Source organism: Silurus meridionalis, chromosome 2 (genome assembly GCF_014805685.1).
Source record: "Silurus meridionalis isolate SWU-2019-XX chromosome 2, ASM1480568v1, whole genome shotgun sequence".
In the NCBI taxonomy this organism is placed as follows: domain Eukaryota; kingdom Metazoa; phylum Chordata; class Actinopteri; order Siluriformes; family Siluridae; genus Silurus; species Silurus meridionalis.
This window is the reverse complement of record NC_060885.1, coordinates 8,792,861-8,848,631: the sequence shown is the minus strand read 5'-3', so window position 1 is coordinate 8,848,631 and position 55,771 is coordinate 8,792,861. Positions and strand designations below refer to the sequence as shown.

The 55,771-nt window shown below is 39.0% G+C and overlaps 3 protein-coding genes across 6 annotated transcripts in view; 1 reads left to right on the top strand and 2 right to left on the bottom strand.

Annotated features, from left to right (window-relative positions):
• Positions 1–11,416, bottom strand: part of naa15b (N-alpha-acetyltransferase 15, NatA auxiliary subunit b) — a 25,434-nt gene extending 14,018 nt beyond the window's left edge. Inside the window, exons 1-4 of the mRNA XM_046837193.1 lie at positions 11,139–11,416; positions 2,958–3,042; positions 1,336–1,440; positions 737–894 (exon numbers count right to left, since the gene is read on the bottom strand). Of these exons, the coding sequence (XP_046693149.1) occupies positions 737–894; positions 1,336–1,440; positions 2,958–3,042; positions 11,139–11,192 (402 nt within the window). The 5' untranslated portion in view covers positions 11,193–11,416. The remainder of the gene's footprint in view (positions 1–736; positions 895–1,335; positions 1,441–2,957; positions 3,043–11,138) is intronic.
• Positions 11,417–16,954: 5,538 nt separating this feature from the next.
• Positions 16,955–29,425, top strand: clgn (calmegin). 2 transcript variants are annotated; one of them, XM_046837220.1, is made up of 15 exons: positions 16,955–17,104; positions 18,882–19,061; positions 19,155–19,228; positions 19,631–19,689; positions 20,680–20,821; positions 21,389–21,470; positions 21,569–21,761; positions 22,011–22,200; positions 22,339–22,452; positions 23,221–23,377; positions 24,698–24,913; positions 25,202–25,318; positions 25,536–25,695; positions 25,860–26,023; positions 28,524–29,425. In XM_046837220.1, exons 2-15 carry the CDS (start codon positions 18,882–18,884, stop codon positions 28,605–28,607), a joined length of 1,932 nt encoding a protein of 643 aa, XP_046693176.1. In that variant the 5' UTR covers positions 16,955–17,104; the 3' UTR covers positions 28,608–29,425. The 2 variants fall into 2 exon arrangements, with proteins under 2 accessions (XP_046693176.1, XP_046693182.1); XM_046837226.1 differs by lacking the exon at positions 16,955–17,104 and adding an exon at positions 18,309–18,450.
• Positions 29,426–30,390: 965 nt separating this feature from the next.
• scoca (short coiled-coil protein a) lies at positions 30,391–38,437 on the bottom strand. Of its 3 annotated transcripts, none has more exons than XM_046837317.1 (4): positions 38,196–38,437; positions 33,337–33,408; positions 33,157–33,237; positions 30,391–32,570 (listed from the first exon to the last, which is right to left on the bottom strand). In XM_046837317.1, the coding sequence occupies exons 1-4, from the start codon at positions 38,257–38,259 to the stop codon at positions 32,428–32,430; spliced, it is 360 nt and encodes a 119-aa protein (XP_046693273.1). In that variant the 5' UTR covers positions 38,260–38,437; the 3' UTR covers positions 30,391–32,427. The 3 variants fall into 3 exon arrangements, with proteins under 3 accessions (XP_046693273.1, XP_046693291.1, XP_046693283.1); XM_046837335.1 differs by lacking the exon at positions 38,196–38,437 and adding an exon at positions 35,176–35,561; XM_046837327.1 differs by lacking the exon at positions 38,196–38,437 and adding an exon at positions 35,109–35,556.
• Positions 38,438–55,771: the final 17,334 nt, after the last annotated feature.

Genomic DNA, 55,771 nt, shown 5'->3' with positions numbered 1-55,771 from the left:
TTGTCATTCAGGGATGCTTTTCTCTCAGTCATGGTTGCAAAAATGTGGTTATTTTCTATAGCCTTCCTATAAGTCTGGTCATCGTGCTCTTCTCTTTCTGATTAACAGGGGATCTCACTGAGGTCAGGTGAACAATGTGCGATTTGTGGCCTAGGCTACAATCTATAGTCTTTTGATTGCTGGTTTGTTCAGTGACCATCAATTAATAACTGTTGTGATTATCTTTTTGTCCTCCGATAAAATTATTGTAGTGTCAGAACATTTCAGATTTCAGACACATGTCACGGCTCAAGTCTTTTTTTAGTGTGCATCAGTGTTTGACAGTCTGACAATATGACAACTGAGATCCTGAAGATAGGTACTGTTAGTGTATGAATTTTTCTTAGACAGGTTTTCTTCTCTCCAGCAGTTTTGTAAATTATATCTAGTTTATTCAGATGCTTATGCAGAGCACCGTACAAAAGATTCTACATAAACATGTCCTCCTTTACAGCGTAAAAGCTCTGTAATGATCACCCGTATCCCTTTACCTCGTATGTCGAAGGTTCTGTAGTTCTTCAGGTTATTTTAAAAACTTTTAGGTTAGGAGTATGATAAGCCGACTCGATTTACTTGGGGTCGTTGACCTTTTCCCACTCATTTTTTGGGCATTCTATTGGTTCATGCCCTCTTAAATGGCCTGACATAATATTATGATAAGGCGCACACACACACACTCACTCACACACACACCTACCCTGTAGCCCTCTAAGTCCCTCATTTGGATTTGCAGCAGCGAAAGGTCTCTCAGGATCTGCAGGTTGTCTTTGTCCCATTTCAGAGCGTTCCTGTAGCACTTAATGGCCTCATCGTACTTCTTATCAGAGCGCTGAAGCAAACCGTACACGTGCCAGCCTGCAGAATGGTGTTAAGGCAAAAACTCGATATGGCCGGGACAAGTCCCTATTAATCACTCTGGTCCTTAATGAGGCCCAACTCATATTAGCACGTATTAACTATCTGCTGGAAACAAACTACAGTGGTCTATATTTAACCGCATTAAAATTAGAAACACTTCAAAGCAACTTTTGTTGCCTGTACACAGGGGACATATACAATGAGGAAAATGTGGTCTGCTGTGTGTGTGCGTGCACGGGTGTGCGTGTGCGTGCGTATCAGCTAGCAGTCAGTACAGGCTGCAGTCAGGCTCAGAGCAGGAATTTTGGCCCGACGCCATCGCTCTCGGCAGCCGCAGCATCCGTATCAGTCTTCTCTCTCACCATCATGCGCGCATCTCAGCGGGCAATTTTATCGCCCGTGTGATTGAAAATGTGCCTCTGATCGTGTTTAGGATACAGACATGGCTTTTTAGGTCGTTTCTTAGCCCTCGGCGGACAAGATCATACGCCTCTTCCTTCTTCCCCAAGCAGTTAAGTGTCAGCCCTTTCATCGCCAACGTCTCTGTATAGGGAAGAAAAAAAAGTGACCATACGGCAGAATTTCTGAAGAAAAAGCCTAAAGGGATAAAAAAAAAATATATAATAATAAAAAAAAAAAAAGAATACAAAACAAGGTTTGCGTTTAAAGTCCTGGACTTGTTAGAGATCCACTATTAAGCCTTAATGCTTCAGCTGACAGCTCGGGATTCTGCCTCGGGCCTAAATCACTTAAAAACACTATCTGCCAAACGCATGAATAATTAAGGCTACCCGAAACAATACAACACAAGCAAGCAAGAAATGTCAGAAATCATTTATCTCTATGTATGTACGTGACAAACAGGTGCAGTTTCATGGACGGTGACAGACAAAGCATCTGAATTCAATCTCTCAATTCTAGGCAAATTTAATGCTAATTATTTATGCTTTTACGGTAATCCCCCGTGGAATTGCATTTGCCACATAACTAATTTGTTTGGCTGATTTTCTCGGTCTCTCGCGGATAGCACTGTAGACCAAAAAACGTATAGGGAATTGGTTTTATAGAGTTTTTGTTTAAATAATGACATTTATTAATAAAAAATAAAATTAGTAATTATAAAATGAAGTAAAATGTTAATACAGTACTGTATTCATAAAAATGCATTTTTGGGGTGGCAGTTGTTACTTCTCCCTAACTGTGGTTAATTCCCATTTACTGTCTGATATAACAGCGGTTTCATTGTATCCTCTGAAAAAATGAGTGTTTTCAGGCATTAAGAAAATGCTTAGAATGAAGTAGTAGAGATCGATCGTGTGCCTGGTGAGTGCATGTGGCTAGGAGCTCTTTGCTAATCTGCTAATCCACTTAGTGCATGACTACAGCCTTGGACATAAAAGAAACCAAAAGCCACATGAATAACTTGTTGCGTGCTACGTAACGTGTAGGGGGGGGGGGGTTCTTTAAGAAAAAAGATAAATATTACAACGGACGGCTTCAGCTGTTTTTCATCTGATTTAACATGTCGAATCATTGACATGATCGGCAAGAAAGAGAACTCTGATTGGCTAATTAGCTTAGCGAACGAGCGCGGGGTTGGTAGAACAAGTTGCTGTCATTCTTGCTTGTCTTTGCAATGCAGCAGACATGATTAAAAAAAGCTACACAAATCAGTTAGTAATGATTGATTGCTTATAATATATATATTTATAGTTGTAGGAATTCAGACTACTGCCACCTGCTGGTATGGAAGACTTATGTTCTCTTACATAAGCGCAGAACGTACACAAGGTTTGGTGTTTTAGATGTGCCTGCCTAATTATCTGCCTAATTTGCAGCACAATCGGCCAATGCAGATTAATTTAAAATTGGCAAAAGTCGGCCTGATTAATCAGCCGGCCAATTCATCGGTCGACCTCTAATAATACTTGATGCATAATGAACAGTGACGCCACTATCACTATGGGTCTTCAGTGATCAATGTGGTCATGATAAAATCTTGATGTAGAGTTGGGGTGGGTGTGTGTGTGTGTGTGTGTGTGTGTGTGTGCGTGCGTTACCTCCATGCTCAGAAAACTTGGGGTTGGACAAAATCTGCTTGCAGAACTTCAGCCCATTTCTGTACTGCTTGTGCTCATAGCATCTCTTTAAACAAAAGAAACATAGGTTATTTTAGAAATTTGAAATATTTCAATAAATTATTCAACAATTTCAGTCGAATGAAATGCCACCAATTTGAGATCCGTTTCCTTTCGCTAGGTTGCCATGGTTTGCAGTGTGTGTAATTTATACAGTCTTCACCCTCTATAAATTTTACATCATTAGAGTGAAGTTGGAAGTTATTCTTCACAGTGATTCTTACCCGATGCAAAATAATCTAGTCCACAAAACCAACATATTGTAGAAAGCAATCAGTTTTAGTTACCCAACAGCCGTGAAAAAAATATACATTCATTTTCAAGCAGCGATCTGTGGGGGAAAGAACTCTTTAGAAACAGTGCCACTAGCGATTAGCACTTACTTTCCAATGTAATGCAATACCACAATTAAGCAGACTTTTACACTGTAAAAAACGTTGGCTTGATTTCAGCTTGATCACCCCCTAGTATTACTAGTATGAAAACTTCAGTAATATGGTAAAATACAGGCTCATGATGTAATACAGTGTAGCTTCAATTCATTTTTATTTGTATAGCACTTTTAACAATGGACATTGTCTCAACGCAGCTTCGTACAGATAATACTGTAAGAATGAATGATTGTTGTTTATGTTTTCCCTAATGAGCAAGCTGGTGGCGACTACGGCAAGAAAAAACTCCCAGAGACGAAATGAAAAAGGAGAGCTGAAAAACATCTACATGTTCTTATGTCCTTGTTTAAAAGTGACATGCTCTGTTTACTGTTCTTAATGTACTAATATACCGAGTCATCAGGGCAGAGACTGGCAACTTACACTGTGTGTGTGTGTGTGTGTGTGTGTGTGTGTGTGTGTGTGTGTGTGTATACACAGTAAAAGCAACAAGAAAAAAAAACAAGGCAAGCAACAATGTGTGGGAAAAGGTGCCATTAAACACCCCTGATGGGTTTCCCCTCCCTCACTCATCCAGCAAGTGTGTTACATACATACAACGACTACACTGGTACATGAGCACAAACCACAAAGCCTATTCTTCCTTCAACCAAGAAAAGACAAAAAAGGCCATGACAAACAAGGCTATCACAGAGATAAATACTGTTATACCTGCAGTAGAACTGGAAAATGTTCCCATTTGGGTTGAATAAAATTCACTCAATCTATCTGTCTATCTGTTATAATATGTGCTGGATGACACTTCCCAATGAGAAATCATATTACAATCAAAGAGTCAATTACATGGGCATTTACCAACACCAGAACAAACCCAATACAGCGGCATGTAGCAACAATTTGTACAATAAAAACCCAAATATCATAAGCAGCTTAGAAAGCACAGTGGGAAGCGGCAGATCAGTGGCTAAAGTGCTGGTCTTTTGATTGGAAGGTCATGAGTTCAAATCCTAGTACCACTAAGCTGCCTCTGCTGGGTCCTTAAGCAACCCACAACATTTAACCCTCAACTACTCAGTTGTAAAAATGAGAAGTTGTTTTGTATAAATGAGTCTGTCAAATTCTGACATGGGTATATAAAATATAATGTAAAATGTAAGCAATACAAGCACATTAACACAACAAATAGTACATGGAATAAATATAGGCTGCACCGCAGCTGCAGAGCCAGCACTAAGCTAAAGGCTAAGCAGCTAGTGAAGAAGTGTCAATATAAGCCTTCGGTACCTTCTGTAATCATGGGAAATGTGAACTCACTACCGAACAAAAACGCAGAACTGACTGCGCTGGTGAAAAAGTATCAAGTCTACAGAGTGTGCAGTTTACTGTGCTTCTGTAAACCGTGGCTCACGCTAGTGTTCCGGATGCTAGCGTAGAGATACCCGGCTTCAGCACAGTCAGGGCAGATAGAGACACTAAAGCCTGCGGGAAGCGGAAAGGAGGAGAATTTGCCATATATATGAACACTAGGTGTTGTAATCCTGGGTATGTGAGCATTCAAATCTCCAACTGCTGCAGGGACATCAAGCTTTTGGCTGTAAGTTTGCATCCCAATTACTTGCCCAGAGAGTTTAGACACGCTATTGTTCTTATTGTTTAGAGTGAGGAGGCTACCCACAACCAAATGCTCATCCAGGAATGGTCTCCTGAGCCAGAGCAGACTCAGAGACCAGTTTGGTAATACAGACTAGGATGTACTGCAGAGATCACACAGTGGGAACATTGAGAATGCTGGTGACTGCACTACTGACTACATCAACTTCTTTATAAATGATGATGTTCCAGTAAAAGCTGTACACTGTCCTGGGCCTTCTGAACCAGGAGAAGTGATTAGCAAAAGCTTATAGGTGTGCAGAGGGAACCCAAAGTCCAGCTCAGGGAGGCGAAGGAGAAGTACAAGAAAAAGCTGGAGCAGATTTTGCAGAACAACAGCATGGAGGAGGTGTGGGATGGGATGAAGATAATCACCGGATACAGCTCGAAGCAGGGTAACACCAGATGTGGGAAGAGCGAACCGCGCTCTCTCTCTACCCCCTGGAAGTAACTGTAGCACAGGGGAGAATGTCCCTCCACCCACGATCACAGCAGAACAGCTGTGCAGTAAGCTGAGGAGGCTTCATCCTAGCAATGCAGTTGGCCCAGATAAAGTTTCTCCACGACTACTGAAGTGTCGGAGCTGGGAGACCCTCTACAGCGCATCTATAACATGAAACAGGAGAGGGTCCCGCGGCTGTGGAGAACATCCTGCATTATGAAAGAAGCCACGTCCTGGAGAGCTGAATGCCTTTAGGCCGGTCGCTCTGACGTCTCATACAATGAAGTCCATGGAGCAGGTTGCTGCTACACCACATGAGGCCTCAGGTGCACCATGGCCTCAACTCTCTACAGTTTGCATACGACGAGCAGATGGGAGTGGAGGACACCATTATCTACTCGTCACACCGATTCCTTTCTTACCTGGACAGCGACAGCTGAGCTGTGAGGATTAAATTTCTTTACTTCTCCAATGCTTTCCAGCCGCTGCTTCTCAGAGATAAACTGAGATATAGGAGTGGGCTGACACCTGGTGGCATGTGTCACAGACTACCTGGCAGGCAGACCTCAGTACGTTCGAATGGGGGGATTCAGGTCTAACACTGTAGTCAGCTGTACTGGAGCGCTGCAAGGGACTGTGCTCTCTCCAGTCTTGTTCACCCTGTACACAGCGGTCTTTCACTACAACTCCGAGTCCTGCCACGTACAAAAGTTTACGGACGACACTGCTATCGTGGGCTGTACCAGGAGGGGACAGGAGGAGGAGGACAGGAAACCAATCCAGGACTTCATTGCACTGTGTGAATTTAACCACCTGCACCTCAACACCACAAAGACCAGGGAGATGATGGTGGACTGCAGGAGACCCAGGCCTCAACCGGAGCCTGTGACTATCAACGATGTGGAGATTGTAAAAACCTAGAAATACCTAGCAGTGCAGCAGGATGATAGAATGGACTAAACTGCCAACACAAACTCTCTGTGCAGGAAAGGACAGAGTCGGCTCAGAAGGCCTGCGCTCTTCAACATCTGCTGCAGATGTTCTATCAAAATGTCGTGGCGAGTGCCCTACCTGGTGTTCTGGGGCAGCAGCATCTGTTCTGAACTACACTACACACTGTGCACATTAACACTCCGGTTTGCACATAACTCTCCAAAATACTTTGAGTCACACAGGACTCGATAAAACACTTCGTCTCTGCACAGACACTTCACTTGCACAGGCCTAACAAACACTGTTTTGCACAGACTACCTTTGACAAAGTGACAAAGTAAACCAGAGCATGACATCTACAGACCTCAGAGCATCTCCTGAATACATGGATGTACCAAACCTAAGTGGTGTCCTTAAAAAGCAATTATAACGGAAATCACCGCTCTCTAAAAACACACGGCGTGATCGTTTATGTTCCACTACGTGACCGGAGGATGCACTTTCTGCTGAACGTTCACTGGATTTTTGTTTTTGGGGGTGGGGGTGGGGGTGGGGGGTTGTATGAATGAGAAATGTAATCGCTCTGGATAAGGGCGTACGCCAAATGCCATAAACGAAAGTGTAAACTGACTTGCTGTAACTAATTTTTAGCTTAAAACTGATTAGGATGTAATTACAATTATAAAGAACAAACTTATTCGTTCTTTATTGTCGCATTATCCTTGTAAAGCTGCTTTGTCTATGCGTGTAGATATAGAACCTGATTATTGCATTCAAATGAATTGTTTGGGTTTTTTTTTTTTTTTTTTACACAGTTTCAATGGAATAAATAATATTTGCAGAAGATCGCTTGAATAAATAAAATTAAAAAAATAAGCAAATCTTTTTTTCTTTTTTTTTTTTGCTGTACACTTGTTTACGAGGCAGTCACTGCAACATGACACCTGGAGCTTCATCAAGGTTCCTTTGACTGTTCAGACTACTTAAGTGCTGCAAGGGTGTTTGTTAAATAAGACTTGGGTGAAGGTCAGGTCACTTTCACATATGCAAACAACAGAATTTCCCACAGCGACATAAAGCGGACACGTTACTGCAAGATTGCTGTGAAGAGAGTTAAACTCAAGACGCAGGAGGACAGATCTGGGCTGTAATTACTATAAACAGTCTGCTACAATTGCCAGAGCTACAATTGCCATGAACACTTTGACTCTCAGTGTCAATCAGTGAACAGCTGATAACCTCAACAAAGGATGGGTTCCCTTTTGAGTCTGGTTCCTCTCAGGGTTTGTTGCTCCTACAATCTCAGGGAGGTTTTCAACTTGTTAATATTGGTTAAGATGCTGAGTTACTGATCGGAAGATCTGGGGTTCAAGCCCTAGCATCGCCAAGCTGCCACTCTTGGGCCCCTGAGCAAGGCCCTTAACCCTCTGTGCTCTAGGGGTGCTGCATCACTGCCGACCGTGCGCTCTGACCCAAGCTTCTGAGAAAGCTGGGATATGCGATGAAAGAATTTCACTGTGCTGTAATGTCTATGCGACAAATACATTTTATTCAATTCTTCTATTCTCTAAACTTGTAGGAACTAATTTTAGAAAACAAAATTTATATTCATAATCTATTTCTGTAAAACTGCTCTAGGGCATTGTCCATTGTTAGAAGCGCAATACAAAACAAATGAATAAACCAGTCAATATGTACTGAGTGTTTTCCATCCTAATCAGCTTCAAGCTGAAAGTTAACACAATGTTTGTGACGCAGTATGTTGCCTTTTTTTTTGTGTGAGCCTCAAATGATTGTAATGCACATTTGAGTAACTTTATCCACCCATAAATCGGGTGAATTTTTTAATAAACTATAATGATAATAAATAACAAAAACAAAAAAAATAAACCTTTGTCGATAATCACTAGTTTACTAAACACAATGTCTAAATAATTCACCACAATGTGTTACTTCATATACGCGCTTAATATTTAGAACTATAGTATGTGTTTTTTGGATTTCTGGGTCCTAGGAGACGTTTCTATGATACGTGTTATAAAAGTTTGCCTACAAACTTCCCCCTCGTCCGTTCTGAAGGTAGGAGAGTTTCATGATTTTCAAACATGATCTTCTGCAGGAATTTACGAGTACGTGAAAATATTAGTGTTAAAAAGTTAGTTGCCAGATTTCCCCTCACCCATGACATCTGACTGATTTTGCCAGGACGGCCACATGTTTTCCGATTTGATGTGATGAATTTGAATCTGCAAATTTGCATGATGTCGACTGATTTTTTGGACGTGAAGGCAGGAATTAAGTGTGTTAAAGTACGCTTCCACACGCCGGCCTGGTAACTCCGGGACCTGGTATTAGCCTCCGTCTCGAGTGATGAAATCACAACTGAACACATTTACACATGGTATGAAGAATGCGAATTCAGTGACTGCGGCTTTTTTGTCTATACAGGCAGCTTTAAACACCTCCGTCTTGTTATCTGGGAAAAGAAAATGTGTGCATGAATGAAAGATGAGGCTACATATAAAACTATGAAAAGCAGTAACTTGTTTCTGCTGTTCGGGAATAATTTTTTAATCGGGAAAACTTGTACAGTTCGGGAAGATTTCCAACGATGAAAAATGTTCACAGCTGGAAAAGGACACTGTCCATCAGTCTGCCCTTCATTGATCTCCAGAACACATAAAAACACCTTTACAGATCACGTCGTGTCTTCGAGATACATTGGTTCCCCATGTACCATGTGGTTTTAATTTTCCAGAATCAGAAACAACAAAAAGGACAAACTATCCGGAACAGGTGCAAACAATAATAAGCACAGGGCAGTGGGACAGGTGAGAGTACCTTTGGGAGGAGGTGAGAATTAGATTTTATTTTATTACCAGAGATCAATACTTTCTTAAAGTGCAGATCTCCAAACACCAGGGTGCACCACTTTGCTATGAGAAATGGACACAGGGATCCCATCAGCGTTCATATAAATAGTAACACGCAGTCAGGAAAATGTTATACAACGCTGTCACTTCAATCAGGTCTGTGATTTTCCACCCATTTCCAACACCTTGGCCATCAGTCACGAGTCCATCTTAAACAGTAAGCCGATACTCACATCCACGATACTGACATCCACACAACAACGCAGACCTTTTTTAAACAGTATTTTATTAGTCCCCAAGGGAAAGGGTCATTACAGATACACAATGTTAAGTGCTTTGTTTAAGGTCTCAACAGTGGCAGCATTTCTGTGCTGGGGCTTGAACCCCTAACCTTTTGATCAGCAACCCAGAGCCTTAACCACTAAACCAGCACTGTTGCAGAGTGCTATAAAACACCAAGCAGGGGTGGAACACCATTTTCTGTCCTTGTTCGTATGAAAAACGGTCTGCCTCACGTTCGCACCACAAAGCACACATATATCTGTGGATTGGAGCATTGAAAAAATTCAACATAAAACGTTGAATATCGGATTCACTCCGCGTAGCTCCACGGTGTCGACGTTATCCTTTTAAATTTCTCCTCAGCAACCAGTAAAGTTGATGCATCCCTTTGCACACGTGTTCCTCCTACTGAACTCAAATCCATGCAATATATATGAAGTGTAATGCACACTGATTAATGCAATTACACCCGCCTAATTGTTCTCAATCACATTAAACGTGTGTCAAGCTTTTTCATGTCGAAAAGGAAGAACTTTACTAAATCTGGAAGGAAACGGAGTTAAATAATTCTTGCACAACTAATATTTTATGCAACACCCCTGAGCTTCAACATCACTGCAAGTTAGCTGTATTGTCCATGTGCCTGTCAGTCTCAGGAGCACACACACACACACACACACACACACACACACACTTATACCAGACCAGAACAGAGCAGGACCTGCAATTGTTCTTCCATTCCATTTATTGACATTTTTGTCGGGAAACAATGATATTCATCAACATTTCCACACACTGCCCTTGCACAAGACTTGAACTAACCAGCTCCAGTCTTTACTAGCAGGCCGGGACATTAGCCTAATGCTAGCCTAATGCTAGCTAGCTAATTCGTTTCATAATAATAATAATACACCACGAGTTTTAAAAGTAAAAAATTACACGAATCTATTAAAATGTCGATAATAATCAAAATAACAAATGGGAACAATTTAAGTGTTCTGAGCGCATTGAGAGCAAATAAACACGTTGAGTGGTTTTATACATGGAATTAGCGTATTAGCCACTTTGGTTCTGTTAGCTAGCTGTTAGCTAGCTGTTAGCTAAACCTGCACCGTACAAAATATGGGCTAGAAATAACGATGATAATAAATACTAATATTCATATGTTTCCCAGAAACGTGACGTTTGTAAATAAAGTATAAATGTAGAGTTTTTATGTCACTTGTTAAAACGGCTAGCTAGGTCTGTCAATGCTAAGTTGAGCTTGCTAACATAAGTAGGGAACTGCAATGGGGTAGATGGGAGAAGGTTGGGAGAGAGAAGGATGGAGGAGATTAGCGTTTCTAAGAGATCAATCTTCATAAATAGTGCAAAAAGTTGTAAGTTTGCAACAGACTAGTTCATGCACACACCAGGGTTTAAGCTCATTTTGCTAGCCCAGCTAAAGCACCATCTGACAGCACATTGTGCCGGGAACATGCACCGGAGCCGAGCTGCACGGATCGGCGCACTTTTTTTCAGGCGTACTCACCAAAATTCTCTTGAAGAGAGCGTTTTCTTTCGGTGGTAAGATTACAGTCGGCATGGCTGAACACTATTCCCTCGGCTTTAGAACATGTGGAACGAGTGTCGGGCTTGTAAAGCTGATCGCGTCTCCCTGATTTCCCCCCCCCTTCTAGCTTAGTTCAGTTCAGGCGCAGCTCTGTTGCCCTTTTCGGACACCCCTCCAGTCCTCACGTGGTGATAGAAAAGCCCCTTCTTTCCCAAAATGGCCGATCGTGCCGCTGCTTCTCCTCCGGGTCAAGTTGCAAGTTGACAGCTCGGTTTCTCCGCTGCGTTTCTCCTTCCCCGCCTATAGGGGGCGCGCCGGCACCCTGGCAAGACAACAGGGTTAAATACTACTCGTCGGAACTCAAAAGCTCGCTATATTTTTACACATTAGAGCGTCCACAAGAACTTGGACATGTCCATTTCCACTTTTCATACTTTTTACCAAATCTTTTTACCAAAAAAATCTGGAGTCTTTTTTTTCACTCTTTTTTTTTTTTATAACAGAGCGCAGTTTCGGCTCAGTGACGTCACTTCAACATGGCGGCGCTCATAGATTATGGTTGTTTTCATTTTAAATTAACTTTAAAACATACGAAACAATGTCAGGAGTATACATTATATAATTATTATACATTGAAATATTATAAAATGCCAAACACATGACACATTGCCATTGTTTTAAGGCCGTAGGTGTTTCTGGAGGTAGTGAGTGTCCAGATCGGATTGAAGTCCCAAAGAAAATACAGCACACTGAAAAAATAAGCTCGAACAATAAGAAATAAATATTTTTTAAATAAATATATAGCTTATTTTTTGCAGCATGAAAAACAGATTCATTCTCAGCAGCACAGATAAAATAAAGGATCAATGTCAGGAAATATAGAAGGCATAAGAAACACCTGCATGATTTATTTTTTAAGGTTAATTCTTACATTAAAGCACTAAAATAGCAATACTTTTTTTTGTCTACTTTTTGTAGACAGCTTGCAGTGATTTTTTACTTCATTTCCAACTTCACTGGAATGCTCTAATCTCAAAGGAAGAAGGTTATGAGTTGTATTTCCCAGTTGTCATGAATGCAGTATTAGCAATTTGAAAATGTAAAAAAAAAAGATTGAAAAGCTATAAACAGTTGTTTGTTTGGTTGTTTGCCTAATTTCTTGCACCTAAATTATGTACAATGTCATTCATCAACCTGCTGATAGTGGTGCCAGTAAATCCCTAACCTCTTCATCTCTACCTATAGACAACAATGCAGCAGCAATTGAATCTAGTAGTTCACCCGCTCACCTGCCTCCTCGGCTGTTCAAACTTCTCAAACATATAAGCTTGTGAAGCTTTTACTTCCAAAAATTAGCATCTTCATTCTATCCAGGGTGCATTTCACATTTCACTCATGAGGTTCCAGAGATATGTGTAGTCACCATTGCAGCATAAGAAAGTAAATTGGAATAATAACAAATTCAGAATCCTGATGAATGTACAGCTAAAGGATAAATAAAGGCTCTTATTTTAGATAAAATGTATTATAAGGAGCAGGTTAAAAGAGACAACTCATTCTTACATGACACCGCACACTGTGCAAGGTGACTGAAACAACCTTTTTGATGTAAATGTATACAGTTTTACAGTGGCTCAGTCTTGTAAGAATTACAGACTGCCTCAATCCAGATTCCACCCCACTCTATATCAAATTCAGCTCATCCCCAAAAAGGCTTAAAATTGATAAAAAAGTAGTTATGTAGTTTGATGTAGAATTTCAGTTGTATCAATCTTAATCATAGACTTAATTGAATCAGTCTGGGAGACGCAGCAAGCCATCAAGGACTATTTCTAACCAAAAGGTGTCTGAGACCATGATTATCATTTGAACACTACCCTATCCTGACCTGCTGGGGGGCCGGCACCAGCAAAGGTGTCAACAACAGTGACCTCCGCCTCGGTCACCCAGCCAGTTGTTCCTTCATGCATGTCCTACATCTAATTTACATTTGAAGGATAACTCCGGTCTATACTTCAATGGAAAGAACAATATAAAATATCTGGGCAGAGTTTGCTCTGGGTTCTTTCTGACTCCGATGAACCCAAAGTGCTTAGTGTATTTTGTCACTGCTACGCTGTTATAAACTTCTTCATTACGATCTTCGTTGTCCTCATAATTTTTTCTTACAGTCTGGACTGCCAACATTTATGTATTCTAAATAAAATACTCACACATTTGTATACAATTTGAATCAAAACTTAACAGTGATAAAATGAATTCAGTGATCTATAGTTAATATTGTATAATATTAACCAGTAAAACATATCAGTTTGAACTAGTCAATGTTTGTGGATATACATGGCTTTAAAAAATAAAATAAAAAATTGGACATGGGATAAGTGCATCTTTTTTTTTTTTTTGCATATTCTCCTCTAATAAACCTGACTGCATACAACATATGCCCTTATTCAAATAAATAAGTCGCACAAACATATGTCTCACCATTCATACTAACAACCAGGTCAGGTCTTTTTTTGTTCTTTTGAATGGAAGTATTTTGATTTCATGATAGCCAGAGTAATGATGTTACTTACATTCACAAAAAAAGGAGGAGAAAAAAAAGACACATAAATGCAAGAAGGTTCTCATGTAAAAGGTATTAGGAAATTAATTCACACTGGTCCGAGACAGTGCTAAACTGCATCAGGATATTCAGGACCAGATTTGGCTTAGAACAGATAAAGGAGGTAGAGAAGCATTTAGTTCAACCATTTCTGCTGCATGAAGACAGACTTTACAGTATGTAGCACAAGCAAAGAGCAATTAATGGAATTCAGATATACACATACATTATCCACAGGCTAGTACATGTAGTTTCATATCATTAAGCTGAATTTTTATGAATGTGAGAACACAATGCAAGTCAGGGTTTTTTTTTGCATTTCTAATTAAAGGATGACAGTGTTACATAAAGCTGTGATATAGGGGTATATGAGAATATGGGACAGGGTGCAGAGCCTTAATCAGTATATCAAACAGGTCTTATCAGATCAAGATCTTATTTTGACTTGATTCATTAAGTCAAGTTTATTTCTTTAGCGCTTTTCACAACAGACATTTACAGAAATCAACAGTTGAGGTGAATGGTGTGTATTTATCCCTGATGAGCAGCCGTGGCGACTGTGACAAGGAAAAACTCCCTTAGATATTTTGAGGAAAAAACCTTGAGAGGAACCAGATTCAAAAGGGGAACCCATCCTCATTTGGGTGACAGCAAGAGTTTGATCATAAATCTTTAAACAATACAGAAAACTGGAGAGTGAGAACTAACATGAACACTGGAATGTAAGATTATAAGTAATGTTCTTTCTAAAGTCTTATACAGTCATTTGGTTAAAAAACTAGGAGTTACTGAGCAACTCATAAAATAGCTCAACATTTGCTATCATCACAGATCCAACACCAGCTTCTCCATGCCAGAGCCTTTAAACACTCTAGGAGGTCCAATGTCAAAACTCCACACATGAAGTGGGATCCAATTGGCGCTGTTACATCTCTAGATGGTCATCATGATTCCGAATTTCATGATTGGATAAATCCAATTATAACATAATATAACGATTGAACAAGCTGATAAATGACACACACTGCATTGTTTGCTTTTATCATAAGGGATCCAGGACAATATGATTAGATATCTTAAACATGTCCCTAAACACTTCTGTAACTGCAGATCATATGGTGAAACAGTACTGAGGAAGCAGTTGAGACACATGCTTTAAATTCACCGCTCTATCGAGGCTACTACACCATCTGTCCACACCCACATACTGGAAGCTTTAACTCATATGAGAGACGAGTGAGAGTATAAATATTTCTCGTCCACATAGTGTGGAACTCAGGCATGAGATCAACTGTTTTTGCATTTCAGAAGCTCTAAACATTCAAAGTGGCAAAAAACGTTGAATGTAAATGATGGTGTGGGGGTGTTTTTTTGGTGGGGAAATTTATTTTAAGTTAATTAATAGAAAATGAGATATCAGTGAGTTTATTTAGGCAGTTAATCTCTTTTGGATTCTCAGATTTACATTATTTTCTATAGCAAAATGCAAACCTGAACACTACTTTCAAAACGAAAAAGTCTCTTAAATGCATGTAACAGTGTTATATATATTGTACACATTCTACACAATATTTAAATGAGCACAAAAGCCACCAAAAAGACTCCTTTTGCTCGATGTTACTACCACATGCCATGCTGTTTTGGAAACACAGGCTGTTGTAGGCCTAGAAAGATGCAAGTTATTTTTGCAATTAAATATGGCCTTCTTTGTGAATAACGTTAATATTTGAGGTTTTTACTACAACAATTATTATTATTATTATTATTATTATTATTATTATTATTATTATTATTATTTCAGTTTTGCATTTCTCAAATTTAACGTGTTCTCCCCCAAAGCCAGCTGTTTGTGTACAATAAAATAAATGTTAAGTGTTTAGGATTTCATCAGGTTTTTTTTGCAGCAGTAGTAGTGGTAGTAGTAGTAGTAGTAGTGGTGAAAGCAGTGGCATTAGTACTAGTAGTAGTGGTGGTAGTAGTAGTAGTACTAGTAGTACAAGTAGTAGTGGTGGTGGTAGTACTACTAGTTGTAATGGTGGTGGTATTAGTAGTACTAGTAGTAGTAGTAGTGGTAGTGGTGGAAGTAGTGGTAGTAGTAGTACTAGTAGTAGTAGTGGTGGTAATAGTGGTACAAGTGGTACTAATGGTAGTGGTGGAGTAGTGTTTGTGGTACTAGTGGTGGTGGTGGTGGTGGTGGTAGTGGTGGTGGTAGTGGTAGTAGTAGTGGTAGTGGTGGTGGAGTAGTGGTGGTAGTGGTAGTGGTAGTAGTAGTAGTAGTGGTGGAAGTAGTGGTAGTAGTAGTAGTAGTGGTGGTGGTAATAGTAGTACAAGTAGTACTAATAGTAGTGGTGGAAGTAGTGTTTGTAGTACTAGTAGTGGTAGTAGTAGTACTAGTAGTAGTAGTGGTGGTGGTGGTGGTGGTGGTAGTAGTAGTAGTAGTACTAGTAGTAGTGGTGGAAGCAGTGGTATTAGTACTAGCGGTAGTGGTGGAAGTAGTGTTAGTAGTACTAGTAGTAGTGGTGGAAGTAGTGGTAGTAGTATTAGTTGTAGTGCTGGTGGTAGTGTTAATCACGTTAAGAGGCTTTCATTGTCATTTCAACCATATATAGCTGATGCAGTACACAGTGAAATGAGATGTTTCTAAAGAACCCTGGTGCTACATAAAAAACAACATAGAGCAACATCACACTACATAGAGCTACATGACACAACACAGCGCTAAGGATTGAAGTAATTTGTCCTAGCATCATGTGCACTTTATGTGGCAAGTAGTAGTAGTGGTAGTAAAAGTAGTAGTAGAAATGGTAGTAATAGTGATAATTATTTTTATTTGTACAGTGCTTTTATTTTGTAAAAGCAAGAAACCTTGAAAGAAACCAGACTTAAAAGAGAGCGTGTCTTCATCTGGGGGTCACTTAATGTCCATTGCAGTTCTAGTCCATAGTAGATAGTGGTAGTGATAGTAATAGTAGTAGTTCAGCAGATTCGTCATTACTTTTATTATAGAGTATAGCTTTTATTTTGACACCTCGAAACCGAAAATGTTTTTAACGACGTGAAGGAAAAGGCGCCATTCCCATATTTATCTTGAAGTGCGCTACATAGGGTACAAACTTACTTATTTTACAGACTACATAGTGCACATGCGTACAGAGAACAGCGTGATTTGGAACGCTGTTATCACAGAGCGTTGCGCCGTGCGTTCTGTGCTCCATTTCTGCTGTCCTACACTTCATTCAGTTGAGTAGGATTAATTCAGGGACACTCGGCTGTGTATCAGGGTCGGTTTGTGGACAGAGGAGACTTTCAGGGGGGAAATATATATTCGACAGTATATAAGGTGAGTGAGAAAACCGTTAGGAAGAAAACGCTGCGTGTGTTGTGTATTAAAATACAAGTAAATGAAGGGTAACGGTCATTTCCATTTAGTTAGCAAGGCGGTTTAACATTAGCATGAATATTTGCATTAGAATTAAAAATAAATGTTTTTAAAACATATTTATGGTCTTGTTGTACTCTAAATAATCCAATTTGACACGATTTAATGAGTCATTGGCGTTCCCACGACCTGTCTTGTCTTCTTTTTGACAGAATTTCTCCATTATTGTTAACAATCCAATACATTATATATATATATATATTATATAAATATAAGGAAAGCTCGTGAGTGTTGCTGCTGAAATCCTGTTAGAACCAGATTTGAGTTTGAATATTTAAAATAAAAATCCGTTAAAAACCGTTACTGCATCACGAGGAGCCGTTATTCCTGAGGCGTCCTGTATAGCACTTTTTAATCCTCTTTATATACCTATTTTTTATATTAATAGTTGTAAATTTGTTTACAGTTACAGAAATGATTACAGTTAAAAAGGAGCAGTTAAATAGAAATGTATTTAGAGACATTTTAGCTATAGTGTCCGGGTGAATAACGGTATTGCTAGCTTGCTAAGTATAAACGGATGATTAAGATGACTAGCACTGTTAGCCTGTTGTGGACATGCCCAGGCTGCTTATGTAACGTATAAGTAAAATAAATGTGGTGGTATAAAAGGAACTCGCAGGCCCAATTTTTTTTTCGTTGAGAGATGAGATCTGAAGGCTATACTGAGGTAAGAGCTGAGTGTTTTTCAATTCATCGTGCCACCGTTAATTACCACGTTGTGCCGGTAGAGGGCAGCAAGCTTTTTATTGGAGTACTAATACAGTCTACAGTGGTGATGGGAAGATCGGTTCATTTTAGTGACTCGGTTCTTTGAATCTTTTTTTCCATCTAAATGAACGGATCTTTTAGTCATTTAGATCATTTCGTTCCTTTAATCAGAAATGATACAAAATGTTTTCAATAATTTACAGATCCCCTAACCTACAGTTCCAATAATGAAAATATAACAATGCAGCTAAGGACGATGTAGGAAAGGATTCCCATTCAGTTGTATTTCCACACTTCACCACTAGAGGCAGATACACGGTTTACCACTCATGATAAGTTACCTGTGTCCTCACAGTGCACGGTTCTCCATCAAGAGTATGAAGGCCAGAACACTGAGCAGCTGTGGTCATTCGACATCACGCAACCAACTGAACAGCAGCTAGCGATCGACAGCAAGAATTGCACACGATCAATTCTAAACCCAGTAAAGTTTGAGTGTTTTGAATCGTGTACCGTGTTTTTACTGAAACGCTAGGGTGAGTACAGTCTCCTGATCAGCGTACACTAGATAGTGAAACTCCCTTACAAGTGGTCCTTCGAGCTAGAAAGTAAACCTTCCTAACAGAAAAACTATGTCAATCAGAAAGCGTAGCTCATCTCTCATACCTTTTTGTTTGTTTCGTTATAATTTTATTTTTTGTCGCGTGACCCCCATAATTATTGTAACAATAATGTGAAGATTCGAACTAAAAAAACCCTATTCTATTGCTTGATTAACTGATCTATCTATACAGATCAAATTGAATTGAACTTTCTGAAACATGTCATGTATTTGATTTTATGCAGTATTTTTACATCTTAGCGCTCGTATTTCTGTTTGCACAACATTAACAGAACAATTGTGGGCCCTACATCACTTTTATGTGAATATATGATTTAAAATTGAGCATTTTCTTTTTGGGTTTAGATGAATCTACAGTGGAGTTGGACATGTTTCCTGCTCCTGCTCCTGTCCATGGTAACATGGGCCCAAGAGAAGGAAGCGCTGGAGGATGATGATTATAATGAGGCACAAGTGGAGGACGGAGACCTGGACTCTGAGGCAGACAGCAGTGAAGTAAATGCTGACGCTAACGTCTCTTTCCAGGTCAGAGGTCATTAACGGTTCGGTTGCATTGCTACTGAATTTGAGTTTATTAGTTTATTACTGATCACATGATCTGTTTGTGCATCTACACAGGTCACTTATAAGACCCCGGTACCTACTGGTGAGGTTTTCTTCTCTGAGACATTCGATGATGGATCTTTCAGCAGGTAATGTGTGGCCTAATTATCACCAAAAAAAAAAAAGCACACGCAGTCTCCATGACTGATGGTCCAAGAGAATGTAATTAGCAGTACTCTCTTGGGGAGGGAGGGATGGATTTATTTTATTCCCTGTTAAACAGTGGCACTAGGCTCTCATGTACTTTTGTAAGGAAGAGAGCAGCTTTCATCCAAGGTGGTTCAGCTGCCCTGTTGTAAAGAGCGTGAACAGCAAACTGAGAAGCTACGGAACAGAAGCGGGTGCTAGCTTTCATCTTTTCTGATTGGTCACTGTTAAAAAAGGGGAGAGAGAGAGAGAGTTTGTGAGTGGGAATCGACAGTAATAGTTAAAAGCCAAATGGAATTAATGAAAATGCAGTTTTTTGATGTTTTTTTTTTTTTTTTACACAGATGGATAAAGTCCAAAACAATGAAAGAGGATACAGATGATGATATCGCTAAGTACGACGGTGAGTTGTCAATGTATGTCTTTTTTTTATGCCCCTCCCATAATTCGTTTATAATGAATGTATTGAAGTCAAACATTCCTAAAGCAATGAAGGTCTAAACATGAACCAAACATGACAAAAGATATCAATGTTTTAACATTTCCTAAAGGGTTTATAACATCCATGTTCTATCAGCTACAGATGTAGAGCTTAGTTTAGAAATGCCCTTGTCTGAAGTATTGGTAAGAGGTGTTTGATAACAGTGGCTCTTGGGCTTTAAATACACACGAGTTTGATCTCTGCTATGACACTCAAAAGCCACTAATAGTCCTAGATGTGCCTTACGTTTGGTCATTATTAATTCCACTCTTTAAATTAATTTTTAATTGCCTTGGGCTCACTGATTCTCTTTATCATGGCATCTGTTAGTGTGTAGGATATATAAGGCAGCAAGTGAACATTTTCTCCTCAAAGTTGAGGTGTTAGAAGCAGGAAAAATGGGCAAGTGTAAGGATTTGAGGGAGTTGGACAAGGGCCAAATTGTGATGTCTAGACGACTGGGTCAGAGCATCTCCAAAACTGCTGCTCTTGTGGGATGTTCCTGGTTTGCAGTGGTCAGTATCTATAAAAGTGGTCCGAAGAAGGAACAGTGGTAAACCAGCGACAGGGTCACGGGTGGGCGAGGCTCGTTGATGCACGTGGGGAGCAAAGTCTGATCCATGTGGTCTGATCCAACAGACGAGCTCCTGTAGCTCAAACTGCTGAAGAAATTAATGCTGTTAATGTTCGATGGGTCACAACTGTTTTGGCAGCAAAAGAGGAACCAACACCATATTAGGCAGGAGGTCATAATGTTATGGCTGATCAAAAGCCATGCCCAAATGTGCCTTAATGAGAGGAACATTTAAATGAAATCTAATATTGCTGAACGTCATTCTTTTCTTATTCAGATATTTTTAAAAGAAATTATAAAATCGTGTCACTGATGAGTACAACCCATGTACATTTCAGGCAAGTGGGAGGTGGAGGCTCTGAAGGAGAACAAAGTGCCCGGTGACCTGGGTTTGGTGCTAAAGTCTCGCGCAAAGCATCACGCCATCGCAGCCCCTCTCAACAAACCATTCGTCTTCAAGAACAAGCCACTCGTAGTGCAGTGAGTGAACTTCCTGGTTACAGTTCCCATAGCAACCTGTCACTGGGCTGGAATGAGTTAGAGATAAGTGGCAATAAGCTGGAGAGCGGGTGGGGTGTTTGTGGAATAAGGGGTTGAGGTAGAGGTGGAGGGGTTGAGTCATTTGAAAGCCTGTACCATCTGACAGAATCGTGCTGTATAATTGTGGGTGATTTATGGTTCACACCCAAAAGAGCACAAAGTAGATTTGATGAAGACAAAATGCAAATTAATATATAAACCAATTTGTTAGTTAATTGAAACATAATTCAATATAATTCAAGACGTGAGTGCGTTGGATATTATTAAAATGACGGAGCATATTGAGGCTGTTCAGGTGTCCTGGACAGTCGAGTTATCCAGTACGTGTCAGTGTTGCGATACTGTGACTCATGAATTTGAACTTTAATATTGTTTCCATGTAGTGACACGGTCTATTTATAGCAAAAGAGCTCTTTTTTTATTTTCTTTTGCACAATTGACCATTTCTTTTGTTTTCTCATATTTGCATATATTTCTAATTCATACAAATGATTATATCGATATCAGGTATGAAGTAAATTTCCAGGATGGCATTGACTGCGGTGGTGCCTACATTAAGTTGCTGTCTGATTCCCCCAAACTTCACTTGGTAAGCGTGTTCAGTTTTAAGGAAATTATGCCGCAACATGACGTTTTGAACGACATGAGGGATTTGAACGCTAATTACTCCTTAACCTGGCATTACAGGAGCAGTTTCATGACCGCACACCATACACCATCATGTTTGGGCCAGATAAGTGTGGTGAAGACTACAAACTGCACTTCATCTTCAGGCATAAAAACCCTCTTAATGGAGATTTTGAGGAGAAACATGCCAAGAGGGCCGACACAGATCTCAGAAAGGTGTACTCCGACAAGAAAACTCACCTCTATACACTGGGTGGGTAAAATTTTTTTTTTTTGTGTGTGTGTTTGTGATTTTAGCTCATTTGCTGGCATTCGATGCATATGTTTATAAACCTTATTTTATAAACATATGCATCGAATATGTTCTATGTCCCTTTATAGGGGTTTATTAATTTATAGAATCTGTTCAATTTAAACAGAAACAAAACATTAATTTTTTTTGTTTAACAGAGTAAGTACATACTTCCTTTTTGTGTTTTTGGCACGTTCGCTCCTCTTTCAGTTCTGAACCCAGACAATACCTACGAGATATTTATTGACCAATCCAGTGTTGGCAAAGGAAGCTTACTGAGTGACGTGGTTCCACCTGTAAACCCGCCTAAAGAGATTGATGATCCCAACGACTCCAAACCAAGTGACTGGGATGAGAGAGCTAAGATTCCTGATCCAGAGGCAGTCAAGCCTGATGATTGGTGAGGTTATAAAGTTGAGATAAAGGATCCAATATTACATATTGAAGAGTTTGTCTTCTGCTGTGTGAATCATTTACCAACCTCAATCGGTCTTCTCTCTTTTCCTCTCTCTCTCTCGCTCTTTCTCTTTCTCGGTAGGGATGAGAATGCCCCTTTAACAATCCCTGATCCCGATGCAGTGAAACCTGAGGGCTGGCTGGATAATGAGCCTGAATTTGTCCCAGATTCCACAGCTGAGAAACCTGAAGATTGGTAAATACTTAAAAGTAGTAATGATCAAATTATATCCATAGTAGTTATTTATTTATAATTTTTTTTATTCCAGCTAAAGAATAAAAGACAGTTGAACGGAGTCAGTAAGCTTCTAGTGACGTAATGTTGCTTTTGTATTGTTTGAAGCCTGATTTATACTTGTTTTTAACCATGTAGACGTGTATGCAGGATGGCCACTGTGCATATCCTGTGGTCATTTGGCACTGTGCTTGTGCACATCCCTAGAAATGAATGTGACATGTCTATGGGGTCGCTGGTCTTAAATATACTTATTCCGTTATAAGACAGTTATTGAGAACTAACTGTATAAAACTGGAAAACTGATTGATGAAAATTTTGCCTCTGGTGTGTGATTTAGCATGCAACGTGTTTTAATTATTCACATCTACAGTACATACAATATTTATGTCAGTATGTGAACAATGCTGGCCCCTAAGTACAAAGGTGATTTGAATATTCTGTTTTTTTAAATAAATTTTGTCAAGTGTAAAATCATTTATAAATACATACTGAGTGAGTGCTTTGGCCCTTTAAAAGACACTTTGCTTGAACACTTTGAAGGCATTATTCCTGGTTTATTATTATTCCAGGATTAAATATTCTAGTAATTTGCATGAGAATTAGTGGCTGCAGTACAGTGTAGAGTTCTAATCCAGCAAATCTAATGTAATCGCTACCCGTTTTAAGATTGTGTGTTTCAGTCAGAAACCGATGATTTCTATTTTTTTTTTACCCTTTTCTCTTAAGGGATGAGGAGATGGACGGTGAGTGGGAAGCTCCTCAGATTCCTAACCCTGCATGTGAAACTGCTCCTGGCTGTGGCGAGTGGAAATCCCCCACAATCAATAACCCTAAGTACAAGGGTAAATGGAAAGCTCCGCTCATAGACAACCCCAACTACCAGGTACTACCCCTGAAAAGATTGGGCAAACATTTATATTACTATATATGTTAATACTCCTATAGGTTGTGTTATTTGTTGTCTAATATGCTTTTTATACACTGCCTGTCAAACAAAAGTCATCAATTACAAATAGGTAAGAGCCTCCCATTGGATAATTCCTGCATGAATGATTATGTTTCAGCAGGCAACAAGTTATTTAACCCTAACTGATGTGCTTCTTATCTCTTAAACAACCATGTCAGAAGACACATCCTGGGGGAAAAGATGTTAAAACATCTAAGCAGATTGCTGAAACTACTTAAATTGGGTTAAAAACTGTTCAACTCTTTATTAAAAACTAGAAGGATCTTGAGGAACCATCGTCCTCGAGGAAGAAATGTGGTCAGAAAAAAATCTTGAATGATCGTGATCGGCGATCATTTAAACGTTCGGTAAAATCAAATAGTAAAATAATAGTGAAAGTAAGAGCATTTCCACACGCACAATGCGAAGGGAACTCAAGGGATTTGGACTGAACTGCTGTGTAGCCTTAAGAAAAAGACTTATCAGTGAGGCTAATCAGAAAAATAGCTTCAATTTGCTTGGGAGCATAAAGATTGGACTCTGAAACAATGGAATAAGGTCATGTGGTCTGATGAGTCCAGATTTACCCTGTTCCAGTGTGATGGGCGCATAAGGGTAAGATGAGAGGCGGATGAACTGATGGGGCAGTGCTGTGATCTGGGGTTGCTGCAGTTGGTCAGGTCTCGGGTCAGCAACATTATGTGCCCAAAGAATGAGGTCAGCTGACTACCTGAATATACTGAATGACCAGGTTAATCCAGCAGTAGATTTTTTTTCTTCCCTGATGGCATGAGAATATTCCAAGATGACAACACCAGGATTCATCGGGCCCAAATTGTGAAAAAGTGGTTCAGGGAGCATGAGGAATCATTTTCACACACAGATTAGCCACCACAGAGTCCAGACCTTAACTCCACTGAGAATTTTTGGGATGTGCTGGAGAAACGGTCCGACTCTCTAATCATTAATACAAGGTCTCGGTGAAAAATTACTGCAACTCTGAATGGGAATTAATATTGTGCACTGCAGAAGCTTATTGATACGATGCCACGGCGAATACGTGTCGTAATCAAAGCTAAAGGCGGTATAACGATAATATTAGTGCGTGAATTTTACTTTATATATTGAACATCTTCACAGATTAGGTGTGTATAACATTGTTTTTAAATAGATGTTGAATGCATTATTTCCCCATCCACATATATTTAAATAATTGTTTATTTTAAGTGCTGATGGCAGTGATCTGTGTGAACACAGGGTGCGTGGAGTGCTCGGAGAATCCCAAATCCAGACTATTTCGAAGATCTAGAGCCGTTTAAGATGACCCCATTCCGGGCGGTGGGACTGGAGCTGTGGTCCATGACGTCTGACATCTACTTTGATAACTTCATCATTACTGCAGACAAAGAGGTGGCAGACCGCTGGGCCGCGGATAGCTGGGGGCTCAAAAAACTGGTGGCTAATGCAAATGAGGTACGCACACACAAACTCATAACTGGTAACATATGATCTGAAATGTTATTGAAAATAAAAAAATATGGAAACGAATTGTCCTTCCTTCTCTCTCATGCTCTCTCACTGTGTCTCCATCTAATTCTCTGTTGATCTGTCTGCCCTTTTCTCACTCTTTGTGTCTCTTCCCCATCTTTGTCTTTTCTTTTCTTTTCTCTCTCTGTCTGTCATTTACTATTTGTCTCTATCTTATGTCTCTGGTTTTCTTTCTCTGAAACTTGTGCCTGTTTCTCTCTGTCTTTTTCCCAGCCAGGGGTGTTTACTCAGCTGACATTGGCAGCCGAGGAGAAGCCGTGGCTGTGGATCGTGTATATTCTGACTGTTGGACTACCCATTGGTTTGGCTGTTCTTTTCTGCTGGCCAAAGGTGAGCACTCAGCAGTAGAAATGGATGATATGGTGGACATTTATGGCATTGCCCACCTGACTCCCCTGTACAGAGAAACAATTAGCTCATTACAGATCCATTCCTGAATTAATGAATGATAAAATGGTTATTCAAACTACTGCCAAAATACATTAATGCTAATTGCAAACTAGAAACATAACTTTAACAAATTCATTTGTTTTGCTGCATCCTGTAGAAGTCTGAGGATGACTACGTCTATAAGAAAATCGATCCACCCAAAAAGGAAGAGGTAGAAGAAGAAGAAGAGGAGGAGGAGGAGGAGGGAGATGAGGAAGAGCAGAAAATAGCGAAGCATGAGGACACTGTTCAAGCAGAGAAAGCAGCTCAACCAACTGGTCAGTAAAGAGATGGGATTGTTTTTGTGTGTGTGTGTGTGTGTGCAAGTATAGGAAAAATTTACTGAAGGTGCCAAAGGACACTTTTAAAACTAAAGCCAATTTATATTTGTCTTGGTTTTATTGATTATTTTTGTAATCCAGTACATTTTATTTCTCACCAGAAAATGCAGACAGACCTGAGGAGGATGGTGAAGAAAATGAAGTTCCAGCGGAGGGGGAGGATGAAGAGGATGGTGAAGAAGAGGATGAAGAGGAGGAGGATGAGGAAGAAGAGGAGGAGGAGGAGGAAACTAGCAAATCGATTGGCATGCCTTCAGATGATGAGGTAGAGAAATCCTATAAGTTGATTTGAATGAATTTAATTATAAAGCACATAATTAGCTACTTGCTCACCTGGTTCAACTAAAGCACAGGTTACACACACTGCTCCTGGAGAACCACCAGTAAAGTGTGTTTTTACACATCACATTGAACTCAGAAAGGACTGTTAACTAGCTGATTAGTTGCATCAGATATGTTGGGTGCAGAAAAAAAAAATATAGGACTCGAGATTCAGTTTTTTAGTGCCATCAGCTGTCTGATGGATAAAGGAAATTAGGATAATGGTGAGTTGGTAAGAAAAGCCACTAAAGCATGTGTCAAACTCAAGGCCCGCGGGCCACATCTGGCCTGATGTACAATTATATCCGGCCCGCAAGATCATTTTATATAGATCTACAGTGGAACCCGGTTATGTCGATGTCCTAAGGGGTTGCCAAAAAGCATCGAGATAACCGATGATCGAGATAAACGAAAATCAAAATGGCGGCAATATATTAACGTGCTTGAAATTTCTTTATGTACATGATGTGCGTTAATAAATGAGAATGTGCATGCACGTGTTTTTAGAGGTTTTTTTTACACAACAACGTTGCCGCGATTTGTTTGATGAAGGCATGCTATAAAAATGTACATACAGTACATGTTTGTTAATGTCAGGAATCCACCTGCCACGCCCCCTTTGGCGTGGTAGGTGCTTTCTCGGCCGCTTTCTCTGAAGCTCCCTGCTTCAATTGCGCACATATGGTGCTCGTTTAGCATCATCACCAGCTCCTATTTAAACTTCCACACTCTCACCGTCCGTTATTGTTGGTATATGTTGGTTCACGGCGGTCGTTATCGCGCATGCGTATCCCGGTACGTGCCTTCCCACCGGCACTCTCTCAACGGCTGCGCTTTTCTTCCCAAAGCGCATCGCGGATTCCCCCCGATCCTGCCGTTGTTCATTCTATGCTTTTGCTGCTCATCCCTCGTTCGGCGCCGCGCTCCTACCAAGCGCGGCTTTCACCTCCCGTTCATCGCATAACATTTAACAACACAAAGGCATATGTACACTAACTAACAGCAGAGATTCACCAGTATACAATACAACACCTGTAGCAGCTGTAAGACTTGATTTTTCTGCCACTTTCGCGAGTTCTTCTGCGGCTGCACAGTGCTGATCGACATAATTGACGTTAAATGGCACATTTTCCTCCCTTGTGCTTGAGATATCAGGGTTCGGCGACATAAAAAAGTCGACATAACCGATAAAAAATGCTAAGACAAAGCGAGAATTTGGCGGTTCCACTTCAAAAACGTCGACTTAATGGGGTTGTCGAGGTAACCGTGGTTGAGATAAGTGGGTTCCAGTGTATTATTATTGTTATTAATGGCCCGGCGATATGAAGCGCTGATAACACACAAACTACAGATCCCATAATGCAGCGCTTCAGCTGCCTTACCAAACAATAGACTACCTGGGAACATTCCAGCATCAATCAAGTCAAGCTTCTGTTGATGTATACAACCCTATTGTAAAGTTTTTGCAAAGCCCATCACAATTGCGAATTTCTTTAAATAGCATAAGAGCAAAGAAATCTGATTGTTTTGATTTGTTGTTATTAAAATTAACGTTTACTTTAAAAGCACAATTTTTTTTTTTTCCCGGGTTTTTTCGCAGTATGTTGATATTTCTAACTTGTATTATTTTGACAGGAGATTATGGAGAGCAAAATATTTCAGGTTGTTTAAAGTTTAATTTGATTTTATTCTGGAAAAATATTCCAGTTTTTATTTTTTTATTCATATTTATGTTCAAAAACATTTCGTTTTAGTGTGTTCAATAAATGTTTATCCTGTTCGGCCCGTGACCTAAAGTGTGCTTTGAGTTGTTACACCCCTGCACTAAAGTGTAGGTCAAGGCTAAAACTTTCCAGTCCACTAGATTTCTGTGTTACAGGATTTCTGATTTTGGAGTACGTGATAGTCTTTTCCCAACACACCTCATTTTACTAACCAGCATATTAATACCCCTTCCTTAGTTTAAGTGGGGATATGAGAAGACACTAAAATGTGCAGGACAGGTGGGACTCTTTGGCCAGGAACCTTTGTTATAAGCCGTGTAAGACTGACCCCCTATATGTAAAAAAAAATGTGATTTTATAATCTAGAGGAGGGGTGTCCAATCTTTTAAATAGGTTTTCATTCCAACCAAGCAAGAGCAACACCAAATTCTACCTGATGACTATCAGGTGTTCCCTACAATGGTTGGAATGAAAACCCATACCGGACCTTTGTGGAAAAGATTGGACACCCCTGATCTAGAACTGCAGCTTCAGCTTTTTATAAGCATTATATTAATGACAGCTCTATTATAAAATGCACATAATGCCCACATGAAGTTCTACAAGTTTCTTCATGAGCTCTGTTTATTTGTGACTTTGATTTGTGAATCTTAGCCCATTGGTGTAATGACTATTTAAAGAAGTGTAGTGGTTTATAAATCCTGTTTGTTATTCGTGCAGATGAAGGACGCTGATGAGGGTATTGACAACGCTGGAGATGGACAGAAACAAGCTGTGAGAAAAAGGAGAGTACGGAAGGACTGAAAGGCCTGCTTCTTATCCTTTCTCCCTGTTCCCGTTTCTCCATTTCTCGTCCTCCTCTCTGCCTCTCTAAATGCTGCATGACCCTTTGTGATGACCACAGTCTCCGCCCCTCCATCGGAGCTCCTCCTTCTCTTTCTTCTGCTATCTTAGTCTTCCTCTCCACCAGTAGTTTATATGGGTTACTCTTTCAGTTTAGCCGTACCAATGAAAACTCTATTTCCTCCAAAGAGGATTAAACAAGTAGCAATGAGACCAGATTTTACAACTGACTGTGCAGACATAAAGGGTAAGAGGAAAAAAACACAAAACGCTGCATTTCATTTTAAACCTGACATTACGACATGCCTGAGATTTAATTTCAAAGTGTTCTTTAACTTATTTAAAAGGAGCGTCGATTTTGTGTGTTTGTTATTTTAGCTTTATTGTTTCAAAGAAAGCGCACTGAACATATTTATTATTTATGTCATTTAGAAAAAAAAGAGAAGTTTGATGTTGGAGATTTAAAAAATCTTGCTTTCTGCAGTTATCACTCCTAGTTTATAGTGAGGGTTTTGAGTTGACTTTTAGAATCTCAGTGTTTTCACACAGCACCAGACAAAGCTTTGTAGCTTCCAGCAACAATCATTCAGTTGGATACCTCACACAAATCTGATGAGGTACAGAAGATACAGCAAGCAAAGCTAACATGAGCAACCAAAATTTCAGAATTCTGGTGTTACTCACGTGGACCAAAATAATCCAAACGTAATTAGATGTAATGTTTTTGCAGTAGTTTGACCATAAAGGAAATATACATGATTGTCCCTTTTGACTAATAACCGCAGTGCCGTTTTAACACTTGTGTGTTTTTTCCCCTTTTTATTAGCACCACCTGCACACTGTTTACACATTTTCTTTTCGGAAAAGTGTTTTTTTTCTTCTTCTTCTTCTCAGTGGACTGCTTCCAGTGTTGACCTTTTCAGAAAAGTGCTTTTTATGTGTGTGTGTCTCATTTTGAAAAATGAGCAAAGCAAACTTGGATGACAAGGTGCTGGAAGAATGAGCCTGGTTACTAAGTGAACTTGAGATTCACAAGGTAAAAAAAAAATCCATTCTTGAATAGTCCAACACTGCAATGTACCTAAAATCAGGGAGGTGGAAGCACAGTGGTGGGCCCTTAACCAAGGCCATTAACTCTGGATAAGAACATTTTCCATATGCCATAAATGTAAAACGATTTTTAGGGCACATCCAACTTTCACTGGCTGGATATTTTGAAATCCTCTATATTTTCTGCCTCCAAGGCTACAGCATAAACATCCTCCTCATCACCAGTGCTAAACTAATTGTATCTACATTTATAATAAATCTGATAATCTATATAAATCTGGATAGGTAGCCAGTACTAGCTGGAACCAGTAAGCACGCTCTTATACAGTCGTGCATCACATGCTGTCATCTATTTTCATATCAGAACAAAAAGTGGTTTCTATGTTGTGGTGGAAAATAAAACACCAAGTGTGAAAGCACTCAAAGTATTCTCTGGTAAATGGCATGTAGGATAAGAGGAATATAATGGCATTGAGATAGTTTGTGATTGAACAGTTGATTCACTACGAGTCCTCATCTCTCACGCTGGAAACCTACAGCTTCCCGGGAGAGTGATGTTACTACGTTTTTGTTTTCCTGGTTTCTGTCATGCAACCAACGAAATGCTTTTACTTTCCGTTTGTTTGTAATCTGAACACTGCAGTTGGGAAATAAACATTTAATTAAAAAAAAAAAAGTGTGCAAAATAAACGACTCAAGCAAAAAAAAATTTATTAACACAAAAGTTTAGTAATAGTACAATTTACACACAAGTCTTTATCTACATTAGATGTGTTCAGGCTCAAGTTGATACCTGAAGAAGAAATGTTCATATACAGTATTAAGGTACATTAAAAATAAATAGTGTAATACATGTTCATTAACAATGAAGCTCTATCATGTTTCTCGGATTCGAGTTCTGTTTTTTGCTGTGCCATGTCAAACCTTAAGATCCATAACATCTACACTAATTATTGTCCATCACTACAATTTATTCGGATCCACCTTCCTCGGATACGCTGTTTATTTGCTGAGTCGGCGTTGCATCGGTTGCCAGATCAGGTAGCAGATGTATCTAGTCGTTGTGGTGTGATTTCCGGCTGCTTTGGCTACACGGTTTGCAGGAAGCGAACGCACACTTAGATCCAGAGTACTCTCTCAGATCGATATCACTCAGCACGGCAGTCTTTTCTCTTTTTATTTTTTCACTGTAAAAGCCAGACAGCGCATTTCTTAGTGGTGTCTCATCTCCATCTCCACTGTCGTTTTCTATATCTGAGCCACTCTTTTTACACTTCACTGTACTGTTAGTGCAATTTACTTTTCTGTTTTCTCTCTGCTGCTTGCTATAGTCGTATTTATTCATTCTGAAGACGTGAGTAAACAATCAGATCACTAACACAGGAAGTCAGTGTCTGAAAAATTATCTATAAAACTAAGATGATATCTAAGAGTCCCCTGTTGGTAGCAGCAGTCAGGATTTATAACATAAAAGTGAAAGACAGTGTTCACATATTGCTGCAAGTAATTATGTTACCATATTAATTTACTGTGAGAGATTCTTGACTTGTGAATTTGCTAAACAATCCAGACTGCCTCTCGTTTCTGTAAATCAAGAAAGAAGTGACCCTCTGGTCACGTTTAGGTGCAACATGTTTGAGCCTCTTAATAGGAAATTTAAAATGCAACAATGTACAAGATGCTATTTGCCATTTTGTGCTTCCAATTATATTGCAACAATTTAGAAAAGGCCCAAACTTGGATTTGATGATCAGGTATTCGCATAATTTTGGCCTAACATTTTGGATCCAGTATTCTTTTGGGGATGAGGAACGGCGAGTTTGTGGTTGTTCCCACAAATCAGGATTTTGCAAATGTTAGGGTTTGGTTTTTCTTTTTAGCTTTGATCTCCTGATAAACAGGGATGTCCTATGTCTAACAAGGATGCTCCCTGGGGCAGTGGCTGCTTGCTAGTTTAAGGCTAACAATAAAAAAAAAAAAAACTACTGGGCCTTGTGCAAAGCTCTCAACCCTTTCTGCTCCAGGATTGCTGTATCACACCTGCACCTAGCTGGGATACGAGTGCAAGTTCACTGTATTTGCATATAGAACAAATATTCCCGTTGTCTAACGGGGCAGAATGATGTGTACGGCTCCTGAATATTTCGAACTGGCCACTGCTTCCACTAACGTCTTGCAAAATCACCTAATTACAGTCCATGATAGTTCTTCACCGTTGCCATTCATTCACCAATAATCAATCATCAATATCATTTTAAATCATGCATGTATCTTTGGAAGAATAAATAATGGCACCTCATGCATGTTCAAGGTTAATCTTCCTGTGCTGCAAAGTACTTTTCTGTGCTTTCATTTTGATATCGTAAAATCAAACAGGTCAAACAAAAATTGAGGTTGCCTTGTACTTAATAAAGAAAGAAAAAAAAAAGCAGCTCTATTTTATCAAACAGGTTGCAGAGAAGCTACAGAGATGCCGATTCATGCTTTCGATATCTGACCAGAGACTGAAAAAAGGACTTTGCGCTTCTTCCTGCATGAGCATTATCCACAACCTGCCGAGGCGGCAAGACGGCGAACGCAGAGGCGAGAAATGAGAAGTGTTTCTAGAGCAAATTAAACTCCGAGCTCAGCGTTGTGTGTACGAGTGAAAGCCTGAATGTTGGTGCATACTGGCCTCGGTGTTAAAAGGATGAACTATCTGTTGGGAAGGAAGACGACACTCCATGTGTTTTTATTTCCGTTTGCTCTTGGTGTCAGTGGTCTGGAACACGCTCGAGGCTGACATGAGGTTCTCGATGTACTGGCCCAAAACCTGGTTCTCTGACTTCAGCTTCAGGTTCTCCTCCTTCACCGCATCCACCCGAGCAGAGAGATCTTACAGGAGAGGAAGAGAGATTAGATCCATTAAGATGAGAGCGAAACACTAATGCTCTTCAGGATAGGAGTGGGTTATGAGTGAGACAGTATTACAGTGTGGAATACGTGGGTGTGTCTCAGTTTGGTACAAAGACAAGTATTAGATTTGTTGAAACTAGAAATGAGAAACATCGACTTCATACTACAACATTTTGGCTGAAAACAGAGCAGAAATGTTGAATTATATCAGCGGAGAGAACATCTCTGCGATATCTCGTTATATGAGCGTGGAAATAAATAACGGATGAGTAACAGCTTCCTGTTTCCTTATTAAAGATGTATATAGGCTTGTTCCTGCTAGCTTCGGATCAGTCTGACTGAGCAGAAGCAGAGCAGAACGTGTCATTTCCCTCAATCGCCAGTCTACCATTAGAGGATCTGACACCGAGAACACGTCTGGACATCCGTCAACACAGATTTCATAGTGTTACGAGAACTGAAATCACACGGTCTGAACCCAGACAGGTTTGAACAAGCCAGACATGAACGATGTGAGAGAAATGCTGAGTGTTGCGATAGAATAGCTGCTGATTATTTAAATTACCTTCTAGTGTGTGTTGGAGCTCCAGTACTTGGTTAATGAGGCGAGTCTTCTCCTCCACTTCGACCTGATTCTCCATGTCTCCTTGTTGGACAACAAAGACAGAAAGAAGAACATGAGCACGCTGAACGCTTGTTCAAAAAAGAAAAAGAAAAGGGTTTTTCTGAACCGCTGTGTCTTTACCATCCATGTCACAGTTCATGGTGGAGAGCTGCTCCTCTAGTGTAAAGCGCAGGGCTGCAGAGTCACAATCAGCTGAAATCGACAAGACATGGTAAGAAAAAAAAAGAAAAGGCAAAGATTAATCTCTCTTATACCTCATCATTTGCCAACATTGACAAATTAAAGTTGTCGTTTGGGTGAAAATCGACTGAATGGCTACGAAAAACGTGCCTTTTCACTAGTTATTTTTATACGGATCTGCTGTGGATCAAACATGAGGAAAAAGTGGTGGCATAAAAATATTTGAATATATATCGAGCGAAAATAAAGGAAGAGAGTGAGATTTTGGAAAGAGAATATGGATATAGCTGTTTATAAGGCAGCGACTGGATACTGAATGGTAACTTGTGCGTTCCATAATTTGAACACACACCTTTCAGCCAATTACAAACCCGGGTCTAAGGCTCATGCACAACAGCGACTCGTTTCGACAAGGCAACCGAACGCCATTCATATTCAATGAAAGATGCCAGACATCAGCATGGGTGTGTCCAGTGACGTGACAAAGCTCAGAAAAGTTTCACTCTTTACAAATACGGAGCGACTTGGTTTAAATAGATCGATACAACTTTGACAAATTACAGGTGCACACCAACAAAATTGCGTTTAGCATCAACTGGCAATTATTAGCATTGTGCTAATTGTGCAAACTGACAAGTGCAGATAAATGTGTAGCACAAATAAAAATTAAGGCTATGGGCAGTCAAGAATGTGCATTGCACAAGTACAGTACACACACACACACTAATATATATACACACGTATATAAGATCTATAAATAAATAAATATATCGAGAACCAGTGGCAGTAAAAACAGAGCACGTGACGTGATTTGTATTAACGGCAGTCACTTCCCCCCTCTAACGCTGTGGTCCCCAAACTTTTATTGCATCACGGATTAGTTTCAACAGCGGTCTATAGAGGGCGTACCACATGCAAATGATATGACTATTTGATATATGATTTATTAATAATTTAATTACATATATATTGAAGCTGCAGCTCACCATAATGCAGAATCAGAGCATGCCTTATTTATCGATGGACAGAAAAAAAAAAAAAGCGGCGACTGAGACAAGTGTGGGAGAAACTGGCAAAAGTGGAAGTTGTCTTTTTTTTTTTTAATTGATCAAATAAATTATTTATTTTCCTATAAATCGCTGCACCTTCTGTCCTGTATTATATATTTTACATACACTATTAGATAGATAGATAGATAGATAGATAGACTCCTGAATATTCTTAAGTGACGTGATGACGTCACGTGGCGGCTGCTTATCGACCGACTGGACAGTTTCCCCTTAAAAGTGGAGAAACTTTGCTATAACCCCTTTGTTTTTTTTCTCATACCCAGAACTTCTTTCCCATAAAACAGCAGAAGATTATTAAACATTAAAATCGTTTTTATAGAGCAGCTCCAAGCTACACGTTACTAACAAGCCAAAACATAACATTGAGGCTAATCTCGGCTAAAAGAGGGCGCTAACTCTTGCTATTCGTTAGCTTAAATTGTTAATATACGACTATAATAATAGACACTTCACCATTATTTCTGCTTAACCATGGAAAACATGTATTACAACCAAAACGACTAATAATAAGTAATTAAATCAGCCGCTAAATCGTTAACATGGGCTGGGCTTCTGCTAGCTACCGTTATCCAGGAATACATTAGATATATAAATAGACAAATATCAGACGCTGGTTCGTTATATCAGCGTGTATTATCTTACCTTTTGTGAGTTTCTGGTGAGCTAATAGTCTTAATGTGGTGAGAAAACAATACAAAAAAATACACACGCGAAGGCGCTCTGCAATGCTGCCTACACGCTGAGGGTAGAACCTTGCTGTAACGCCGACTCGGTGCACTAGAGGGCGCCAACGAAGCGTCAAAAATCAATACTCATGGCCGACTCCTAAATTCTTTTCCACTTCCTATTTAGGTGCCCTATATAGACGACAGAAGGATAGGTTATACACGTAATGTAGTGTACTTTATATGGTAAAGTGTGTGATTTGAGATTAAAGTAGAGGGATAGGGTGTGAACCCAACATGCAGTTATTAAAATATAATATACAAATATATGTATCACATACTTTGCATATTTTAAATACAGGGTCAGCATGGCATACAGTGCCTTGAACCCCCCAACCTTCTGATTACTAACCCAGAGTAGGAGTTAGACAAAGTACATGTGTGTGAATGAAAGGGAGGGCAGTGGAGTGATGCGGTTGCAGGGAGAAGAGGTGGAGAAGGTGAAGAAGTTCAGGTACCTGGGGTCAACAGTGCAAATTAATGGAGAGTGTGTTAGAGAAGTGAAAAAAAGAGTGCAGGCAAGGTGGAGTGGGTGGAGAAGAGTGATAGCAGGAGTGATTTGTGATAGAAGAGTATCTGCAAGAGTGAAAGTGAAAGTTTATAGGACTGTGGTGAGACCTGCGATGTTGTATGGTTTAGAGACAGTGACATTGAGTAAAAGACAGGAGGTGGAGCTGGAGGTAGCAGAGCTGAAGATGTTGAGGTTTTCGTTGGGAGTGACGACAATGGACAGGATTAGAAATTAGTTTATTAGAGGGACAGCGCATGTAGGACGTTTTGGTGACAAGGTGAGGGAGACGAGATTGAGATGGTTTGGACATGTGCAGAGGAGGGACATGGGGTATATCGGTAGGAGAATGCTGAGGATGGAGCCACCAGGAAGGAGGAAAAGAGGAAGGCCAAAAAGGAGGTTTAGACTGTAACCTGAGTTCAGGATCAAACATGATCAAACATGGGACCCTGAAACTGTGAGGTAGAATTGCTATGTACTGAATCACCATCACCATAATACAATACTTTAAACATATTATATAATACAGTAGGAATAAGAAATATACTTTTATACAAAATCCCACCCTTAATCAATCACATATTCTCCCTCCATGTGTTTCTGGTAGGTTTTTTTCTGTGTTTCCTGGTTTCCTCCAATCTCCAAATAACATCAGAGCACTAAGAATGAGTGTATGAATGAGCACCGCTGGACTGGCAGCGTAGATACCAAACCAAGAAATATCAACTGAAATGCAAAGACATACAAGGAGTAAAAAACAAAAAACAAATGCTAGACAGAGTGCTGTACAAGTTGTGACTTAATATTAGTGAATCAGATGCACATAGTCATCTGATATGAGTGTTTAGGATCATGTGAGGTGCAGTGGCTGATGGGAAATCAAGTGCTCATGTGCTAAAGCTGCACCAGTATTCCTATGATAGGCTCTGAACCACAACCACAACCAGGATAAATCATTTACTGAAAATGAATCCAAAAATAAATATTTACCCTTGTAATTATCAGTATCGCACTCTTCTGTCTGAACTGGAACTTCTCATGGGGTCTTCTATTATTATTTACCTCACATTTCATAAAACACTTAAAGTATCTGTATACACCGACCAGGAATAACATTATTACATTATAACATTGTGACTGGTGAAGTGAATAACACTGATTTTCTCTTCATCATGGCACCTGTTAGTGTGTAGGATATAAGTGAGGATTTGAGTGAGTTTGACAAATTGTGATGTCTAGACATCTGGTTTAGAGCATCTCCAAAACTGCAGCTCTTGTAGGATGTTCCTGGTCTGCAGTGGTCAGTATTTATTAAAAGTGGTCCAGAACCGTTTTGGCAGCAAAAGGGGGACCAACACAATATTAGGCAGGTGGTCATAATGTTATGCCTGATCAGCGTATATTTATAATATACCACTAAACATCTTGCTGCACACAGTCTAACAAATTAAAGGCCAAAATACTTCTTTTTGCTACAGTGCCTCCAAATCAAATTGATTCCAAATACAATCTGAATCGTCACCTTCATCCTATAATATATTTCTAACCAAATGGGCGTGGTCTCCTCTAGAATGACTCCACCCCCAACCACAGTGGTGTCACTAAATTTTTTGATATGGAAATGAATGTAAATCACATGGTCTGAACTTCACAGCACAGTCATCTGCGAGATGTCGGAGCGGCCTGTCCGATCACCATCGCCAAAATATGACAAAGGGAAAATCTTTTGGATTCATCTTTTAGAGTTTGCCTTTTCCATTCGAGTCCTGGGACGTGCAGAATCGATGCTGAGTCACGTTGTAATTGTTCTCATAGTGACTGAACACCTCCGTGTTAGTTTTTCCTTTAATTTGTCACTGTCTATATAAATGCATTTCAAGGCCAGATGGTTAACAAACAAGGATAAGAGATAGATAGATAGCTTTTGTCATCTTGGCAGTTAAAACACACACACACACACACACACACACACACACACACACACACACACAATGATTTGAGCAGGAAAAACCAGTGCTGCATACTCCTTCCTGATACTATGCTATGCAGTAAGCAATCATGAGGCTGTACATATACTGAATCTGCAGACTCAGCAAATTCCTTCCTGTGTGCGTACCTCTGTTTGTCTCTGTGGACGAAGGAGAGAGGAAGAAAAAGCTCTACCGTACGGACTTAATCTTATTATCCCTCCTTTTTACATCCTAATTATGCCGTATTGTTGGATTGGAGCTGTACTGAGTAGCCTGCGTGTATTCTTTAACTCACGTGTCATGTGGAAAGTTTAATTTACCAGCACCCACATGTCCCACATACAAGTCCACATGTCTGTGCTCGATAACATGGACCTTGTAATGCGTGTGTGTGTGTGTGTGTGTGTGTGTGTGTGTGTGTCTTTGTCCATATCCAGTCAAAAGTTTCTTTTTCAGTATAATCCAAATGTCGTTTCTGAGCACTGATGAGCAGGCATCAAAACAGGACATTATGAGCCCTTACCTGAGTCATCAGCCAGGGAGATGTTGGTGAACATCCCGTCTTCGTCGTCCACTTCCCCTTCCATTTTCCTCTGTGTGTGTGTGTGTGTGTGTGTTGTTGTGTATCGACCAGATCCTTCAAAATCAACGCATTCTTAATAGTTCATTAATGAACCTCCCCTAGTTTTTTGTTGTCTTACTTTCCCTGTGTACAGTTCTCTGCTTTTCTCTCTCACACACACACACACACACACACACACACACACACACACACACACACATTCATTCTATCGTGGTATATGAAGCCGTTGGGCCGCACCCTGTCAATTATTCAGTGTCTCCACAGCAACAGTCCGGACCTGCAAGGTGGCTCATGTGACATGTTGCCCCGAGGCAAGAACACCATGAGGAGCGAAGAGTTCAAAGGTCACTTTTTTTTACGAGTTTAAGCTAGAACTCTTTACTGGACTTTCATTTGAAAAAAAGACATGAATTATTGTTCTAATGAGTGACACATTAACCACAGGAACAGGCCATAACACTTAACCATTCAACATCACTGCCTTAATTACTGAGCGCTTTGATCACTAAGGAGGGATCCAGTTCACAGCCAGTCTTCATTTATAGCTTTTATTATGATCTGGACATGTTAATATCAGAGTCCTGAATTACTCCCTGCTGCCTGGTAGGAAATAATAGAGCGTGTACTCCCTCTAGTGCACTAGATGGTGGAGTTTAACCTAAAAGTTTTTTTTTTTTTCAGAAATTAAATTTAAGCCCAGCATGTTCAGTTAATTTGCAGCTTTAACGGTGTCCATGTGCTTAGAAAAATAACTGCACAACCGTTTAATGTGCAGTTTGCTATGGTTTATCAAAACTCTGTTTCCCAGAATGCACCAAAGCATACAAATATGGCCCCCAGAGACTTCACTTCTCAACAACAGACAACAGACTCATTTACATTTACCTGATTATTATTGCATTTGTTCACTAATCATTTATTCATATATACATGATCATATATATATATATAGTAGACTCCATGATACCTGTTCTTTGTGAAGTAACCCTCAGAGATATACACAACTGACTTATCAAGCCCTTTTCCCTGGTTGACAGTCTGAATTGTGATATGTTTATACCAGTTTTTGTATTCTTCTGATTTGATTAACCTTTCATTTTTCTGCATCTGTACCGACTCACCAGCTGTAACTTACTGTTCTATTATAATTTGGGAAAATGTATATTATTTTCATACAAAATTTGTTAAATTGTTGTATTTGAAACTTTGATTCAGTTTTATCTGTATTATGCAGCTTTACAGGGATAAAGATGTTATGAAATTGGAACGTATACATTTAGTGCCTATACTTTTTTAAATATAAGTTTATCCCTAATAAGTGAGCAAGTGGCAACTGTGGCAAGAAAAAAACTCGCTGAGATGGTACGAGGAAGAAACCTTGAGAGGAACCAGACTCTAAAGAGATTCCATCCTCATCTGGGTGTGACCAGTATACCTGGTCACTTTATCTTTATCAGTGTACCTTTTCACTTTATCTTGATTGCTGCTATTTGCTCATTTGCACAATACTCTGTTTACAATATTCTATTTGCATTTTTCTGCTACTGTTCACTTTATTTTGTTACGACAGGTTTAATGGCGAAGGTATTTTGTGTTTTGTGTGTTGTACTGCACTGTCGTGTGTGGTCTTTTGCACTGTTTGCACCAGGTTGCACACATGCACTTTATGTGGCAAGGATTTTTCTTACTAGTCCTTGGCCCTGTGTTTTTTATTTTATGTTGTTTTATGTAGCATCAAGGTTCTGGAGGAACGTTGTTTCATTTCACTGTGTACTGCATCAGCTATATATGGTTAAAATGACAATAAAAGCTTCTTGACTTGACTTGACTTGACTTGACTTGACTTGACTTGACCAAATTCATTAAAATGCCATCATTGTTGAGGTGTACTGTTCATTGATGGACATTTAAACAAGGAACTCTTAGTGCTAACTTTGGTCCTGAACCATCGTGGCAGACTGTTTATATTAATTACAGTCCAATCCATCGTCATAGTTCTTGAGTTCCTCAGTAACTTCATGGAGGTTTAGGCTGTTTATGTAGAGAATATTTTTGTTTGTATTTACAGATAGACTTTAAGAATGCCTTAGACAGCAGAAGAAACCACTGAAGTCATCCTGAAGGCTGGACTGGGACACTGTTGACAGGATTAGATGGTCTTTATGAGGAAACAAGGCAAGTATGGGAGCCATACATGGGAGACATGATTTTGTAAAATATCATCATGAAATCATGTAGAAGTAAAAGTTTAACAAATAAAGTTACATTTTGCTTGTTATTTTTTCCTACATTTAGGGACAATAATCAGTGCTCTCCTCGTCTACCATGTGAATGATGAGCTAGCTAGAGTCTGGGATTATCAATCCGGAAGAAAATATAGGAGGAAGAAGACAAACAAAAAGAGGAAGGAAATTTTTTTTTCAAAACTGCTACACTGTATTAGTTTATTCTTTCAGTTTGTAAATGAGCTCCACCTCTGGTTAAAAAAGAGCAGCTAAGCTCCAACCCTTTTTCTTAAAAAGAAACCTGCAATGTAAGCACATCTGTACCACAGCGGGTGCTGGTGATGGCTGGAGGACGTTTGAGACTTGTCATAAAGTTATTATCATTTTAATTGCAGTTCTTCTCAGGGCTGTAAAAAATACAGACGGCACCCTTTAATAGAAGACCTTTATTAATGCCTGGATACATTAATAATGTCTAAATTCCAACTACTTCCAGTTAAAAGCTTCATTCTTCAGCATCAGGCACCCCATCCCCCTCCCTTACCAAATCTTTTTTTAAAGTTAAATACTAAATTTACTAAATATTACCAGATCTCCTCTTCACAAATAATATCATCTTAAACTTAAAATCCATTACATTACAAATACTCTTTCTGTGCTATGAAACACACTTCATGTGTGTTTCATGCTTCCTCATAGAACGTGCGAAGGTTCTTCATTAAGGGCGCGGCATTAAAGGTGCATAATATATATTGGTGCAGTATTTGAAGCACGCTCTTATAGTAATCGTAACATTCAGGATGAATCTTTTTTTAAGTGCATTTAACACCCTGCTCACACTTAAGGCCATTTAACAAAAAAAGAAAAGCAGTGCGGTAAAAGAGATTTTATCAGAGAAGCGAAAAAGTCAAGAGATTGTAAAATAATACCTTGCATGGTTGTGAGGACCCTAGAAGATTAAATAGGATTATATTAAAAACTGGGTTTAAATGCCCCATGTGTAAATGAGAGAGAGTGTGTGTGTGTGTGTGTGTGTGTGTGTGTGTGAGGATGAGTGTTTACCCAATGAAGGAGTCTGGGAGGTGTGTGTGTAAGAGAGTTGCCCTGTGATGGATATGTGTAAGTGCCAGTCTTGTAGTCAACGTTCCTGGGATCGACTTCAGATCTCTGAAAAGGATATTAGCGATTATTTAAGACTAATGAATGAATCCAGCCGGTGTAAGGTTTGTTCACAATAATCCAAAAGAGAAATCCAAGTCCAGTCAAGTCAAGTTTATTTCTATAGCGCTTTTCACAACAGACATTGTCTCAAAGCAGCTTTACAGAAATCAAGTCAAGGTGAATGGTGTGTGTTTATCCCTGATGAGCAGCCGTGGCGACTGTGGCAAGGAAAAACTCCCTTAGATGTTATGAGGAAGAAACCTTGAGAGGAACCAGACTCAAAAGGGAAACCATCCTCATTTGGGTGACATCAAGAGTGTGATCATAAATCTTTAAACAATACAGAACACTGGAGAGTGAAAACTAACATGAGCACTGGAATGTAAGATTATGAGTAATGTTCTTTCTACAGTCTTATACAGTCTATATGGTTAAAAAACTAGGAGCTACTGAGCAATTCATAAAATAGCTCAACATTTGCGATCATCACAGATCCAACACCAGCTTCTCCATGCCAAAGCCAAATCCAGCATGAACCACTGGAGCATTAAGAAACATGTACATTCAAACAGAAATCCCTGATTGCAAGCATTATAATAATGTGTATAATGTCAGTGTACACAAATAGAGATAATATACACCTTTATTTGTCCCACAGTGGGGACATTTCAGAAATGTGCACTACATCGCCTGTCGAAGACCCAGTTGAAGTTGTGTAGTTTTGAATTCATTAAACATGTCCATTTTGAATAACTCCTCAAGCACATCCATTTTGTGCCCTATCAAACAAACAAATCACGCTGTAATGAGCTCAGGCCCCAACAAGCCTCACAGGACTATATGTACCATCTAGCGAGAGGGTTCACTGTCGACTGCTGTAAAGTGACAACAACAACATGTAGACACACACACACACACACATGCCTACACGCACTTAGCAACACAGGTTTAACTCTAGCTTTAATGGGCTTGCAAATGAACGTTAATGATGCTGATACGCTGAACAAATGAGATTAATGACACACAGATTACACTTCCAAACAATCGAGAGAGAGAGAGTGACAGAGAGAGACTACACTAACCACAAAGTCATAGCAACTAAAAATACACCTACATTTATCTAATATTTCTCATTACAACATCAAATGAGATTGCACTACATACAAGGCAGCTAACCGACAGATCAAGTGTTTCTTATTAGAAAGGAGCAGAATGATATTGAAATATAATAATAATTATTATTATAATAGTCTTTCTATCTCATCTTTATTATAGGCTTTATAATAAACATAATGATCAATAATAGATGAATATAACCAGATATAAATATTTCCACTTGCACACACAGAAAAGACACAAACATGCTATATAAATGTTCCTGTATGAGATGTATCATAAATTATCAGGATAATTAAATGTTTATTCTACTATTTTTTAGACATTTAAACACAAGTTTACATTGAAACGGTCTTATTCTAGTGACAGATTGTTTTGTTTAATAGGAATAAACAGATCAAATTCACACAGATCCAAGATCTTGTAAAATAATAATAATAATAATAATAATAATAATAATAATAATAATAATTGTGTTTTATTGTAGGAATAAATGTGATTAAATTATTTGTAAATCACTAATGTTTAGACATATGAGATTTACTTGTTGTCACAAACTGAGAATGATATACTGTATATGCTTATATTGTTATAAATGGCAGATGTTTACTAGTGTAGATTGGGGTTCCCTGGTGGTCTAGTGGTTAGGCTACGAAGCTCTCCCCGCTGCGGCCCAAGTTCGATCCCCGGTCAGAGAACCAACACCCAGCCACTCTTAGTGCCGGTCCCAAGCCCAGATAAATGGGGAGGGTTGTCTTAGGAAGGGCATCCAGCGTAAAAACCTGCCAAATCAAACATGCGGAGGATCCGCTGTGGTGACCCCTAACAGAAGAAGCCGAAAGAAAGTTGTTGTTGTTGTTTACTATTGTAGATTATAAGATCTATTTCTTTTTTTTTCTCAAATGACAGATTTGACCTTTAGGGTAAAACACCAACTGTCATGAGCTCATTTGAAAATACACTATAAGGAAAAAAAGTTTGTAGACACCTGACCATAAGATTGGTATATGCTTTTTGAATATCCCTTTATGAAATTCTCATCTTCTAGGAAGATGTTCCACTAGATTTTGGAGTGTACTTGTGGAGATTTCTGCTCCTTCAGCTACAAGGGTGTTATTAGGGTGTACTGATGTAAGGTGAGGAGGCCTGGGGTGCAGTCAGCTTTCCAATTCATCCCAAAGGTGTTCACTAAGGTGGAGGTCAAAGCTTTTCGAGACAAATCATTGTAAACCATATCTTCATGTGAACAGAGGCCGATTTGGGTCTCGTAGTTCTAGTGAAGGCAAAATCTAATCCTACTGCATCCAAAAGACGTCCTATACAGGTGTGTGCCTCCAGGTTTGTGGCAACTATTTGAGGAAGAATCACATGTGGCTGGGAATCGAATGTGTTTCACTGCATTTGTCCATATAATGTATATCTCCTTCCAAGTATAAAGATGGCCGCCTAAACACGTTTCTGTAATTAAGCTGGAGATTGTGGCACCACCTGGTGGATACCTGCAACTCTAAATTCTTTTCTGGATCATGCTTGACAGAAGCACATCTAAGAACAGGCTACAATAAGCCCCGTATATTTAAACCCAGTAGTAAATTTAATTAAAACCCAGTATGATGCAGTTTGAAATAAAACCAAGTTTAAAATTAGTGTTAATTTAGATCCAGTGTTAATTTCGACCCAGTATTGAATGACACACAGGGTTGCTTTAGCTCCTGTATAAAACTAAACCCAGTGTAAAATTAGACCTATTGTGATTTCAGGCACAATGTAAAAAAAAAACAATATACACAAAATAGTGTCTGGCCACAGTGTTAAATTAGACTATTACAGTGTTACATTAGTCCCAGTACTAAATGGGACCCAGTGCAATTTTTAAATAGACCCAGTGAAGTATTAAAATAGACCCAGTGTTAATTTCACCCCAGTGTTAAATCAGATCCAGTGTTACAATAGTCTCAATATTAAATGAGACACAGTGCTAAATTAATCCCAGTATAACAATAGACCCAGTGTAAATGTAGCCATGATAGTAAATGAGACCTGGTGTTAACTGAATCCCAGTATAAAATAAACCCAGTGTTAAACAGGTCTAACATTACATTAGACCCAGTGTTAAAATAGATCCAGTGCTAAATAAGACCCAATATTAAATCAAATGTTTAAGTAGCCTCAATATTGTATTAATATACACCCAGTGTTACATTGGACACAGAAGCCACCCATTCAGAGACCCCGTAACCTCATATTTCCTATTCAGTTTGAACGGCAGGTCAGCAGGTCGTCACACACCGAGTTATATTTAGTAAATAACTTTTGTATAATGACTTCAGAGTAATTCCACTGTTCAAATATGCTTTAATGAAGACACTAGTGTGTAATTATTAATGTTCTGGGGCCTCATGAGAGCCTTAATGTAAAATTAGACATTAGTGTAAAATTGGACTTATTGTTCAGTCGTGCCGCGTTCAGTTTAAAAATAGCAGAAAATGGTAGTGCAAATTGGATGGGTGCATTTGTGCACTGTAGTGTTTCGGAAAGACTTAAACCTTTGCAGATTTTTTGTAATGAGCTCCTTCCACCACCGTGCGATCCAAACCACGATCTCTCATTTACCAGGTGGCTGTTTTTAGCAACTTTTAGTGTTTTTGGATGGGGCCCCGCTCCGTCTGCAGGGTTCTAGAGGCCTGTCGGTTTGCAGGCCTGCAGATTACATAGAGGAGAAATGCTGCTAACATGTGAGCTTTAATGATAATCACTGCTACAATGTCTGGACTCACACACTCAATTCTGTCTGCTTCGATACTGAACAGTAAACAGGGCTTTCCAATCAGCTCTGACGAAGCGAGTGAGAGAAGTAAGAGAAAAAACATGCAATGATTGGGTGAGAATGTTTCCACAGGAGGATAGGGAGGAAAATAAGACAGTAAAAAAGAAAAATAGGTAAATTTAGCCCCAAGAAAGGAAAGACAGACTCCTTCTCTCCATTTCACTCACTCTCTCTCTCTCTCTCTGTAACTCACTGTGAGTTAACAGATGTCTGTGGTTTGCAACAGCTCTCCTGGTAATTGTAAAAACACTCAGTCCATCTAGATTTTGGAAAAGCAACAGCCACCACTAAGCCTCCCCAGACTTTTTATATCAGCTTTGCCATCATTGGAAATTATAACTAGATTTAACTCTAATTTTACTCTTAACAGGTCAGATCTACACCTCTGACACACCATCCGGTCACTTACAAACCGTCGAGATGATGCTCTGCTTTTGCTACACCTCTAAAATGGCATGATGATGCTGCTCTCTTTGGTGTGAATGCTCTAAACCAGGGGTCACCAACAAGGTAGCCCACAAGGACCACATGAGTAGCCCACAGGCCTTTTCTAAAAATTGCTGTTTCCTACTTTGTTAAATCATTGTAGATAATTATTATGAGAAATCATTAACATGATCAGTGTCTTCACATAGATGAATATCATTAGTTATTAATAATAACATATAACAAAAGGTAAATTAAGCAAATTTTTAATTTCAAATCAAACTGAAAACTGTGTGTATCAAACTGGTAGCCCTTCACATTAATCGGTACCCAAGAAGTAGCTCACAGTTTCAAAAAGGTTGGTGACCCATGCTCTACACCATACCTGTGTGCAATCCTAGAAAGCAACAGGTGACCATCATATCATCATATTCAAAGCTAAAACCCAGAAGTTATATTTTGTACAGAATGGAGAGTTTCTCCATTCTGTGCAAATTAGGTATGACACAGTAAAAAGAAAAAAAACTAAACAACTGGCTCAGATGATTCTTTTGATCAATTGTGTTCCTGTTTTTCTCATTCACTTTTTGATGAACCTTAGAACCATGATTTCATGAACATCTTATCCTGCAATAACCTCTCATAACTTGCATATACATGGAATAAAAGGAAAGCTTAGAATTGGAAGGAAGTAGCAGAGACTTTAAGTTTGTAACATGTAAATCAAGCAATTCATTTTCATGCAGATGAATGCATTTAGTTTGTGTTTAACACCTTTTAGAAGCTATATATAACATGTAAACTATCGATTATGTTAGATGTTTGATGTATTTACTTATCATAATGCTGTGTGTGTGTGTGTGTGTGTGTGTGTGTGTGTGTGTGTGTGTGTGTGTGTGTGTATGAGTAAGATGTATTGACATGGCTGGATGTATTTGCATTTCACCACCATGTAAATAGGAGAGATCTGACCCTGAGGTTTGTGTTGTAGAGAGTGATGTGAGATCAGCAGCTCTGCTCTGGGCTCTTTTTTAACCACATACCATTCATTATTTTCTTTAAGAATGTTTTTATTTTAATCACTTCATTTCTTTCAGATGGTAACAAATTGGTAAAATGCCTGCAGAGCATTTTTTCAACAACTTTTTGCTGGACTTGCTACTTTACGCACCAGCTTGGATTTCTAACCACTTGTTGTTCAGAGGAAATTATACACAATTCTATAAAATGGTAAGTACAACAAAGCTCATTTTCATTTGTACCAAACCTATAAATCTGGACAAACAGTACAAGTATAAATTGAATGCAGCCTCAGTTAAATACCTGATTTTGAAAATTAGAACATGGAAATCAAAAACCGCCATATAGTTGAAAAGTCATATATGATCCTTTTCTGTTCTTTATTAATAATAGATTATATTGTGTGATGCATTTATGCTTACTATTGCAGAACAGTGAGCATAATTCTGGATTATGGCAACGAACGACAGTAGAATGTAGAGTACAGTACGCATGCGCACTATATAGTAGAATGTACTGTACGCATGCACAGTATCCACTACACAACTTTGTCACGTAGTAAGTTAGCATAACAGGCTATGATAATTATTTATAAATATATATATACCTCTCCTCACAGGTGACGATTCAATAGTGAAAGTAAAATTTAGTCTTTCGAATGTTCCCTTGAACACAAATATTTTTATTAGCCTTTTGTAGCTGTATGTGTTTTGTAAATGCACAATGGCTAGGCGATGATGGTGGCTAGGTAAAGCTAACTATCCTGTTGCTAAGTCAATCAGTTGTGAGGGTAACGTGTAGACTTTCCGTATGTTTTTTTCATGTGAAATGTGTTTGTGTGTGTTTTAGAGTACGTACACTCTACAGTTTTAAGGACCTGGACAACACGTCATTTGGTTTACCTTTGCCGAGACAGGGACGCCAACTATTGTTTTGGCTTTTACACATGATCAAGGTATATGATTATAATCTTTACTTACTATTTGACACGTATCAGACCAGTTTTGGTTTCCACAAGTTTTATAATAAAGAGTGCATTTTGCCTAATGACGGCCTCACTTATTATGCACTAGGAAATTTAGGAAAAATTGGATCCAACGACTTACCTGAACATATCTTAGAGCATTACAGTGGCAGGTTTGACTGTAGTAACATAGACCGCATTATTGTCAGGATTGATCAAGATTGGTATATTCACAGCATTTATGCTAGTGAACATTACAAACCACATGCTACGTACCGCATCCACAAATCCTTATTGTTTTAACCTTTGTGGTATGTTGTGGGTCAAATTTACCCATTTTAAAGTCAATTTAAGGTCCCACTCAGTCTTGTGTCCCTGACAGAATAATCTGGCCCTGCAACTTGTCTCTGACAGAAAGACATATTTCACCCCAGGCTCACACACACACACACACACACACACACACACACACACACACACACACACACGCACACACACACACACGCACTTTGACACTTCAGGATTAAAAGCCAGTGGCAGACTGTTGGGGCGACCCATCGTGCGTGCAGAGGAGCTGAACGCGCAGCGCCGGACAATCGGTGGGAAGCCTTGGCAGGCAGTGAAGAGGGTGACTCCCTAACCTGGGCTTCTGGGGGGGCTCTGGACTCTCCTAGAGGAGCTGAACACGCAGCGTCAGGGGGGTCTGGGGTTTTCCTAGAACACTCTGGATTGAGCACCTGAAGGTAGTAGAATGGCTGAGGCCGTCTATTAAAGGATAAAAGGGGGGGGGGGGACAGTTCAGCCCTCACGTTTTTCTTGTTTTTGGGGAACGCCTCTTAATACCAAGTTGTTCCCGATTATAAAGTTCAGGGAATAAACCATGGCCGTTGGCTGCTTTGAAGCTTCTAATGATTTTGAAACAAATCACAGGTCACAAGAATTGAACAAATAGATCAAGTAAGTTATTATGGGATAGTATTTTCATTTGATTTCATTAAGTGTTTAAGTCTTGTGGCTAAACCTGTTCTATACAGTGTTGATAATTATTGATGATTAGTTTGGGAACCCAAACATGTGTTTACCTTTGTATTCTGAAAAAAGTATATTTTCCTGTGTCTAGCTTTTCTCCACACAGTTCTCTGCAGCAAAGTATATGAACAAAGGTGGCAAAGGAACGTCTTGAGAGTATCATTTTTTAAAAATACTTTTTTAAAAATCTTTTACTTGTTTTTAAAGTAATTATCAGGAATAATGAATTAGCTGTGTTGGGTCATCATCAGATATTTCATTACATTTTTCATGCATTTTTTAATAAACGCAATAACAAAAAAGGGCGTGTTGCAATGTTTTATTTTCATCACATACCGTGTTTAAGGACACCCTGGTGAGTTTTGCTAACACTGAAACACCCACACTGCACTGGGTCAAAGTTAGGGATAAAGATGAGGGGGTGAAGAAAAGAGAGGCCTGTGGATTAGAATCATTAAAAAGTAGAGTGATGATAATGATGATGATGATGAGGGTAGGTGGGTGTTTGAGAAAGAAAAGGACAGAAATGTTAGTGTAGGTAAGATGAAAAAGAATCAAAGTTGAGCAGCCAGTGGGACAGAAAGAACCGAATAATTAAATGTCTGGATGAAAGAAACACTGGAGAAAGTTTGGAGTACAACAGGAAGAAGTAAATGTAGTGATGACTAGGGTGGCTTGGAGAACGCTCGCAATTCCAAAGCAGAGAGCAAAAATGAGGATAAGCAACTAGTGCATTAGATAGTGAGTATAGGGGAAAAGAGGTAAAGAGTATGGAATATGAAGAGGAGGAACGTGAGCATGTGGTCGAGCAAAATAAGGCTAAGAAATGAGCAGGAGGGACTGTAGGATAGAGGATAAAGAAACAAACCTGATGGGAATAAAGGGATGAGAAGAAGAAAACATGTCTGGTGGTAGTTCTTCTTCCTGGAGCCAGCTGAGTGCCAATCTGCCAGCACAGCAGAGTAACCCAGCACGTAGGAGTTTCGTGTTTCACGTTTCAACACACCAGTTTCCCAGAGATGAGTTTCCAAATCCCACCTTGTTCTTTTTTTAAGTTAAAAAGTTAAAAGTTAGAACTAAAAAGAGTTGGTAAATGGACATTCTGTCTTCCTCTCTCTCTCTCTCTCTCTCTCTCTTTCTCTCTCTCTCTCTGTCTTGCTCTCACTCACTCTGTCTCGTTCTCCAGCTCTCACACTCTCTCTCATACAAATACAGCAGTTAATTAGGAAGGTAGGAGAGAACACTCAGGCAGGCCATTAAATAATTCTGTTTTTGCAGTAATAAAAACATCACAGAAGCACACTTCTCTCTACTCAGGAATGTGTCTAGCTGCATTCACCAAAAAGGAAAGAAAGTGTAAGATTTATAGCATTTGGCAGACACCTTTATCCAGAGTGATTTACAATCTAAATCATACAACTGAGCAGTTAAGGGCTTTGATTAAAGGCCCAGCAGTGGCAGATTAGAGGTGGTGGGATTTGAACTAACAACCTTCTGATCAGAAGTCTAATGCTTAAACCAGTGAGCTACCCCTTTCCACTAATATTATTATGCTGCATGGTCCTGAGGTACCAGTGATCCTGTCCCTTTCTTCTTCCCAGACCTGCCTGATTCATCCTCTTGATGGAGCGCTCTCTAATTGGTAACACATGAACAGTCTAAAGATTTATGAGATTATTGTGGAAGCTTAAACTCAAGAACCATAAAGATGGATGTGGACTGTAATTAATACAAATAGTCTGATACAATAGCTTTTAGATTTACACTCGAGTCTCCATCAGTGAACAGTTGATAACCTTAATAATGATGGAGCTATAATGAATGGACATTCGGTGTCACCCAGACGAGGATGGGTTCCCTTTTAAATCTGGTTCCTTTCAAGGCTTCTTCCTCATAGCATCTAAAGGAGATTTTCCTTGCCACTGACACCACTGGCTCGTTTATTATGGGTAAACTTCTGGATAAATTTTGAGACTAATTTATAAATGTAAAATTTGTATTTGAAATCTTTCATTTATGTAAAGCTGCTTAGGACAACAGCCATTATTAAAAACGACATTCAAATATTAGTGAATTTAACACAATAATTAATTATTTATACCGTTTATTTATACCGTATAAAACACTTGGGGTGAGTGCTGTTTATTACAAAATTGTAAAGCAGCGAGGTGGTGGCTCATTGTTTATGAGATTGGACTTTGGCATGGAAGGTGATGAGTTTAAATGCTGGGCCCTTGAGCAAGGCCCAAAACCCTCATCTGCACAGTTGTAAGTTGCTCTGTATGTCTGCCAAATGCCATGAATGTAAATAGATCACAAAGATGACAAAGTAGTTGAGGCAGCCTGACACATTACCCACCTGGATTACAAATTACATTCCTTGAAATGCATGTCATGAAGTGTTTTCATCCTCCTACATTACAAATGTATGTTGTATTAACATACAGCATTTTTTCTGTTTCATAACCATTTATAATTATGATTAATGGTGTAGAAGATCCCCTAGATTTTTTGTGTTTGTTCTTTATTTATTATTAAGCTATTATTAACTTTAACTGTCCCAATAAAGGGGTTGTTACTATAGAAATCATATGTTTTAAATCATGTTTTAAAACAATATCATCGATATATAAGATTTGAATTACAAAAAAATATATCTATCTATAGATATTAGTGTTTGGTATAAGGCATTTGAAAATTTGTGGATATTTTTTGCCATATATTTGAACCCAAATAGCAGAAAAGAATCTGCTCGCATCCTCCTTGTCAGAATCATGATATGATTTAGTTGAGTTTGGTCTACTGTGTGTGTGTGTGTGTGTGTGTGTGTGTGTGTGTGTGTGTGTGTGTGTGTGTGTGTGTGTGTGTGTGTGTGTGTGTGTGTGTGTGTGTGTGTGTGTGAGGATGAGTGTTTACCCAATGAAGGAGTCTGGGAGGGGCGTTTGTCTATGAAGAGGCATCCGGCGTTGCTGTGGAGATCTGGAGTGACCCTGCCTACAATTGTCATGACACCATGATGTCATCTTTGTCTCAGGACACCCTGTACAGACGCATAGCACATAAACTATTGATATAACACACACACACACACACACACACACACACACACACACACACACACACTAATAATATATAAACACAAACAAATCTTGTATATGTGTGTGTGTGTGTGTGTGTGTGTGTGTGTGAGAGAGGAATGACTGGACAACTGGACACAAATGAACTCAATAAACCTTTTGTGTAGGTTTGACCACAATTTGACCTCAACGTATTGATGGTTTTAAAAAATAATATATAAAAACTTCTGTCTCACCACAAACCAACCATTGTGTTTATTGTGTGTTGTAGTTTGTCAGTCCTAGAAAACCTGTTGTGTTGCCTTGGAGTTATAAATATTTGTAGTACATTCACATGATTTCTGTAGGAAAAATATAAATCTTTTGCTGCAGCATTGCTCCAAACAGTAAAAGCACTTATTTTGCATTACTAATAAAAGTATAAACGTACTTGATATTAAATGGACTCGAGTATCAAAAGTGAAAGTACAGATCAACTAGACCTATATTTAAATAACTGCCACAATACTTCATTCTCCTGCACATCATAGATTTTAAGGATAGGGTTTTCTAATGTCACAGAGAGAGAACCCAAACTTTACACACTCTTTCACAGGAAACGTGGGGTTACGCTTGTGGTCTCACCACAGGTTTTCATATAACACTTTATGTTTTCCTTTTAAAGTTGGGAGGAATGGCATGTTTTTCTGAAATGTAGTAAAGTAACAAACATTAAAATGTTTAATAAAATGAAAACACTCAGCAATGATAAAACTATAATAAATGGATATTTGGTGTCAAATGAGGATGGCTTCCCTTTTGAGTCGGGTTCCTCTCCAGTCTTTTTCCTCATACAATCTCAGGGTGTTTTTCCTACTACTCTCATCACTGGTTACAGATAATGGGTAAATCTATAGAGATTATTTTTTGATGATAGAATTTATATTTTCAGTCTATTCAAGTAAGTCTATTCTTTGTAATGATATCCATTGTTAAATCTCTATACAAAATGCATTGAATTAAATTGAATTGAATCCAGATTACAGGCACATTTGAGATGCCTACCTTTCAAAAAAAATTTTCATTCAGGATTTTATAATAAACTGTACTCAGTGGAACAGACCATCTACACTTCATGGAAAATGAAAGATAAATCCGGAAAATGGTTGCACTTTTTAAATGGCATTTAGATGCATTTGCAGACATTATAATCTTATGGGAAATTAATTAACTAGCATGCACCATTGTAGGTAAGACGAATTATTAATACTTATACATTAAAAGTAACACAAAAAGCTTTGATTGGAGACATGTATTGGGCATTACATAGTGTATTATATGTCATAGTCATGAATCTGGGTATGTGAGTGGATGTGGATATGTATGCAAATTTACTGTACGTTGATGGTGTTCGGCAGATGCCCATGTTCCTAATCCATACATCTGATACATCTGAGCAGCTATGGGGTTAAGGGTCTTGCTCAGGGGCCCAGGAGCGGCAGCTTGATGTGGTGGGGATATTGATCTTCGGATAAGTACATATGGAAGTGTAGATATATTATGTTGTTTTTTAAGGATGTTGATGTCTATACTGTATGGTGGAAACCCATGAAACTTAATTTTTTATTAAAATTATTAATTTTACTTACTTATATATGTATATATATATATATATATATATATATATATATATATATATATATATATATATATATATATATAAGTAACTAACTAAGTAACTTTGCAGAGAAAAAACACTACAATGGGTTAAAGAAGGCCAGAGTCCAGCAGGTTGCAGAATGAAAATATGTGCTTCACAAGTGGATGACCAGAACAAAATGTGTTTGGCCAACTGACAGGTAATTCCACACACAGAGTTCAGTAAACAGACAAGTAAATCCTCAAATAGCATTATTAAACAGGTATGTAAAAGGCAGAGTTCAGCCAAGAGGTATGCAAAAATTCCGCAGCAGCATTTGTTCACCGAATAAATAATTGCACACGTTGAGGAATGTACTGTAACAGCTACGTAAATCCGCGAAAATGTATTTTGAAACCAGGGCCTCTTGTAATGAAGTGAATCGGGTCAGTGACACATTAGCAGTCAAACACTGTAAGGTGCATTTAGCAATAATGCACTTTTTTAACATTTCCTGATATTTTTCCACTTATTTTACATATTTTATTTTTTTTTTACATTTTTCATTAAAAAAGTAAAAACATTTTACTATAATTTTTTTTTATCAATTTATAGTTTATATATATATATATATATATATATATATATATATATATATATATATATATATATATATATATATATATATATATTTAATGGGATTGTAGAAGACCCATGAAGTGTGTCATCACTTCTGATAGAGCAATTATGAATAGTCTTTCATCTAAAGTTAGTAAGCCCAAGAAAAATTCAGTTACAGCTAATTACAGCTATAAGCCTTGCTTTCGGTCTCCTCCGATTCAAAAAGGGGAAACAAAAAAAAACAAAAAACAAAAACAAGTTTAAGTGTAGATTAAAAACATATCTTTTTAGCAAAGCCTACACATAACATACGTCTCACATCATAACCTTGTGCTCCAGAACATCTGATCACATGCACATTATCAACTTGTGCTGTTAATATCATGAACAGCAGCTACGCTAATTCCTCTCCACTGCTTCTCTTTCTCTCCCCATCCCGAGACACCCTGAGGTTTGGCCAGCTCCAGTCACCTCCCACCTCGTGATGATTACGGACCTTTGAAGAAGTAGATGCCGAACTCACAAACATCCCGAACCATCTAGAGACGTACCAGTGCCATTTGGATCCCGCTACATGTGTGGAGTTTTGACATTGGACCTCCTGGAGTGTTTAAAGGCTCTGGCATGGAGAAGCTGATGCTGGATCTGTGGTGATCACAAATGCTGAGCTCATAAAACTCGGAGCTACTAACCATATAGACTGTATAAGACTGCAGAAAGAACATCACTTATAATCTTATACTCCAGTAATCATGTTAGTTCTCACTGTCCAGTGTTCTTTATTGTTGAAAGATTTATGATCAAACTCTTGATGTCACCCAGATGAGGATGGGTTCCCTTTTTGAGTCTGGTTCCTCTCAAGGTTTCTTCCTCATAACATCTAAGGGAGTTTTTCCTTGCCACAGTCGCCACGGCTTGCTCATCAGGGACAAATTCACACCATTCACCATCACTGTTGATTTGTGTAAAGCTGCTTTGAGACAATGTCTGTTGTGAAAAGCGCTATACAAATAAACTTGACTTGACTTGAAAACTTGACTATACCTCTGCCTGTTACAAAGCACTGATGCTGGAGACTCTCTCCATACATGCTCTTACAGAAAAGTTCACCATATCGCAATTTCTCTTCTTCTGCTTATCTAACATAAAAAGCCATCTCAAAGTACAGGTACATATACATACAAGTAGCTTACAACTGTCCACCATACAGGTCGCTGTGTATGAACTGTTATTGTAGAAAGGATTATATTATAGAACAAGGGCATATATATAAACCTGTCATTTGTTATTTGCTGCCTAAGTCAACTTATAACCATCTTCTGACCGACAAGAAACATGGCAATGATGTGGTATACGTTTGATCCTCTTCATCATCGTCAGGTGAAGTAGCTTAATTAACTTTTCAGCCACATGCAGCTGTTACAGTACAATT

What these genes read in the sequence shown, in the direction of transcription:
- clgn (XM_046837220.1), top strand. Translation starts at nt 18,882, where the DNA reads ATGAATCTACAGTGGAGTTGGACATGTTTCCTGCTCCTGCTCCTGTCC. An exon ending in TGATATCGCTAAGTACGACG is followed by an intron (nt 19,690 to 20,679) that starts GTGAGTTGTCAA and finishes TGTACATTTCAG; the next exon opens with GCAAGTGGGAGGTGGAGGCT. An exon ending in GAAAGCAGCTCAACCAACTG is followed by an intron (nt 25,696 to 25,859) that starts GTCAGTAAAGAG and finishes ATTTCTCACCAG; the next exon opens with AAAATGCAGACAGACCTGAG.
- scoca (XM_046837317.1), bottom strand. Translation starts at nt 38,259, where the DNA reads ATGGAAGGGGAAGTGGACGACGAAGACGGGATGTTCACCAACATCTCC. An exon ending in CTCCCTGGCTGATGACTCAG is followed by an intron (nt 33,409 to 38,195) that starts GTAAGGGCTCAT and finishes TGTCGATTTCAG; the next exon opens with CTGATTGTGACTCTGCAGCC. An exon ending in CATGAACTGTGACATGGATG is followed by an intron (nt 33,238 to 33,336) that starts GTAAAGACACAG and finishes TTGTCCAACAAG; the next exon opens with GAGACATGGAGAATCAGGTC.